This window comes from Phascolarctos cinereus, unplaced genomic scaffold (assembly GCF_003287225.1).
Source record: "Phascolarctos cinereus isolate Bilbo 61053 unplaced genomic scaffold, phaCin_HiC Scaffold_5;HRSCAF=322, whole genome shotgun sequence".
Classification (NCBI taxonomy): domain Eukaryota; kingdom Metazoa; phylum Chordata; class Mammalia; order Diprotodontia; family Phascolarctidae; genus Phascolarctos; species Phascolarctos cinereus.
Genome location: NW_027555958.1, coordinates 313156124 through 313227821, shown reverse-complemented (window position 1 = coordinate 313227821; position 71698 = coordinate 313156124). Strand labels below are relative to the sequence as shown.

Sequence of the window (71698 nt, the reverse complement as noted above, 5' to 3'; positions counted from 1 at the left end):
CTCCCCAGAAGGTTTTCCCTTCTTGGCTTGCTGACACCAGAGATTTTGGCACTAGAGATCATTTCTTTGGCTTAGAAGCCCACAGATTTAGGGCTTGAAAGGGACCTTAGAGGTCAGCTAGTTCCTCACAGATGCAACTCAAGCTTACTAGAGTGTTGTTACTATTGTTGTTCCATTGTTTCAGTTGTGTCTGACCCTTTGTGACCCCATTTGGGGTTTTCTTGGGAAAGATACTGGAGAGTGGTTTGCCATTTCCTTCTCCATCTCATTTTACACATGAAGAAACTGAGGCAAACAAGGTTAAGTGACTTGCCCAGGGCCAACAGCTAGCAAGTGTCTAGTAACTTGTCTCAAATCACAAAGGGTTGGAGGATCCAGGACTTTAACTCAGATCCCTTGATGTCATATCCAGGATTTTCATATTACCCTAAACTGTCTCTGTGTTTAAGTCTTTGCTTCTCACAAAGCAAATATCCTGGAGATATAGACTACTTTAAGTCTCTGTGGTCACTGGCAGCTTTAAATTACTTTTTACAAGTCTTGCCCTATGGGCATTTCATGAGAGTGGGAAGAGGAGAGGAAGCTGGGAGCATTTAACATACTTTCCCTATTTCACAGTTTTAGTGAGGTTCCAGGCCTTATCTGTTGTAATAGGATTGGGGCTTAGCCTTATGTTATCAAGCCCAGGTGGGCCATAGACACTTTCAGGAGGGTGTGGGAGATGGAGGGCGGTAGACAAGGAATATTTTGAGGCTCAAATGAGATAATGGATGTAAAGTCCTTTGCAAACCTTAAATTACCATATAAATGCCAGTTATTATTATTATTATTGTTAACCTCCAGTCACCAAGCCTTCAATCTGGTGATAACTCCAGTCTATTCTGCACTCCAGCTGAGCTCAAGCAGTGTTTAGAGAGCAATACTGGGGTGGTGCTGGTAAATGTTTAACATCAGGACTGGCAGTAGGTGGAATAATTCATTGGAATATTGAATTAACTATAGAGAGACAGATAGATAGATCTGGCACCAATATGGTGAACATCTAGACATGGAGGGCCACCAGGCTGCCTGCAATGGGACCAAATGGACCACGATGGAAAAATGGATCAGGTGAAAGTTCCCATGTTGATTGGTAGTAGGGTCAGGCCTATTAGTGACCACTGAGCATCCAGCATGGGCAAGATAGGGTTAAAAGAAAAGAAAAAGAAAAAAGAAAAGACGAAATATGGGATCCATGTTTGTTGTTTGATCATAGTTTTCAGGAAGTCCGTAGAGTCTTAAATGATCTCTTCTTGGCCTTTTTTCAAGGTCAGTTGTTTTTGATAATAAATACCCTATGTTTTCTTCTATTTTTTTCCCCTCAGTCTTTTAAATTTGTTATTTTATGGAGTCATTAAATTCTGTTGGCTCCATTCTATTTTTCAAGGAGTCTACTACTTTTTCATCTTCTTCAAGGCTATTAATTCTGCTTCCATTTTTTTTTTCAAGAGTTCTAATTTCATTAAAAAAAATCTTTTTGTTTTATTTCCCCCCAGCAATTCTTCGAGTCTTTGTGGAGAGCATTTTTTTAATACTCTGAGGCTTTGCTTGAGTTTGATGCAGGGTTCTTTCTTCTACATTTACTACTTCTCTTACTCCATAATATCTTTTTATTGTATTTGGCATTCTCTTCTCTTTACTCATATTGGTTTGGGACTTTGTGATAGGACCAGATTCTTCTCCTTCCTGTAAACCTGGATGGGCAGATCCGCTCTGTAGTCTGTTCCCTGCTGTTGCTCTGAGGCAGGCTGCTGGTGTGTTAGCTTCTAGTTTCTTAGAAGTCTCTAGGTCCCAGAAATGCAACTGTTGCAGCTCTGGATCAGGTAGCTAGGGTTAGACTAGAAACTTTGCTAGAAACTGTGGCTTCTGAGTCCATCTCCTAGTGGCCCAATTTGGATTTTAGCTTTGCCCTTTTTCTATTTCCGTCTCCTTGTACAAACTGAGAGTTAACTCCACCCTTTGCTGTGGCCCTGACAGGCCCTTCTCATAGATTGCTCTACTCACAGGCTTCCTGCAAGCATTTCTGATGGGTCGTCTTTGTCAAACATGAGTGCACACATACACAACACAAGTCTTACTTAAAGTGTCATCATGGAGTGGAGGTGATCTTGGGTTTCCAACAGCTATTTCAGTGGGTCTTGCCAATAGACTATGTCTTAACTAGCTTAGCTCAATGCAGAATAGTTGTGAGGAAGCTGGTCACTAGGTGATGAATTCTTTGCCTAAGGAAACCCAAGAAACAAAGAAAAGTATAAAACAGTCCTTAGTCTTGGAAGAGTAGTGGAAAAGTAGGCCTAAGCTGTTAAAGATCATTTAGTTTTTAGGTGATCTATGTACATTCCTTTAACTATTGGTATTTTAAATGTGAGATCTATCTGTCTCTCTATACTCACTTCAGTATTCCTATGAATCAACCTACTATTGGAAGAATGGAATTATTATCAACCTTGACGTTCATGCTATAAAGGAAGCCAGAAGCCAGAAGTTACAGCTAAATAGAAGGCTGATCAATCAGTCATTCAGTAAATATTTGTTAAACTCCTACTCCGTGCCAGGTTCTGCACTAAACCCTAGGGATACAAAGAAAGGCAAAAGACAGTCCCTCCTCTCAAGGAAGCTCACTGTCTAAAGGGAGTAGACAACATGAAAAGAACTCCTTGTGAACAAATTATATACAGGATTGCTCACAGCTTCTCCTGGGAGAGACAAATAAAAGAGAGGGAAGAATTGTTTTTAATTATGTATTCAAAAGTAATGAGACATCATTTCATGGCACTTCCCTGATTTGTCATGGTGAGCTCTTGAAAACAGGTCTCCTGAGAAGAAAATTGCTTATGAATCAACTTAGGATCATATATAGATCTGGAGATGAAAGGGCCCTTTCAGGCTGTCTAATACCACTGCTTCATTTCATAGGTGAGAAAATCATGACCTAAAGAGGATGCATGACTCACACAAGGTCCTCGTGCAGGTACTAAATGCCAGAGCCAGGCTTTGAAGGCACATCCTTAATCTCTAAATCCAGTGTTCTCAACATCGTGTGTGTGTACACACACACACACACACACACACCACGCACGCACACACACACATACACCCCCCCCCGCCCCCTTCTGTTGCAGAGAATGAGGAGGCAGAGAAGTTCTTAAGAATTTGATACGGCCTTCTAAATTCACGCTATTTCTATTTTGTTTCCCTTATCATTGTTTCTTCTAGTTGCAAGCATCATCACTCACCTTTCATTTTTCTTCTCCTTCCCCTGTACTTTGCTTAGAGCTTTGCTGGAGTGTTTCTGATTGGCCAGCTCCCAGAATGGCTATGTCTGGAATGTTCTCCCAACTTAGCTCTGCCTCCTGACTTCCTTCAAGTCCTGGCTAAGATGCCACTTTCTACCGAGCCCCTTTAATTCCCATGCCTTCACTCTGTTGACTCCTTCCTAGTCATCTGGTATATAGCTCGTTTGTACATAGTTGTTTGCATGTTGTTTCCCCGATTAGATTGCAAGCTCCATGAGGGCAGGGAATATTTTTTGCATTTCTTTGTATCCTCAGTGCTAAGCACAGTGCTTGGCACATAATAGGCACTTAATAAATATTTACTGACAGACTGAATGGCTGAAGCTGGTTTTAATTTACTTTAATACTCAGTGACTTCAATAAAAAGAAAGGGAGAGCAAGGATGGCAAAAATTATGTTGGAAAATATGGTTCAAGATAAAGCAAAAAAAAGCCTAAAGGTTGCAGACTGCTTAGAAGCTTCATTACCATACACCTATTTTTTTCAAGAAGAGAGTAAGGATGTGGACATTGTAAATGCTGAATGAAATCATAAAAAAAATTAACTTTATTTTAAGGAATAAGAAATTATTTGTTATTGACATGGAAGTCATACACAAATCAGTTATCTATGTACAATCAGACCACTAACTTGTTAGAGCAAAGTTCAAAATCAACACCAAATTAGAAGAAAGAATAAAAATGTGATATGATAAATATGAATAAAAATGAGATATGATTTACATAAAGAAGCTATTGATGGTGAAAAGTGGAAAATAGATAAAAAGAACACATATCTACATAGACCATCTTATAGATTATCACCCTATGTATCACCAAAGTATGATCCTTTATTTATAATTCACTGCAGTGAAGAGGCTGGAAGAGCTTAATTACTACCTATGATCTCCTTGCCAAAAAGGGAGACATGATAGTCAAAGCCAACACCAATTTAGAATACAAATGTGCTTTTAAAAACTTAGGGAGGATGATGGTGGAAGGTTATGAGCAATATCACCACATAAAACAGTGAGAGGATAGAAAAATATTTATAGAAAGCTTGGCAAGTCTCAAGACAGATCACCCTGACTGCGTTTAACTTGAGGAACATGAAAAATCTGTTTAGATTTCTAGAACAAACTTTTTTCCCCCATCAATGACAGTGGGGCCACCACAACTGAATTTTAATATCGTAGTCCCCAAAGTGTTATCGGAGAAAACAGGAATGGCACTAATGAAAACAAAGAGGAGAAAGACACCTGGACCAGTTGTCCACAGAGGAGGGCCATGCTGGGGGTGACACAATTGAGAGGTTGTTGAGGTAACAATGTTTTTAACCTGTCTGAAAGTAAGGAATATACCAAATACTTAGGAAAAAAACCACAGATGTTATCACTTAAAAAAAAAAAGGCAACCGAAAGAATAACGACAGCTTTTGACCACACGACTACTTTCCCATCTCTATAAAATTTGAGAAAAATCTTCCCACACAATGAGGGCATCTGTGACTAAGGTTCTTTCTGATGACTCAGTCAGTCTCTGCCTTCCAAAGGAGTTAACAATCAGTTAAAGGTGGACTTGGGGGAATTGTACTGGACCTGTGATTTCATTGATATAGGAAATTACCTCCAGGTAGAGCACGTGGGCACTTGCTCTACAATATATGATGTGAAAGACTTGTCTGGGGCATTGAGGGTTTTAAGTAACTCGCTCAGGGTCACACAACCAGTACGTGTTGAAGGACTTGCATCTATGACTTTCTGGCTCTTTACCTAGTAGGTTATGTCATTTTTTCGTTAAAGAGGATGGACAGTGTAGGAGGTAGGTGGAGGGGTTGATAAATGCTCTCTCTCCTTCTCTCCACACTGCTCCTTCCCTCCAGCCACAATGCATGGCTAGGTGGCACAGTGGCTAGAATGCCAGACCTGAAGTCAGGAAGACTCGTCTTTCTGAGTTCAAATCTGGCCTCAGACTTACTAGCTGTGTCCTGGGCAAGTCACTTAACTCTGTTTACCTCAGTCCCTCATCTGTAAAATGAGCTGGAGAGGGAAATGGCAAAGCACTCTAGTATTTTTGCTAAGAAAACCCCAAATCAGGTCAATGAAGAATCTGACAGAACTGAGAAACAGAACTATTGACCCCGAATGCCCCTATAAGGTTCCCATAGGTCCAGGTTTAACCCTAATTGCACCCCCACCAGTGGGTCAGGTTTCACTCTCTCTAGCTCTGCCTCCCTTCCACCCTCCCCCATAACTAGTGTGATCTCTAAAACAATACTTATGTATGGATTATGTTTAGGGTTTCCTCCCAAAGTAGGGGTAACAGGGTTCCCCTCCCATAAAAGTACTCAATATATAATACAGGTGTAGAACAAATTTTATTTTACCCCCACAAGAAAAATGCTTAAAGATATAAAGAATGCAGAGACATTCATGCACAAATACAGGAAACATCAAACATTTCTTAATATTGTTTTGTTTTCTTTTTTCCTTTTTGGTGAAGCGGTTGGGGTTAAGTGACTTGCCCAGGGTCACACAGCTAGTAAGTGTCATGTGTCTGAAGTCTGATTTGAACTCAGGTCCTCCTTATTCCAAGGCTGGAACTCTATCCGCTGCGCCCCGAAGCACCAAACATTTCAAATGGTCTCTTAGACTCAGTTTACTTTCCCCAATCAAACAGACAATTGGTCAATCAACAGGAATTTATTAACACCTACTATGGGCTAGGCACTGTGCTAAGCACTGAATGGCAGTAAATACTGTATCTTCTGCATGGATTATCCTCTCAGTTCCCTAGAGTGGTTGTTATTGTTCAGTTTTTTTTAAGTCATGTCCAACTCTTTGTGACCCCATTTGGAGTTTTCTTGGCAGAGGTGCTAGAGTGGTTTGTCATTTCCTTTTCCAGCTCACTTTACAAATGAGGAAACGGAGGCAAACAGAGTTAAATGACTTGTCCAGGGTCACACCTGGTAAATGTCTGAGACCAGATTTGAACTCATGAAGATAAGTCTTCTTGATTCCAGGCCCAGCACTCCATCCACTTTGCCACATAGCTGATAAAGGCAGTATAATGGTTACTTGCAAACCCTCTCATAAATTAAAACAAAATAATTAATTAAATAAACAATAATTATTAATACATTATAATAGACAACACATAATTTATAATATAATAATAAAGAACAAACCCAACAATTAATTAATAAGATAAGGTAATTGAATAATGAAAATAAAATAAAGGCCAAGTCTTCAGATTACGTGCTAAATTGTGGGAAGCCAGCTAGGTCTTACTGTAAGGATCTTTTCCTCTTACTAACTGTCCACGATTTGTAAGCCTCAGATAAGCTCCAGACATCTGCAGTAAGATCAACAGAACACCAGATGTTGCTGATAGCTTTGAGATGATGTGAATATATTTTATTTTTTCACCCCCTATCCCCCAGGCTGCAGCCTTAAGGTGACCAAAGCCCTGCCGCACTCCCCCACCCTGTCCCCAGGTGAATATGTTATTGAGCTAAGCCCGAGGTGGCACAGATAAGAGCTAATCTGTCCTCCACCAAAACCATATACAAATGAGACACCGAAGTCCTGTTTCCAAACCCTCATCCATTTCCAAAGGGTCCACGCTGTCTGAGTGCTCCCAACTCCAATCCATAATTACATTAACTGCCTCTCTGTGCCTCTTCGCTTTCCTATTCTCTTCCCCACGATGCCTGTCTTCCTCTACCACCCCAACCCCATGTTGTCTGACTCTGAACCTTCTCCCCACCCCATTCCATTTGTCTCTGAACTTTATATGCTGTTTGCCTTAATACTTTCTGTGCCTTATTTTTTAGTGAATATACAAAGAACCTAGCATGCCTGTCCCCCACTCAACCCAGAGGCACCCCCTTGTGGTCCCATTCCCTTATTCCAAAAATTAATTAGCAATTCAACATCCATATCTATAGCACTTATACACATGTCAATATACCCATATCTGAGTACTAAATAAATATGAGTTATCTTTTATAGAGGATGGGAGAAGCAAGGGAAGCCAATAAAGAAGACAGAGGCACATTTGGTGGGGTAGAAGAGAGACAGGAAAGTAGGGGAAGATAAAGGGATATTTTTAGGAAGGAGAGAGTAGTTAATAAGGTTAAATGCAGCAAATACAGAAGAAGAAGGGATAGGAAAAATCTATTAGAAAAGGCATAGGTAGCTAGGTGGTTCAATGGATCAAGAGCAGAGCTTGGAGTCAGGAAGGTGTGAGTTCACATCATGCCTCATACCCTTACTAGTTGTATGACCCTGAGCAAATCATTTCTCTTGTCTCAGTTTCCTCATCTGTAAAGTGAGGGGAGAGTTGGACCTGATGGCCTCTAATGTGCCTTAAATGATCTAACTTTATTTGATTAGTAGGGCACCATTGGTAACCTTTGAAGGAGTTGTTTCCATAGGATGATGGGAATGAGCCATCTTACAAAGGGTTGATGTAAGAATGGGTAACTAGAGGAATCAGAGGAGGCAAGTGTAGACTTACTAAGTGAACAATGGAAGGAGACAGAACAAAGAACTCAAGGGTTGAGAAATGGCTTTATTAGGATGAGGAAGACCTGAGCATGTCTGTAGTCTAATAGAAGGGACTGCCCAAGATCATGTGGGTCAATGGATAGGCACAAATGCAGTTTTCCGGAATGCCATTTCAGTGCCCCCTCAGGACAGGAAGAAAGAAGCCAATGGTGAAAAATACTATAGTCACTGGTGTTCATAAAGTGTGGGTGGGGCATCTTGGCTCATAACAGCTATGTTCTACCCATGCCTATAACAGTAGGCAAATTCCTCTGAAAATAACAAAAAATACTGTAAGAAGTAAAGTTCAATTTTACTATTAATAATAAAACACTTTTTCTCCATATTCATCAATATGTGCTTATTAGCTTTTTGTATTTTGAACATTTTTCAATGACAGGAGAAATAAACTTCTTTCCTATTACTGATCCTTATAATGTACAATGAGTACCTTTCCTAAAAGGGACCCCATTTTGGGGAGCCCCCACTTTCTGGGGATACCTTAGGCTCCTAAGTTATGAGTTTCTTTGGGGTGGTGGCAATGAGTCAGGGAAAGAGACAAGCCTAACCTCCAAACCCCTATTTGGGATCAGTCCCCCCTCAGAATGATCTCACTCCATTTGATTCTGGAGCGAAGCCCCTTGTGGGACTTTAAGACAACAGGAGGACAGGATAGATTACATATATTTTTGTCTATATTTCTGTGGGAACATGTCTCCCCTGGAAGAAAATAAGCTTCTTGAGGGCAGAGATTTCTTCATATTTTTTCTTTGTACACCCAGAAATTAGCACAGTGCTTGGTACATAACAGACACTGAATAAATGCTTATTGATTTGATTAATTAAATTTACTTTGTAACTTGCCAAATATAAACGGTAATGTGCTTGATTAAGGTAGTGGAAAGATTTAATAATCTTTCATTTAGTTTTTCAAAAAATCTTTAGTTCAAAAACATTTTCTTTGGCCCACAAAATTTGAGTTGGATTATTGCCACATTTGCCATCACTACCCCTTTTCTCCCCAACCATCTCCATCACTATTATATACTTTCAAGACCTAGGCTATTATGTGAGCTAGCACTTGCCTTCTTCTGTTGCTCAGAGAATATTAAATGATGTTTACGATGATGACTGTATTCCAATGCCATCTCTGAAGCAGGCAGACTTGATCTTGACAACTTTTGTGGGAATTAAGAATTCCTTTAAAGAAAGGGACAGTACTGTGTGGCTTTTGGATTGCATTGAAAAATTCTCCTTGCTTATGTAACTGATGGGAAGAGACTTATTTTAGGAAACCAATTGGTTGTGTATCCTGGCTTCAGAAGAATGACTGTTCTCTTAATTGGTCCTGCAAGGGGAAAAACAGAACTTTAACTAAAGAATGTGCAAAAAAAAAAATCTAACACATGCACTCTTTCAGCAGTGAAGGGACGGACTAAGTATTTCTATAGCACCTACTATGTGCCAGGCACTGTGCTTAGCATTCCACAAATATATCTCACTTGATCCTCACAACAACTCCTTACAGTTAAGGAAACTAAGGCAAAGAGAGGTTAAATGACTTACTGAGAGTTACATAGTTAGTAAGTGTCTGAGGCTGGATTTGAACTCAGGTCTTCCTCACTCCAGGCCCAGTGCTTTATCCACAGTGCCACCTAGCTCCATTCTTAGTTACCTCCTATGAGATTAGCATCTTGGTTTTGTTTGTTTGTTTATTTGTCCATACCTGTGATTTTACTGATGTGGGAAACTCCCTGGGTAGAAACTCCTTCTGACGTGGCTTAGGGGTGCTGGGACCCCCAAAATGTCAAGGTACAGAGTGACCTCGCCCGGAATGAATTTACACACTCAAACTGTCCTCCAGTCAAGTGGCAAAGTTTATTGTGATGCCAATAGAAGTGGGTTAAGTTCCTTCTGGAACTTGCAACTTAATGGGGGTGATGCTAAACTTACATAGAAGAGGGACAGTGAAATGAATGGCAAGTGTGCTAACTAGGTGATATGGAGGTGGGATTGGGGAGTGTTCACCATATGCAAGTAATCCAGCAAAGTGCTGGGCTGCTGGAGCGTATGGGAAAATTCAGGGAGTCAACAGAGATAGTTTTATGGAGGGGACAAGATAGAGGGGTTGCGAGAGTATGGTTCTTGGGCAGGCACCCTGTGCCTGCACTGATAGCTTTTATATGAGGAATTACAGGGTCAACTCTATGTACCAGTAACAAGGAGAGAATTTTCTCACAGGGGCTTATTGAGATTAGTGGTGCTTCCAAAGACATGGTCTTTGGCTTTTGGGGTCCAGGTCCCATCATCCCTTCGCTTCCATTCATGCAGAAGAGCATCTTCTCTATTACTTATGGTCTTAGAGAGTGACCTGGGTGGGGGAGGCAATAAGAAGTTAAGTGACTTATCCAAGGGCAGAGGGAAGACTTGAACCCAGGTCTTCCCGCCTCCAAGATATATCTCATACTGCCTCTATGGCAAGAATAACTAAAATAGGAAGCTGCCAGATTTCGGCATTTTTACTAACACCTACCTGACAAAGGTCACCCAGCAATTATGTGTCTTAGAGCTTGAACCAGATTTTCATGATTACAAGTCTGGTTCTCTGTCCATTGTCATGAAGTCTCTCAAACTAAGCAGTTCATATTTGCCCTCATTTTGCAAATGAGGAAACTGAGGATTTGAAAGTTTAAGGGTCTTATTTGTGGTCACATTGCTAGTAAGTTTCTGAGGTAGGATTTGAACTCGGTTCTCCTGAGTAGGAGTCAAGGGTTAGTATTTTATGCACTTGGCCATGCTGCCTCATTTAGACATATCAGAAAGTCAAGATAATTAGGACTGAGAGACCCATCAGAGACTAATATTTGAGGATAAAATTTTAGAGGAACTGGGAAGGTAATGTTTGAGCTATTAATCAAAACCATCCTGAAAACTCATGACCAGATGGCTTAAAAATCAGGCCATGGGGTCCCACTGGGCAACTCAAAAGCAAACATCTGTGTCTGGTGCAGCTTCCTTCAAGTAGGTGGCTGGCACCTCAGTGCTAGAAGCTCACTTTAGAAGGGACAGAGGGAGAGAAAGGTCAAAATGAAGACGCTGCTGGCCCTGGTCCTCTTTCTGTTCACCTTGACCATCTTTTCAGGTAGGAGATCAATCTATGAAAATTCACAGCACTGTTTACTTCTAAGATGGGAACATTAATGTGGTCTTTGTTATTCTGATTTCAAAATAGCACTTTGGGGACAGTAAAACTGATATTTTAGTAGTCTTTTACAACAGGTTACTAGAATCTCTTGTTAGCATCATTGGAGATAGACTAAGCTGCTTTATCTTTAAGTTAATATTGTGAGTAATCATTTTAAAAAAGTGTTGATAAATGTTGCTTCATTAGACAGACCTCTTTTATGTGGGAACATTTAAATTGCCTGTGGTTTTCTCATTACTGAACATCTCCCAATAAAAATGTAATAGCTTTTAATCTTGAGCACTAGCTTAGAGTTGGTGCATAAAAATATTATTTTTATATTTTAAGAAATGATACCCAAGCCATCAGAAAGATTAAATAGGATATGGAAGAAATGTTGTATATTTTTAAAAATGTAAACTTTCTAAATGAAGAGATATTTTTAATAGAGTGACCATTTGCAATCTGGAAGGAGGATATTTTACGCTATTTTTTTTTCAGATGAGCTTTATTGTCATCACAGATATATTTAAAAATATTCAAAATTCCATCCCAAACCTCCTGGAATGCACTCTCTTGGGATGGGGCCCTCAAAGAAAGAACACTCTTGTGTGTTAACCCAAATCACACTTGCAAATATTTTGCTGTTGCATGGTGAGTTAAACAATCAACTTCTTGTTAACTTTAATACCTCATCTCTTCTCTCCCCCATCCCCTTTAGATTCTTCCCCAATACTGACAGAAAAACAAGCTAAGCAGCTCCTGAGAAGTCGGCGGCAGGATCGGCCCAGCAAACCTGGTTTCCCTGATGAGCCAATGTGGGTGAATGCTTTTTTCGGTCAATTTTAAGGAAAATAAGGTCATTTAAAAAAATGGTAATTGTTCAAGGTGTCCAATTGAAGAGAGATAATTTAAACATCAAATTAGGGCAGGTGCTAAGCCAATTATTAAGCTTTTAAAACCAAGCATTAATTAAATATTTATTATTATTTAGTAATTTCATGCTGAGAGGCAGAGCTTAAGAGAGGGGTAAGAACACTGGACAAATACCGAGGGACTATTCTTGTCTTTCCCTGTAGCCTCAATGCTTAGCACCGTACCTGGCATATAGGAAGGGCTTAATAAATGCTTATTGATTGCTACTGGGCTGGGTGCTCAAATAATGGATAGACTGGACTTAGGTCACAAGGCCAAAATTCAAATCCTGCTCCTGATACCAGCTCTGTGACAGTAGATAAGTCATTTAACCTTTCTGGGACTCAGTCTCCATATCTATAAAATTGTAACATTAATTTCTGTAGGTCCCACTTTATGGGATTGTTGTGAGACCCAAGTGAGATAAGGTGTATAAAATAGAGTGCAAATCTTAAAACACTTTTCTTTTCTTCATTTTTGTTTTGATTCTGAACTTACCCCCATTCTTATTTCCACCTACCCAGCAGAATACAAAAAAGGATTGTATATGAAACTGTGAATCTCCATTTCATATTGCTTGCTTTTTTTGTATAAAATAAATTTCATATTACTTTCAAAACTGTCCTGCTTGTCTGGGCTTCCTTCTAAACTTCCTTTTCTTCTCTTTTGTGTATTTCTTTCTTTTTTTAAAAAAAATTTATTTATTTTTAGTTTTCAACATTCACTTCCATAAGATTTTGAATTTTAAAATTTCTACCCTTTCCTCTCCTCCACACTCCCCAAGATAGCATGCAATCTGATATAAGCATATTTTCATGTTAGTCATGATGTAAAGAAGAATTAGAACTAATGGGAGGAACCATGAGAATGAAGAAACAAAACATAACAACAAAAGAAAAGGAGAGCAAATAGTATGCTTTGATCTGCATTAAGACTCCACAGTTCTTTCTCTGCATGTGGACAGCATTTTCCATCACGAGACTTTTGGAGATGTCTTACATCCTTGCGTTGTTGAGAAGAGTCTATCAAAGTTGGTCATTGCACAATGTGTCTATTACTATGTACAGTGTTCTCCTGGTTCTGCTCATTTCACTCAGCATCAGTTCATATAAGCCTTTCCAGGTTTTCTAAAGTCTGCTGTTCATCATTTCTTATCGAACCATAGTATTCCATTCCATTCATATACCACAACTTGTTCAGCCATTCCCCAATTGATGGGCATCCCCTCAGTTTCCAATTCTTTGCCACCACAAAAAGAGCTGCTACAAATATTTTTGTACATGTGGGTCTTTTCCTATTTTTATGATCTCTTTGGGATACAGACCTAGAAATGACATTGCTGGGTCAAAGGGTATGCACAATTTTATAGCCCTTTGGGCATAGTTCCAAATTGCTCTTCAGAATGGTTGGATCAGTTCACAACTCCACCAACAATGCATTAGATTTCCAGTTTTCCCACATCTTCTCCAACATTTATCATTTTCCTGTTTTGTCATAATAGCCAATCTGATAGGTGTGATGTGGTACCTCAGAGTCCTTTTGATTTGCATTTCTCTTATCAATAGTGATTTAGAGCATTTTTTCATATGACTATAAATAGCTTTAATTTCTTCATCTGAAAACTGCCTGTTCATATCCTTTGACCATTTATCAGTTGGGGAATGATTTGTATTCTTATAAATTAGACTCAGTTCACTACGTATTTTAGAAATAAGGCCTTTATCAGAGACACTGGTTGTAAAAGTTATTTCCCTTCTTTTTGCTTCCCTTCTAATCTTGGTTACATTGGCTTTATTTGTGTAAAAACTTTTCAATCAAAGTCATCCCTTTTGTATTTCATAATATCCTTTATCTCTTGTCTGGTCATAAATTCTTTCCTTCTCCACAGATCTGATAGGTAAACTATCCCTTGCCGTCCTAGTTTGCTTATAGTATCAGTTCTTGTATCTAAATTATGTACCCATTTTGACTTTATCGTGGTATAGGGTGTAAGATGTTGGTCTATGCCTAGTTTCTGCCATACTATTTTCCAGTTTTCCTAGCAGTTTTTGTTAAATAGTGAGTTCTTATCCCAGAAGCTGGAGTCTTTGTATTTATCAAATAGTAGATTACTATAGTCATTGACTATTGTGTCTTGCATATCTAACCTATTCCACTATTTCTTAGCCAGTACCATGTAGTTTTGATGACTGCTGCTTTATAATACAATTTAAGATGTGGTACAGCTAAGCCACCTTCCCTTACATTTCTTTTCATTAGTTCCCTTGATATTCTGGACTTTTTGTTCTTCCAGATGAATTTTGTTATTGTTTTTTTTTTCTAGCTCTACAGAATAATTCTTTGGTAGTTTGATTGGCATGGCACTGAATAAGTAAATTAATTTAGGCAGAATTGCCATGTTAGCTTGGCCTACCCATGAGCAACTGATGTTTCCAATTATTTAGATTTGACTTTATGTGAAAAGTGTTTTGTAATTGTGTTCTTATAGTTCCTGAATTTGTTTTGGCAGGGAGACTCCTAAATATTTTATAATGCCTACAGAAACTTTAAATGGAATTTCTCTTTCTATCTCTTGCTGTTGTTGGGTTTTGTTGGTAGTATATAGAAATGCGGATGATTTATGTGGGTTCTTGCATTTCAAAATGAAAATGTTTCAATAGCTCTTTTTTTAGGCTTCAGCATTACTAGCCACCCATATAGTCTCAGGTGTCTCTCACCCCAGCATCCCATTAAAAATTGAGAGGAGAACCCCACCACTTCCACCCCCAACAACCTTATAACAAATAAGAGTCCAGAAAAATGAATGCACACAATGGCCATATCAAAAAATGTATGTTTCTTTTTGTAACTTGAGTCTACCACTTTTCTCTCAGGAGATGGCTAACTCCTCACCACAGGTCCAATGGCAACAGGCTTAGCCTTTGCGTTGATTAAAGTTCTTAAGTCTTTCAAAGTTTTTTTTTTACATGGTTCATGCATGTCTTTGTAAAAATTGTTCTCTTGGTTCTACTTACTTCACTTTGCATCAGTTCATATTACATAGTGCTCAGGGTTCTCTGAAATCATTTCTTTTATAATTTTTTTTAAGGTGTGATAATAGTCCATTCTATTCATATACCACAATTTGTTTAGCCATTCCCTAATGACCTATGACTGTTTAGTTTCTAGTTCTTTAAAAAATTTTTTTCCTTTTAATCTACTCTTCAAGATTTAGGAGTTTGTTTTGCTGGTGACCTTTCCCTTTCTGGTATTGTCCTCCCTCTTTACATGTCCCACCTCCCTCATTCCCTGCCTCCAACCCCGCTTGCCTCTCTGTCAAATTTGATGTATTTCTGCACCAAACTCTCTCCGTCTCTGTCTCTGTCTGTCTCTGTCTGTCTCTCTGTCTCTGTCTCTCTCTCTCTCTCTGTACGTATGAATGTTTAACCTTCCTTTGTCCATTTCAGATTAGAGTGAGGCTCATCTGATGTACTCCATTCCTCCATGCTTGGGGACTTTTCTTACCCAACCCAATGATAAGAAATAGCAAGTTTTGCTCCCTTCTTCCTCCTCGCTGCATTAACACACTCATCTTATCCTTCATTTTCTTTCTCCTTTTCAGACCTTCAGAACAGAAGCTTATCCCAGATACCCAGGAACTCTGAGATCTTGAGTGCTCTGTCCTGAGGGCAGGGAAACTTTTAAGTTTTTCTTGAATCTTGTGTTTGCATTTCAATGTTCCTCCTCAACTCTGATCTATTCATCAGAAATGCTTTGAAGTGCTTTATTCCATTAAAGACCCATTTCCCCCCTCCTTGTAGGATTATACTCAGCTTTTTAGGGTAAGTTATCCTTGGTTGCATGGAAATATCTTTTTCCTTTTGGAATACTGTATTCTAAGATGTCCTCCCATTTATAGCAGACACTTCCAGGTCTCATGATCCTGACCATGGCTTCTTGGTACTTGAATTGCTTCTTTCTGGATGCTTTTACAGTATTTTTTCTTCATTGTAAGAGGTCTGGTTTTTGGCTATGACATTCCTGGGACTTTTCTTTTTGAAATTTCTTTCAAGAGGTGGTTGGTGGATTTTTCCCCACCTTTTCTTTGCTCTCAATTCTAATATATCAGAGCAGTTTTCATTTATGGTTTCTTGAAATACACTGTCCAGGCTTTGGTCGAGTGCTTCGGTTAAGTGATTCTTAAATTCTATTGCTTTACAAGGTCTTTTTTTTTTTTATCAGATCTCTTACATTTTCCTCTATTTTTTTTCCAGTTTTTTGATTTAATTCTAATATTTCTCACTGCCTTATGGAGTTAGTGATTTCTGTTTGATCTATTATGGTTTTCAGTGATTCAGTTATTTGGGTAAGGTTTATCATTTTGTTTTCTAAACTATTCTCCTTTCAATTCTTTCTCCAGAGATGTTATTTCATTTTTCATTTCTTGCTTCATTTCTTATAGGGCTCTATGTAGTCCCTGTGGAAAATCCATTTTTTTTTCCTTTGGGACTGTGCTTGAAGCTTTTATGGAATTATTATTTTCTTCTAAGGTGGAATTTTGAGTATCACCTGAATCTTCAGGCCCCTCAGGACAGAGTGCTTGGGACCTCAGAGTCTCTGAATGCCTAGACTTCCTTGGTTTGAGCTTTGTTCTGTTCTAAGTGCTGCTGTGTTACACTGGTTGCTTCAGGGCTATTAAATGTTTAACAACCAGTCTCAAAAAGTCTGTGTATGACATACTTTTAAATTTAATATGCATGATAAAGATTTTATTAATCACTTCCTTAAGTCTAGACCACTCACAAAACAATAAATCAAAGCCTGATTTGTAGCATTTGCTGACAATTGGCTGTCAGGAGCCAGTAAGAGCTGGCTCGGGCACACCCCTGCTTCCAAGTCTACTGCTTCTGTTGCCTCCAGACCTGGAGCTGCATAGGCTACACATACCGGTGGAACATCACTTTCCACGTTGGGAGGAGGTTGGATTGTTTGCCTTTGCTGGTCCTGGCTTTGTTGTCAGCACCTATTTCTCTTTCTGAGGGTTTCTGGTCGGCTTATTGTGCAGTTCTGAGGAGGAAACAATTTTCTATAGTTTCCCATAGTATTTTCTGATCAGTTTGCTCTGGTATGGTTTTTAAATTCTTCCTGGAGTAAGTGTGGAGGAGCTGGGCAATCTGTCATTTTGGTTAAAAACCTCTTAAAGAATTATGCTAATGTATTAACTCCTACTCTGCTACTAATTAAGTGTGTGACCTTGGGCAAATGAGCTCTACGTTCCTTATCTGCAAAATTAAAGGATTCAACTCAATGTATTTTGTGTTTTTTTCCCTCAGAGGTTTTGTTGGTACTGTAGAACTGAAATATACATGGCATATATAAGTAATCATTAAAACATATCTATGAAACTTTGCCATTTACTCCCTGTGTGATTCTAGGCAAGTCATTTCAACTTTCTAGGACTTAGTTTTCTCATCTATAAAATGAAGGGGTTGGATTAGATGACTTCTAAGGTCTCTTCTAAACCTATGAACCTATGAGCTTAAGTGATCTTTTTTCTTTGCCCCTATCAATCTATGATTCCCATTATTTCTTTCATCAGAAATGTTTATAGTAGATAAATAGGATTGATCCAGGGCAGTGAGGTGGCACAGTGGATAGAACACTAGGTCTGGAGTCAGGAAGACCTGAGTTCAGATCTAGCCTCTGACACTTACTGGCTGTGTGAGTGATCCTAGGCAAGTCACTTAACCCTGTTGACCTTAGTTTCCTCATCTGTAAAATGAGCTGGAAAAGGAAATGACAAACCACTCAGTATCTTTGCCAAGAAAACCCCAAATGGGGTTACAAACAGATTGAAATGACTGAACAACAAAAGGAATTGGCCTAATAGGGAATAAAAGGACCCAACAGATGATAGGCTACAAGATGATAGTATTGTTTGGTGGGCACCCCCCCAGCAACTTTTCAGAATTCTCCCAGACTAGCTCTTGAGCTTCCACTCATATATTCACTTTTTTTTGGGGGGGGGGCTAGGCAATGGGATTAAGTGACTTGCCCAGGGTCACACAGCTAGTAAGTGTTATGTGCCTGAGGCCGGATATGAACTCAGGTCCTCCTGAATCCAGGGCTGGTACTCTATCCACTGTGCCACCTAGTTGCCCCATATGTTCACTTTTAGTGCTTAGATGGAGGACATCATTATTTCAAAGGAATTTAATGAAATGATATAGTAAGAAAAGTAGAAAAAAATTTCCTAAACACCTAGGGCATATACATTCTTCCATAAATATGTACAACATCAGTCCTTACATAGGATGTATAAGTGGAGAGGGATACATGCAAAAAAGGTGGCCAGGACAACTTTGGCTTTAAATGGTGCAGAGCAGTTGATTTTCTCTACTGATGTCACCACGGTGACCTTGAAGGCCCTGTGATGTCCTACTCTTGCCCAGGCTGTTAAGTGATGCTCCATGTGTTTGTCCTTGCTGAGCTGGAGGTAACAGATCGGTACCCTGGCTACTGTGCCCAACTGAGCAGCATCAGCATCAGATAGGAGCTGCCTGGAGGCAGGAGGGGAGCAGGATGGGTAAGAGCAGCAGCAAGACATTAGTGAAACTTCAGCAGCAAAGGTGTGTTCCCCCATCCCATGTGTGTCCTGGACTCATGTGTTCCCTATGCAGGTGCTCCTTCATGTGTGTTCCCTGTGTGTCACTGTTCCCGCAGAGATTGTATGCATCTATGGGAGAGTGTTCCTTAGGTTTGTGGGGGAAATGTTTGAGTGCTAACTTTCCTTACTGCACTTTCATTAAATGCCCCTCAGGGAAAGGGTCAATGGTTATTATGCTTAAGTCAGCTGTGGCTGTATACCTGGTCCATGCTTGCCTGTGAGCTAGAATGGACTTAGGGATGGCCCATGCTCATAGGCTTATAGACATAGAGCTCAAATCACCTGGTCTAACCCCCTCATTTTACAGATGATTTGAGAGAGGGGGAAATGACTTGCTCACAATCACATATGGGAAAAGGGGGAGTTTTACTGATCTCTTTTAAATGTAATGATAATAAATTGTCACAGCGTCATCATTCAGTTATTTTATTTTATTTTGTTTTCTTCGTAGGTCCTTTATTTTTAATTTGTGTATTTATAATAGTCAAAATGACTTAGTTGCTCAAAGTTGTTCTTAAACAATATTGCTGTCACTGTATACCACATTCTCTTCATTCTGCTCATTTCTTCATGACTTCATGCAAGTCTTCATTGCCTTTTTCAAAAATTTACTTTATTTTTAATTCACGGATTTATTTTAAATTTTATTTTAAACATAAATATCTAAGCAAACAATTCCTCTAAGAATAAAAGCCTTTATAATGAAGTCCTTGTTTAAAAAAAGATAAGAAAAAAATTTCACTAATCATTTAAAGGTCAGCTGCACACACACCATTGCAGCCCATGACCAAAATACCTTCCCTGCTGTTGGAATTTCAAGGACTTCTGAGAAGCTGCTGGTTCTGCATTCAGCAGCTAAAAACCCCTACAGAACCTTGGTCCAGGGAGCGGGGTCCACCTGCCCGGTTTCATACACTAAGAGAGGATTGTGGAATAGTGAGGAAAATACTGATTTAAGAGTCAGGTAGCCTGAGTTTTGTCTCGGTTTCTGCTACTAACTCACTATGTCTTCTGCAAATCACTTCTCTCTGGGTCTTAGTTCCTCTTTTCTAAAAGGAGGGGATTGTTTGGTGATCCCCATTGCCCAATTCTAGTTCTAATATTCTGTAATCCTAAACGGGGGGCACTAGGTGGCGCCATAGTGCACAGAGTGCCAGACCTGTAGTTAGGAAGACTCATCTTCCTGAATTCAAATGTGGCCTCAGACACTTAGCTGTGTGACCCTGGGCAAGTCACTTAACCCTGTCTGCCTCCATTTCCTGATCTATAAAATGAGCTGGAGAAGGAAATGTCAAACCACTCCAGTATCTTTGCCAAGAGAACCCCTACTAGAGTCATGAAGAATTGAACATGACTGAAATGACTCAGCAATGACAACAAATCCTACCCTCGTTAGTCCGGGTGCCCTGCACCAGGCCCCAAGATATTGCTTTTCTGCTTTCTTCCTTCCGTTCTCTCTTTTTTAAAAACTTATTTATTTATTTATTTATTTTATTTTTAGGCCATTGGGGTTAAGTGACTTGCCCAGGGTTACACAGCTAGTAAGTGTCAAGTGTTTGGTCTGACTTCAGGGCTGTTGTCCTATCCACTGTGCCACCTAGCTGCCCCTATTCCTTCCATTCTCAATCCATTTTTCATGCTCATTTTGAACCTTGCATTAATGATACTTGATAACAATAACAACAATAATAAATTACGTGGTGTTTCAAGGTTAACAAAATGCTTTATGTATGTGATTTCATTTAATCCTTACAACACCGGTGTGAAGTAGGCTCCCTGTTTTGCAGATGAAGAAATTGAGAAATAAATTGACTTGCCCAGGGCCACACAGCCAGAAAGTATCTAAGGCAGGGTTTGAAGTTAGGTCTTCTTTGCTTCAAGCCCACTGCTCTAACCACCATACCACACTGACGCAGACTATGCTTCTGCCTTTGCCATCCTGCTCAGTCCAGAGCCTGAGCAGCTACTTGACTTCCCTACTCTTACCCCTGCATTGGGTCTGTTCCATCCAATTTATTCTCACGACCCTCTCTCCCTCTGATCTCAGTTTCACTCTTTGGCTTGACAGTACCATCTTTATGCATTAACTAACCCTGCAGTTGTGACCTTTTCTATTGGTACCACTCTACCACCCTCTCTGTCCCACCAGTCTGACCCAGGTCTCAGTCCTGGGCCTTCTTAGTATCTGCCTCCCTTTGCCTCCTATCTGATGACGACAGTCACGAAACATTCATTTGTTCCCACTGAGTTGAAAGCAAGTAGCCCTGTCTCTCAACCAAGTTATGAAGTCTGTGGAGTAAACTTCTGAATCTCCAATGCCAACTTTTTACTATTTCCCCCCATGTTGTTCAGTCTTCCCTCTCCCTCCTCACTTCAGACAGCCAACACCTTCATTTTCTCTTCATTGCCTACTGCTTTTAAAAACAGAATAGGACCTGATAGCAGCTAGGCCCTCTCCCTGGTTGGTTGATTGGCTAATCGAGGTAACCAGGCAAAGCAAGGAGCGTGTGAGTGTTTACTACGTGCCAGGCACTATGCTAAGGGATGGAGATACATAATCAAGCAAAAAAGACATTCCCTTCCCTCAGGGAGCTCTTATTTATTTGTTTGTTTTGTTTGTTTGTTTGTTTGTTTTTTAAAAAAAATTTTGGTTTTTTTAAGGAGTTTTTATTTTAATAGGGGCCAATACCACATACAAGAAAACTCAAAAGCTTGCGGGGAGGGGGAAGAGACCCATGTGGGGGTAAGCTCTAGAAAGTCCAAAACAGCTGGGCAGATTGGCCAGCCTGGATTCTGCCCTCATGATACTTACAAACCCATCAGTTTTCTCTGGGCTCAAGATCTTGGGTGACCTGGCAGCCCGGCATAGCACAAGGCTTTCCTAGGGTCACAGACAGGGACATACTACTCAGCCTCCTGTATGCCCTGCCACAAAGAAGCCTAATATGGCTAACTGGATCTCTCTTCTTCCAAGATAATCATTTCTGAAACAGTAGTATAATGGGCCGAGCTTTATGAACACCAGCCAAGAATTATGTTTCTCCTAGTTTTTAGTGTGCTGTCTACAAGTGTGGGAGAAAGGCTGGTGCAGTACTAATAACTATTGCCTGGAACAGCTTCCTTGCGGCCCCGACAAGTGAGCTGCCTTGGTTTCTTTACTCTGGATGTCTTAGCTCTGATTATTCCTGTACACGAGCCATTCCCTCCAACTAAACCAGACTAATCATCGTTCCCTCACTGGATAGCATGTATTCCCACCTTTCTACTTTTGCTCACACTGTTACTCCTGCCTAGAATGGTTTTTACTCTCTTCTCAACTTATATGATCCTTTCTTCAGGACCCAGCTCAAGTTATGTCCTTGTTAGTAAAACCTTCCTCAGCTTCCCCAATCTTCGGTGGTCATTCCTCCAAATTCCTGTAGCGCCGACTGTCTATTTCTCTCGTTTGGCATTTAACATATATGTAACTCTTGTGTCAAAGATTTCCTCCTGACATAAAGGTCTGTATGTCCTTTGATGACCTCTCCATTCTTTGGTTTGCTTTTCATCACTTCATTATCATTGTCTGGAATTTTCCTTATGGTAGCCACCAGCTCCCTGCACAAGAACTTAAACCCACCATATTACACTGTATCTTCATGCCATACCTCTACCTTTGGTAATCAAATGAAAATTACCAAAAAACTTCACCCTCACCATCAATCATCTTTACATCAATTTCCTCTATTAGAATGTAAGCTTCTTGAGGGTAGCACTGTTTTACTTGCTTATATTTGTATTCCCAGCATGTAGCACCATGACTGACATATAGTAACCATTGAGTGGTTTAATGTATTTAATAAATATGCTTCCATTTTATTTTATTCCATTCCAAAGAATGATAGGGGTATCCAGATGGTTGTACCTTTTTTCCCCCTGTTGTTAGTGCTATCAGGTGTGTGTGTGTGTGTGTGTGTATGTGTGTGTGTGTGTGTGTGTATTTAATTTACATCCTCTATTCACCTCCCCAGGACTACCTGTCTATCACTGTCTTTCCAAAGTAATTAGAGAGGGAGAAGGAACCAAGTTTTCTTGAAGCAGGTCATCATTTGCTCAGTTCTTCTCCCCACTTTTGAATCCTCCTGCCCTAAGCTACCTCCATCAAGTGCATTTCTATGCATGATCTTTGGTTATACTCCACCTGAAAGTTTTGTGGGCAAGGACACGGATGCTTCACCTGGATACAGTGGAATAGTAAGGTCTATGCTGAGAAGAAGAGGGAATAACTGAAGAGGGAAGTGATGTGGAGATGGAAGAAGGGACTGTGTTAAGTTCAAGAAAGAAGAAAGAATATCACAAAAAGTATAGTAGCATTTTGATGATTACTTTGGTCCTTATCTTTTGAATGAAGGATGAGATGCTTCTTTTTAAGACCTAGATTACTATGTTAGCATCCTCTAGGGTGGAGGTTCTTAATCTTTTTTTTTAATGTGTCATGGATGCATTTGGAAGTCTGGTGAATCCTAAGGATCCCTTTCTCACAATAATATCTTTTAACACTAGAACAATCAGGTCTGATTGGTCTTTTGAGGTATTCTGGAATTCCAGTCATTCTAGTATTGAAGAAAATACTTTCAATTAGAAAATAAAGACGTAATTTCCTTTCCATCCAAATTCATGGACCTCATGAAATCTATTTAAGATTTCATGCTTTAGAGGATGGGCACAAGCTACAGAATTAATTTTGGAGTTATGAGATCATAGGATTATAGTTCTAGAGCTGGAAGGGACCTTCCACATAACTGCCACATCTGGTCCATCCCCTTTATGTTGAGGCACCTAGGTGGTGCAGTGGATAGAGTGCCAGACAAGTCAGGAAGACCTGAGTTCAAATCCAGCCTCAGACACTTACTAGCTACGTGACCCTGGGCAAGTCATTTAACTCTGTTTGCCTCAGTTTCCTCATCTGTAAAATGAGCTGGAGAAGGAAATGGCAAACTGCCCAGTGTCTTTGCTAAGAAGACCCCAAATGGGGTCATGAAGAGTGGGGCATGACTGAAAAGTATGAACAGCAACAATAAAAGCACAAAAAGCTGGATTTGGAGGTGGGAAGACCTGAGTTCAAATCCAGCCTCAGATACTTGCTAACTGTGTGACCTTAGCCAAGTGACAATCTCTGCTTGTTTTAGATTCCCCATTTGTAAAACGGGGATAATAATAGCATCTACCTCCTAGGGTTGTTGAGAGGATCAAATGAGATAATAATTGTGAAGTGCTTAGCACAATCCCTGGCACATAGAGTTCTATCAATATTAGTTTATACATAATGCTAAATTTCTGTTTCTTGAATATTTAAACCTAGTCAACCCATTTTTAATACACAGGTGCTTTATAGTATTGACATTTCTTTTTTCTTCTGCTTGAAAACATGACAGTAGGACACATCTACAAGTAAAGAGGGGGCATGGAGACTTACTGATGCTCATTGCTCTCTATCTGCTGCCTATCCAAATGGAGGCTTGGTGAACCTGCTTCTAAGAAGGTGAAGTAGAAGGTCCTGATGCTTTAGAGTTTGCACAGCTTGTCAGCTAGCCAGAGATGAAAAACTTTTAAAAAGGCTGATGAGCCAGACTGGGTGTGCATATAAAAGGCAAGAAAAGGTGAAAAATCTCTCTCTCTCTGTCTGTCTCTTTCTCTCTGTCTTTCTGTCTCTTTCTCTGTCTGTCTGTCTGTCTGTCTGTCTGTCTCTGTCTCTGTCTCTCTATCTTTCTGTCTTTCTCTTTCTCTGTTTTTCTCTCTCTCTGTCTCTGTCCCTGTCTCTCTGTCTCTGTCTCTCTCTGTGTCTGTCTGTCTGTCTGTCTCTGTCTCTGTCTCTGTCCCTCTCTCCAACTACTTTCAAATGAGGGAGGAAGTGAGCCCTCTAGCTGGGGAGAGGGGCAGCCACTTGCCATGTGGCCATGAATAGATGGCTCTGCTGTTTGCTTTTTCTTGGTTTATTCTTTCCTGACCTAAGGTGACTGAATATCTTTGGCTAGTCACCATTATGTTCAGAAATCCCATTCCTCATAGCATAGGTTAGTTACTACTGAGAGTAATTCTTTTAGGGAACGACCCTTCCTTGGGACTATTGGGTTGTTTTTAAGAGGTCTTTTCCATTGCCTCATCTAAATTGTCCAAATTCAAGTTTTCTCTTAAAGCCCCAATTTAAGGAGGAAAATGGTTTTGCTGCCAGGACAACCAATGGAAATCTCTAGAAAGATGACGTCTGAGTATAAATTATTTCCTTTGTGAATACATGTTCAAGTGCTCAAGTGCTCTGGGACTACCTCTTTTCTAAGCAAATATTCTTCGATTTGGCCCATGTGCCCTCAAGGAATGTTCTTGATGGTGGTGTATAAATCATGGCAGCTTTGTTGTAAATAATCCTAAAATATCCCTTCACACTCAGTCCATTGGACATAGTGACTCCATTATCCATTTGTTCCTTGTGATGTTAAAGCCTGAGTCAAGGCTACTGGGATTTTCATAATTTAAGATATTAAATCTATGGTCCTTTTTGGATGGTGGGCATATTCACTTTTTCCTTTTCGGGGAACAGTTCATTGACCACCAAACAACAATTCTCCCTATAAACTTGACTTTAGTTTATTTAATGAGCAAAATTTCTTCCAAATGTTGATGGAACAGCTCTCCCTCCTGACCTCCCACCTCCTAGTGAAGATTGCAATGGAAGGATTTAGCCATTCTAAAAAAAAGTTCCTGCTGTGATGTTAACTGCTTTTTGACAGAAAGCATTCTGGTCTTGTGCTCTCCCTCAAACAATTATATATCTACCTATCTTCTTATATGTCATAACACCCCGTCCCTACCCCAATTAAAATGTAAGCTTCTTGAAAGTAGGGACTGTTTTTGTTTTTGTTTTTTTGTTTTTTTTTGTATCTCTGGTTCTTAGCATAGTGACTCGTATATTATAAGTACTTAATAAGCGATTATAGAATTGGATTGGATGCTGAGTTTCCAGTTTATCTTGTACCTTATTGGCTATATGTCCCTGAAGAAGTCACTGAGTCTCTCTAAACCTGTTTCCTCATTAGCCTCCTTGCAGTTTTCTGGACCTGGTATTCTATATCCCTCTCTGTGTCTTTATAGAGGTTTTCCTACATGCCTCAAATGCTTTCCCTCTTTGAACCCCTAGCTCCTTTCAAAGTTGAGTTCAAGCGATATTTCCTACAAGTGGCCTTATTTGCTTATCTTAGCTGTCATTATTCCCCTATACTCCCACATAATTATATTTATTTTGTGCATATTTTATAAGAAATTATCTGTATACATGGTGTTTCCCTTCCAAAAGAATGTAAGCTTTTTGTGGGCAAGGACTGTTTTGTTTTTCTGTTTGTATTTTTGGTGCCTAATAAATTGATATATAAAATGGGGATTAAAATATTTGTATTACCAGTTACTCCATAGGGTTGAAATGAGAAAGTGTTTTGCAAACCTTAAAGTATCACAGAAATGTGAGTTATCATCCTTATTATTTTCTGCCTTAATTAGCTCCTTGTAAATTCAGTCATTTGATTATTGTACTTTTTACAGGCTATAATGAAAGGCCTGTTGCAATTAGTTTCATTTGACATCCGAGATGGGACTCTGGTCCTTAGTATTATTTTTTCTTCAGCAATTAACCTATAGTAGTTGAAACTGATTTTCCATCTGCCCCTTCTTCTTCAGTCCAGGAACATTTGAGTCAATCATTAAGGCTGGGTGATGCTGCTGAATTTGTGGTTTCCAGCAGATTGGACATTTGGCTCTTCATCTTTGAACAATGATCATTTTTCAGTCTTGTGGGGGATTCATTTTCATAACATTTTCAATAAATAATGAAATACCATGGAAACTCCTGCAGGCTTTGAGCTTGTTTTTTTCTGCACCAATGATTTCAACTGGCTTTTAGGAAAGGCAACTGTGTACTGACTATTCTTTGAAGTGTTTTTATTCACTCATTGTTTCTGGCCTCAAAGACAGTGTAAAGTAGTAAATAGAATGCTAGATTTGCACAGTGAATTTGGAGTCAGGAAGACCTAAGTTGAAATCCCACTTCTGACACTTACTGTACTTACTAGCTGTGTTATTATGGGTAAGTCACTTTCTGTGCCTCAGTTTCCTTATCTGTAAAATGAAATAATACTAGGAGCTACCTTACAGAGTTGTTGTAAGGATCAAATAAGATAGTATATGTAAAAGCATTTTACATATTTTAAAGCACCATGCTATTTTTATTTATTATTGTTATTATCATCATTATTATCATTATTGAAAGAGCACTGAATGAGCATTAGGAGATCCAGGTTCCAGTCCTGGATCTTCCAGTAGCTAGCTGTGTGACCTTGGGCAAGTTAACTCACCTCTCTCAGACTCAGGCTCTTCATCTGTTAAATGAATTGGATGTACTAAATGGTCTTTGTCCATGTCTCCCATGTTTCAAAAGTTTTTAGAAAGTTATTCTTCAGGGTCAAGGTATTATCTCCTATTGAGATGCAAGTATACCTGGGAGGAGGTCACTGATTAAGTAGGAATTGGTTATAAACGCATGAACATAATTAGCTGATCAGCCTCTTTTCAGAGTAGAAATCCTAGCTGAGATAAGATTTTCAATAGGGATAGGGAAAATATGACTCTTGACTACAGAGATTTTTTTCTCATTGTCACGTATCCCTTTTGCAGTCTGGTGAAGCTCATGTACCCCTTCTCAGAATTATGGTTTTTAAATGTATAATATATATAGGATTACAAATGAAATCAATTAGATCTAAACTGTTACCAAATATTTACACATACACATGTACGTAGACATATATGTATATGTAAATATGTATATAAATATACATATCTGCATATACATACACACACATACATACATACATGTATATTAAAACAATACAAATTCATGGGCCCCATGTTAAGAACCCCTGGTATTAGAACACTTGGTCAAATAGGCCTGAATGGCTTTTTCAGGCAGGCTTTTTCAGCCTGCCACATACTGTATATCTGTGTAAAGGATACATGAGAGAAGATGCATGAAAATGAAAGAAAAGATGAAGAAATCAAGGCAGAGAGTTTTGCCCAGGGCTCTGAAAGAAAAGATGAAGAAATCAAGGCAGAGAGTTTTGCCCAGGGCTCTGAACAGTGGGACTGCTCTGCTACAAGCAAACATACTTACTCACCTATTCTCCCTTTATCTCCAAAGTATTTGGACACTACGAGGAATGGAAAATGATGACAACTCTGGTGAAATGCATTTGGAGTCCAAACATGTGGGTTTGAATCCCGGCTCTGTCCCTCGCGACCTTTGGCTTGTAACCCAGCTTCTCTAAGTCTCAGGTTCCTTTGCCATGAAATGAAGGTTTGGATGAGATGATCTCTGAGGCACTTTCCAGTTTTAAATCCTATGACCCTATGTTCTCTGTGTTGATCCTTTGCCACCCATGGTGACCTTCATTAATTTTTAAGTTTTGCTTCTACATTTATTGAATAACAGTGAGTCACCCAGAGTTACTCATTTGGCAAAGAAAAAATAAATTGGAGTCTGGAATAGCTATTCCTCTTTTTTCAGGAATTCCTCTGTGCCTAAGGTAAAAGATTGCTTTATTTGTGTGTTTGCAAGCAAAGCAGAGAGAGTGAAATAGTGTATCAGTTTTTCGTTCTTGCATTTAGGTATGCAATTCAATTCAGCATTTAGTAAACCACATTGTATGAGAGACATGAATACTTCAAGGAGTCTATGGTTTCATTAATGTGGCTGCTCCGTCTAACCATGCAGATTGCAACAAACCCATTCCTTTTCGTTTTGTGTGATCTTGTCTGTGTCCTATGATGGTGCTTTGCAAACCTGCCTCTAAGTCTTTGTATCAGTTGACCATTAAGTCAGTTTTAAATTGGTGCTATACAACTGTGGCCCCTTAATCTTGCTAGATGACTAGTCTACTTCCTTTTCTGACCCATTTCTGGCCATTATTAGCCAAATGACAGTCAATTCACACTGTAATGAAGAGGCAATTGGTAGGTAGCTCAGTAGATAGGGTGATGGCTCTGAAATCAAGAAGACCTGAATTCAAATCCAGCCTCAGACACTTACTATGGAACCCTGGGTAAGCCACTTAGCTTCTCTTTGCCTCAGTTTCCTCAATAATAATAACACCTACATTGCAGGGTTGTTAGGAGGTTCAAATGAGGTAATATTTGTGAAAAATACTTAGCCTGACACTTGGTAGATATTATGTAAATGCTTATTCCTTTCACTGTAACGGTCGTCTTTTTAAAAATCCCTATAGTTGTTGCTAATTCATCTCAAGTACATGTGATTTTCAATATTGTTAATCTCTATTCCACAATTGGAAATATCCTATATAAATTGTTAATTTATTTTTCTTATTTGGCTCAACATTTAGAACACCACTTGCCTGAGGAAATGTGCATATAAGGCTAGAGAGACAAGACGGGGGATGCTTTGGAGAGATAAAAACAAAGAAAACTTCCTTTCACCTTTCTCTGATTATCTTTTTCTCCCTGGCCACCAGTTATAGATCTTTCCATTTTCTCTTCAAGTGAGATCGAACCTGTGGTTTCGCTGCCAAGTGCAACATGGTATATTTGATCGAGAGCTGACCTGAGTCAGCAGTCTTGGGCTCGCATTGTAATCCTGACACACACTGACTTTGTTGCCTTGGACAAGTCCCTTCACCTCTCAGAGTCCCAGTTAACTCTCTAAGACTGTAACTTGCAGACAAGGTACTGACCTGTGCTGATGGAGGAAATTTTCTCATTAGGGTTCCCCACACCATCGAAATCACAGTTCCTCTCCATATAACCCTTACTTTTCTCATTCTCACCACATCATTATCTAGTACCACACTTTCCTAAATTGGAGATGGGGTGGTGAGACCATGATGTTACCTTGTGACCTTTACATTCCGGAATAATTAATGAAATAACTTTCCCCTTGGAAAGGTGTCAAAAGCAGCTGCAGCCCTTCTGCCTTTTGGTCTCCTCTTAAAGGCAGTAGTGAGAAGCACTTTTGTTTTTTTGCAACTGATATGTATCCCCATATCTGGTTTTTTCCAACTAACCTGACCATTGAAACATTTGAATGAGTGAGAAAGTATTCCTAATTTTTTTCTTCTACTTATTAAAATCTCATTTTCTCCCCTACAAGACAATGACTTGAAGAGAAATTTCCCAGCAAAAAAGGGTTGCGAATGCCACACAGATGCGGAATTACTACAGTATTTGCAAGTCCAAGAATTGCCTCTCATCAGTCAGAATAAATCTGATTCTTGTTTGCAAATAGAGATACCCTCTTTGTTTTCTCTAAAATAATATTGGCCTCATCTGTTGATGTACACACACATACACATATGTATCTATGGCCTTAATTAAGATGTAATTTTCCCTTTTATTCCTCCTGAGTGATGCAAGAGCAATTCCTGACTCTAAGGAGACCTTCTCTGATAGAAAATACTTGCATGTATATAAGGAGCCCTGTCCCTGCTTTCTATTTTGTTCATCTGACTTCAGCGTAAATATTTCTGAATTTTTTTTTTTTGGTTAAAATAGCCTGGCCCAGAGTACAGAGGAAGCAAAACTGTCAGTTTTTGTTTTTTTTTGCTTAAAAGAATGTTTTACTAGATTTTGACAAATAGACAAATGATACAAAGCAAATGTACCATGGTGCTTTTTCTGTCTGCTCTCCATAACCTTGTATACCATATTTTTGGATGGTTTTGGTTAGGAACCATATGCATTAGAATACAGAATTAGGGAGGCAGAGTCAGAGGACCTGAGTTTAATTCCGTTCCCTGATGCTTACCTCCCTGGGCCTCAGCTTCATCATCTATAAAATGAATGGGTTACACTCAGTGGCCTCTAAAGCCATTTATGATTTATGATCATATTTGTTTACATTCTGCTAAAATGTCTCACTGGTCTTTTTCTTCTATAACCCCTTCATGGTGCTGGTGGACAAAGTCATCTGAACTAGTATTTATTGTTTCTCTGACTGCACGTACCTGGAGAACTTACTCCCTGCCAAACCTTCCTTATCTTGAGTGGGCAAAGCTTCCCTAGCAACTGGACCACGACCTTCCTCTGTTCCAAACTCTCCTCTTTTCAGTATGCTGTAGGGGAAAATAGCTACCTGTCCCACTTGCTCAATTGTCTTCATGATTAGGCTTTGTTTACTAGAAGTGGATTCTGGGGATTGTTCCTTCTCGCTTTCTCCCTATTTTACCCATTTGTTGACATAGTTCATAACATGTTTCTTGAAGATCCTTATTAGTACAATGCCTGCCAGTCAACTGACTGACCTTCCAATGCTTTGCTTAATTAAGTAAAAGAGTAAAATGCCCGGGTGGGTTTCCTCCATTGGCCAAATTGAACATTTAACTGTATTAATATTTAATTGTATTAATATTTAACTTAACTTCCTCCATTGGCCAAATGGAATGTTTAACTGTTTAACAGGATGTATGGCATAAATATTGACTGTCATAAACTGATTTGATTTCCCAATGCAAGAATTTAATATGTGCAAAAAAGACAACTTGTTGAAATATAGCCTTTAAAGTAATAATAATAATAGACAGATAGATAGCATTTATATAACACTTTAACATTCAAAAATCTCTTTACAAATATTATTTCATTTTGTTCTTGCCACAACCCTGGGAGGTACGTGCTACTAATTGTCCTCAGTTTATATAAGAGGAAATTAAGGTTAAATGACTTGCCTAGGGTTGCACAGCTAGTAGGTATCTGAGGCTGCATTTAAACTCTGGCCTTCGTAATTGGAGACCCAGATCTCTATCCACTGTACCACCCAGCTGCCCTTGTATACTTTTTCTTTGATGGGGTCAAAATTTGCTTAAAATTTTGGGGCAATAATCAAGGAGCAATATACAGAGCAAGATTTTGTATTATCTAATCCAGAAAATTGTATAATTATGGAGATTCAATAGAAAATATCTGCAAAAGCCTCTCTATTTCCTTTTCATATTTTCATCTGGGATACCCTCAATGTGTGCACAGAATATTCTCAAAGATTTTATAGAGATGAGAAAGAATGCAAATAGGTTGGTAGTTACTCTGTTTTGGTAATAATAACTTACAAAAACTTTAGACAGAATCTCACTGATGAGATATGTTATATTAATCAGTTGGTTAATCAAAAGCATTTATCAAGCAGTTACTATATTCCAGGAATTGTGCTAAGATGTGGGGATGTTTAAAAAAAAAGATGAAAACCATTCCTGCCCTCAAAAAGCTTACATTCTCATATTATGGGGTGAGTGAAAGTCTATACACATGAATGCAAGAAATAGGAAAAAAAAGTTAGAGCTGTAGGAAGGTTGACCATTCTCATAAGGAGAGATATCATTGATGAAATTCTTAAAAACCTTATATAATACTAACTTTTATACAACAGACAGAAGTATTTATGCAACATGGTGTGATAGAAATATTTGAAGTCAAGAGACACTGGTTCATGTCCTTATTCCCATTCTCATAAACTGTGTGACCTTGGACAAGCCATTTCACCTCTTTAAATCTCAGTTACCTGAATTGTAAAATAGGGCTATAGTATTTGCACAATCTACTCCATATGTTTGTTGGGAGGAAAATGTTTTGTTAACCTTAAGTAGCTTTGGAGATTGTCTAATCCAAAACCCTCATTTTTCAGATAAGGAAATTGAGGCCCAGAGAAACAAATTTCCCTCCCCAAAGTCTCACAAGTAGTCAGGTGGAAGGGCTGGGGCTTGAACCCAGGTCCCTTGACTCCAAATGCAATGTTCTTTTCACTACACCATGCTGAAACAGTATAGAAATGTGAGATATTAATTATTATGCAAAGTATCCCTTGGTATTGATGAGTCTTTTAATGAAGGGTCTGGTTTGAGATTACTAAACATTTTGGAAAGACCTTTAGGAAGTGTGAATTCAACACTGAGTGTGCTTTATTTTAAAAGAAAGAGAGCATGACATGAAATTTCAAAAGGGTGAATTGTGAAATGTCCAACTTGACTGACTGCCTTGCTTTTTGGTTGGAGCCATGCAGTTTTAATTTGTTTTGGTTATCATTGTTGTTTTAATTGATCTAATCAGAATGCTACAGATGTCCTGGTCTCTAGGCCACCAGTAGGCAGAGTCTTTTCAGTCAGCTCCAAACTTCCAGTGGGGAAGAGGGAGCTCCTTGTGCGTCTGAACAATGACCCCCTTGGCTGTTTACTGAAAGTATGTAAAGGCTTTGAGCAGAGACCTACTTCAGCCAATCATCCTTACCCAGAAGAATAATAATGGATAGAAGCAGGAAGACAGGATGGAAGCCTTGCAGAGAGGTATCAAACTTAACCTACCTACAATGACACATCCCTCCCTTCTCCCCCCAGCATTGTTCTTCCTTCTCACCAAGAGATACTCAAGTAATAATGGGAATAACATCAGTATGTTTTTCTTCTTATAGGTATGCTTGTAAAAGGATGTAGATTTGGTGTCAAGTTGTGGAGCAAGGAAGAAAAGCCAATGGATACAAAAAACCATTTACAATAATAATCATGGAAACAGAAGAGACCCTACTGATCTTATAGTTACATACTTGGCTTTTAAAGATGAGGAAACTGAGGTCCAGAAAGGGGAAAGTGATCAGCCTTTGAGGACAGAGACCATATCTTATCTAAACTTTGTATCTCCCCCAGCACCTGTGGTACTCTGTACCTAAAGTCCCCTAAAAATATTTGTTGTATTATGTTCCCCAAGATCACATGCTTGTTAGTGGCAGAACCAGGACTAGAATCCTGGTCTTCTGACTTTTAGTCTAGAGCTTTTTCTATTAAGGGAATTAAAAAAATAGATTCCAAACCTATTCTTACTATTATAGTTCTTATTATTTGATTATCATGAGATAACCAGTAACTACTGGTAGATACTTTGTTATGCTCAGGCTTCCTTCTTTCAGTTTCTCTTAAACTTCTACCCTTAACCAGTAGGTGGTGCTGCTATCCACTAACCTGATCCTATTTAATCAGGTCCTATGCTTACCCTGGTGATTATAATCATTTTGCTGAGGAGTGCTGAGCAGACATGCTTCCTTAGAAGCAGATGGGTGAGGAACAGATGTAATATAAGGGACTATTCACATCTAAATGTTAATTAGCAAAATGTCTTAGGCTGTCTTGGTGATTTATTCCAGGGCTGCTTAATAGGAAAAAAACTCAGTCTAGCTTTGAATGTCATCACTAAAGTGGACAAGTCAAAGTTGGATAGAAAGAGCAAATCTTTTCTTTCTTGTCTCATAGTAGCCTGAAGGAGGCATCTCTTTCATTCACAATCTATCAGTTAGTCAATCAATAAATATTTTATTAAGTACTTAACTATGTGTGTACCAGGCACTGCTAAGCATTGAGGATACAAAGAAAAAGAAAAAAAGAGTTTCTTCTCTTAAGGAATAGATGATGCAGTATGTTACATCTAGGCACATACACATATGCAAAATAGTTGGAAGAGAATCTTAGAGGGGGAGGCACTAACAGCTGGGGGAAAGCCAAAGGCTTCCTGAAGAAAGTGGCATTTGAGCCACTTAAAAAAGAATTATATTATATTAGAGTATATAAATTATATAAAGTATATAACTGTATACATTATATAAATAAATAAATATATAAATGTAATGGATAAATATATTATATCAAATTATAATGTGATGTTTTTAAAGAATTCAGGAATTCTAAGAAGAATAGGTAAGGACAAAGATTATTCCTGGCATGAGAGTCAGCCAGAGCAAAGGCATGGTGATTAGAGATGGAGTGTCATGTGGGAGAAGCAGTGAGTAGACCAATATGGTGCATGGAGGGGAGTAATGACTAAGAATGTTGGAACTATAGGAAGGGGTCATGTTATGAAGAGCTTTAAATGTCAATTGGAGAATTTAATATTTGATCCTAGAGGTAATAGGAAGTCATTAAAGCTTACTGAATTGGAGTGACATGATTAGACCTTCACTTTAAGGACATAACTTTGGCAGCTATGTGCAGGACAGACTGAAGTGGGGAGAGACTTGAGTCAGGGAGACCAGTGAGAAGGCTGTTGCAATAGTTTAGGCAAGAGGTGATAAGAGCATGAATTAGGGTGTGAGCTGTGTGAGTGGAGAAATGAGGACATAAGCAAGAGATGTTATGGAAATAGAAATGGTAAGATTTGTCGATTGATTAAATATAAAGGATGAGTTAACATGAGGAATCAATGATGACACTGAAATTGTGAACCTAGATGACTAGGAAGATAGTGGTGCCCTTGACGGTAATAAAGAAATATAGAAGAAGGGTGGGTTTTAGGGCAAGGAGGAATGATGTGCTCAGTTTTGGACATGCTGAGTTTGAGATATCCCTGAGATGTCTATTAGGCAATTGGTTATGCAAGACTGAACTCTGGAGTGAGATGAGGGCTGGGTGTATAGAAGCATTAGCATGGCCATCATGGTTGAACCCTTGGAAGCTAATGATATCAAATGAGAGAATGTGGAGGAAAAAAATACGGAAAAGAACCTACAGCAGAGCTTTGGGGGACCCCTACAGTTAATAGATGAGACATGGATGAAGCAAAGGAAATTGAGAAGGAATGGTCAGATGGGGAGAAGGAAAACCAAGAAGGAGCAGTGCCATGAAAACTCAGAGAACAGAATCCAGGGGAGAAGTCTATCAACTGTGTCAAATGCTACAAAGTGGTAGAGAAAGATGAGGATTGAGAAATAGCTGTTAGATTTGACAACTAAGAGATCATTGGTAACTCTGGAGAGAGAGTTTTAGTTGAATAATGAAGTTGGAAGCCAGAAAAGAAAAGAAAGTGAGAGGAGAGGAAATAAGATCACTTAGTTTAGATGGCTTTTTCAGGGAGTTTAGTTGAGAAAGGGACAATTGTAAAATGTAACTATCAGGGATGGTAGAATCTAATGACAGTTTTTTTCAAGGATAAGAGAGGCATGGATATAATTTGTGTTCATAGGAGGGTGATCATGATAGTGAGAGGTCTGTATGTTGCCACAAATGGAGAAAAAAATGGAGCAATGAAAACAATGATGGATTTGCAGTCAGAAGAGCTATTTTGAATTCTGCTCTGCTCCTTACTATCAGCGTGGTGTGTATGGGTGCTCAGAGAGGACTAGTACAGCCGGTGTGAGGGCTTGCCAAACAGTTTTTAGGGCTGCTTATCCACTTTTGGTGTCTACCTCTCAACCAACTCTCACCTGCGGCTTTAAGAAGCTGTAGCATGTGCAGTGGCCACACCATGGGAACCCATCTCAGCAAATGGTTAAACCAAGTTGAGGGTTATTGGCAGACCTCAAACCCCATAGGGGATGTGTACACCAAGAATGTGAAGACTTCCTTTGTTGGAATGGGCAGATGAGAACAATTTGTTCCAATGGCCATGAAGGAGGCTGAAGAAGGTGCTGTGGAATGCTTAGAACTTGTTCTGATATCAAAGATGCCAAGGTCATCCATTTGCATTGCAGGCCATCACCAGTCATCCTGACTTTTGTCCTGCCACTGGACTTTGATGGCTCTGGAAGAGAGTGAGGCTGACGACTTTGGGTAACTCTGCCTCACTTAAATCCCATTCATGCAGGAGTCAAGACATCACCTGTGATGTCACTGGTCCTCTTTGAAAATGAAGGATGAACAACAACAACCACCAGGTGACTTTGGGCAAGTCATGTCACTCACCTGGGCTTCATTTCACTCATTGGTAGAATTGTGAGATTTCCGAGGTCTTGTCAACTTTTAAATCCAATGCTATGGAAGAACCAGTGAAGGAACTCAGGAAACAGACTGGAGAAAAGAAGGTTTGGGGCTGCAGTAGTGTTAGTGGTAGATTGGGAAACTGTCTTCAAATATTCAAAGACCTGTGGGACTGGATTTGCTCTGTGTGTTATATAGACAATAAGTGGAAGTTAATAGCTTCACAGATTTAAGCATCAATGTAAGGAGAAAAACAGTAACAGAGCAATCCAACAATGGCATGGTTTATCTTACGATGAATGAGTTCTTTACTTGCAACCTAGGTAGAGGATGGTTGAGCAATGGTCAGGAGTTTCATTGAAGGGATTTTTGCCCTTGGTGAGATGTTGAATTTGAAAATGTCTAAAGTCCATTCTGATACTATGATTTCTCTGGCTTTGTTAATGGCTTAATTCATTAATGCCTCACTCCCTCCACCCTGCCCTTCTCCCCAGACTAAAGGAAGTTGGCCACTGCAATTATTAAAAGGCTACCATATGCCAGGCACTGTGTTAGGTGCTGGGAATACAAAGACAAAATGAAACTGTCCCTGTCCTCAAGGAACTTCTATTCTATTCAATGTATTTGAGACAACATATGTACATCTTAGTATATACAACAATGAAAGGTGATTTTGGAGCACGTTCATTTTAGCTGGGGAGATTAGGAAGTGGGAAGTAGGATTTGAGATGAGCTTTGAAGGAAACTGGGTATTCCAAGATAGAGAAAGTGAGAAGGGGGTACATACTAGGCATTGGGGACAAAATAGATGGAGGGTCATTTGTGAGGAACAGCAAGGTCACTTTGGCCAGACCAAAGAATGTATGAAAGAGAAGGATGTAGAATGAGGCTGGAAATGTAGCTTGGAGCTAGGTTGTAAAGGGCTTTTGTTTTGTTTTAAATAGTATTTTATTTTTTCCAATTACATGTAAAGACAATTTTTAACATTTATTTTTTAAATATAATTTTGAATTCCAAATTTTCTCCTTATCTCTCCCTCCCTAAGACAGTAAACAATTTGATATATGTGCAATCACGTAAAACACATTTCCATATGTCATGCTGTGAAAGAGGAAACAGAACAAAATGAAAAAAAAATCCATGAAAAAATAAAGTGAAAATAGTATGCCTTGATTTGCATTGTTTCCATCAGTTCTTTTTCTGGGTGTGGGTAATATTTTCTATCATGAATCTTTTGGAATTGTCTTGGATTATTGTATTGCTGAGAAGAGCTAAGTCAATCATAGCTGATCATTGCACAATGTTGCTATTACTGCATACAGTGTTCTCCTGGTTCTGCTCACTTCACTTTGCATCATCAGTTCATGTAACTCTGTGAAGGGCTTTAAATAACAAACAGAAGAAATTTTTTTCATCGTAGAGGTTAAAGTGAGCCCCTTGGGTTTGCTGAATAGGGGAGTGACTTGATCAGACCAGGGATTTAGAAACACAAATTGAGGATGGGTTGGAGAGACTTGAGGCAGGGAACCCAATTAGGAGGCTATGCAGTAGTCCAGATGAGAATTGAATGAGGGTCTAAACTAGGGTAGTGGTCCTGTGATTGGAGATAAGGGGACAAATGTGAGAGATATGATGGAAGTAAAATTCACAAGACTTAACTAATAGAATATGCCAGGTGAGAGAGTGGGGAGTTTAGAATAAGTTTGAGTTTGTGAATCTGGGTGATTGGAAGGACAGTGATCCCTCAACAGAAATAGAGCAACTAGGAAGGGGGGTGACATGGATGGAAGGAAAGGCAATTAATTCTGTTTTGGATATATTGAGTTCGTGGTAACTACAAGACATCCATTTATGTTAAAGACTACTATGGAAAGAAGTAGTTAGTTAACTGCTCACCATGGACACAATCCCTACACTAGTAAAATTATGTCCTTGTTAAATCACTGAAAAGAAATCGCATCTCAAATGGGTCTTCAGCCACTTATCCTATAGCACTATTTGAGCCTTCATGGTCTTGTTTCATTCTTAAGATTTCTTTACACTTGCTCTGAAGTTGGCTACATCCCTTACAATTCTACTTCTTCTCCTCTTACTTATCTGACATTCTTCCTCAGATTCCTTTGTTGGCTCATCATTCATATCCCACCCCCTATCTTTTTTTGTGCCCTAAAACTCCATCTTGGGCCCTCTTCTCTCTTTGCCCCCTCCCTTGGTGATCTCATCGGCCTATACAGATTTAAAAATCATTTACGTCTATATAGCTACAACCCTTTCACTTGACCTATTGTAATAACCTCTTAATTGGTCTCTCTGCCTCAATTCTTTCTCCTTTTCTGCCACAAAACCTCCAAAATGATTTTCCTAAAACACAGATGTGAGCTTGTTACTATCCAACTCAGTAAACTCCAAATGTCCCTGTAATTCCTAAGATAAAAATATACATTCATCTGATTGGCATTGAAGCTATTTGTAATCTGGCTCCAACCTATCTCGAAAGCCTCATCGTGTGTTACTGTCTTTCATGCACTTTATGGTCTCACAGACTGTGCTTGGTGTTCCTCACACACAGTACTCCATCTCTTGTCCCATGGCTTGGAGTTGGCTATCCTCCGTGATGGAAATACGCTCCTTCCCCATCTCAGCCTCTTAGAATCTCATTCCCTTCAAAGCTCAGCTCAAGCATGGCCTTCTCCATGAGACCTTTCTTCATCCTTCCCAAGGACTAGAGTCTCCCCACCAAAACTACCTCATACTTATTTCATATATATTTTGTATATAGCCATATGTGTATGCGTATATCTTCCCTGATAGAATTTAATTTCCTTCAAGGCTATTTCATTTTTTTTTTCTTTGTAAAGCCATTGCCTAGAACAGTGCCTGCCTGGCACCTAGTAGGTGCTTACAAAGTGTTTGCCAGTTGATTGAGTGGTCAGATGAGCCTAAACATATCCTCTTTCTCCACCCACAATGTGATGCTTTATTTCCAATAGGAATACATGCTTTACCTTCTTCAGCTGGAGCAGAGAGCAGAGGAGCAATTTCTTGAGCATTGGCTGAATCCACATTGCAAGCCACACTGTGATAGGAATCTGGTACATCCTGTCTAATATGTCTGGGATTCTCAGGTACGCTCAATGTAAAATAGGGTCATCTGTGAATTTTCCTCTCTCGTCTTCTTACTTAATACCGTTTCTTTCTTTATGCTGTAAGATAGGGGAGCATCAGTACCTGGGGAAAGTGAGTCAGCAACTGGTATGTTTTGCATCTGTTTTGTGATTCTGTGGAGTAGGGAAACATGTGCAGAATCTTGCATGTTACCTCAGATGGTAAAGAAAAAATGTGCATCTTTTGTGTTATGCCCTAATTGTTTTCCTGTCCCCCAAATTCTTTCCTTTTTAATTCTTTCTTCACATAGCTGCCAAAATATAAAGTAGCTCTGACCAGTTCTGAATCCTTGCTCAGAAATCTTCGGTGACTCCCCATCGCCTCTAGGAGAAAATACAGATGCTTTAGCCTTGCTTCTGAAGCCCTCCGTGAAGCCCTTGGCTTCCTACTTTTTTCCCAGTCACTTCTCATTAGTCCCTTTTACACATTCCACCTTCCAGTCAAACTATACTATGCACTAGTTTCCTGGGTCTTTGCACAGCCTATTTATCTGCCATGCCTGGAATGTACACCTGCCTCGACTCAACCTTTCAGGGACTTTACCTTTTTCTAAAGATCATTGGATTATAGATCCAACATTGGAAGGGACCTCAGAGGTAATCGAGTCTAAATTCTTCATTTTAGAGATGAAGAAACTGAGGCCCAGGAAGTTAAGTGACTTGTCCACGGTCATGTAGATGGTAGGTGTCAGAATCCAAGTTCTCAAACTCCATTGGCTAGGGCTTTCTCCATTGAGCCATTGTCAGTCAATAAACATTGATTAAGTGCCTACTGTGTGCCAGGCACTGTGCTAAGCACTGCGGATACAAAAAGAGGCAAAAGACAGTCCTTGACCTCAAGGATATCACAATTTAAGTGGCGGAGACAACAAACAAATATATATATATATATATATATATATATATATATATATATATATATATATATATATATATATATACAGAATAAATAGGAAATAAATAAGAGAGGGAAGGCACTAGAATTAAGAGGGGTTGGCAAAGGCTTCCTGTGGAAGGGGGGATTTTAGCTGGGACTTAGAGAAAGCCATTGTGTTCCTGCGTCACCTTCTCCAGAAAGCTTTCCTGAATTCCCTGATCTCTAGGGCTTTGTTCCTCCCAAGTGGGTTATCTTACATTACTCTATCTAGGTACATGGTGTGTCCTTCATTAGCATATACGCTTCTCGAAGATCAGGACTATTTCTGTCTTCAGAGTGTCAGCATTTGGTACAGTACTTTGTACACAGCAACCACTCAAATGTTTCCTGCATTGAATAATATTTTGTTGATTGTAGACCATAGTTCAACATTTAAAAATAATGCTTTAGTCCACAGCATTGATTTTTGCCTGATTGTAGAATCCTCTTTCTAGGAGGCTCTAAAAATAGCCTAGGCAAGCATTTGCCTGGGGTGACTTTGAAAAAGCTCCCGCACTCAGGGGGCTAACCTTTTAATTTTGTGCTAGGACTAAAGCAGATCTATGGAGGAATGAATGAATAAAAAGCATTTATTGAATGCTTACTATGTGCCATGCACTCTTCTGGGAATACAAACACCAAAATTAAAGACAAGTAGCTTACATTCTGATGGGGGTGGGGGAGCTAGCACACAAAAGGGAGTGGTGGCTAGGAAGGGGTGCTTTTATCCTAAAAGTAGATGGTGAGTGGGAGAGTTATCCAACATCGGTCCACAGCAGGAGCCATATTTTAGTAGGCACAAGGATGACTTGCTGATCATTCATTTTTAAAGAATCTAGATTTTAATGAGCCCTTTTAAAAATAGTATCTTATTTTCTTCCCTATTACATGTTAAAACAATTTTTAACATTTTGTAAAAAAAAAAAGGTTTTGAGTTCCAAATTCTCTCCCTCCCTCCCTCCTCTTCCCCTTCCCTGAGATGGTAAGCTATCTGATGTTTTTACAATGTCTGTAGATCCTACTTTCCACCTGAAGCATTCCTAGAAAACATGGGATGGGAAGCGTAATTTTCCTCATAGAACGCTGGTTAAGTTTAAACCTGCAGTTACCTCTTTTCACCACCAGATGACAGCAGCGACTTGGTAAAATAAAAAGATGAGCTGGGAAAACTGCAGAGTGGACCTCCAACTGTTTGCGAGATGGAGGAAACACGAAGGGGTCAAACTGGTGGAAAAGAAGAGCAAGAAAGCAACACAGGAGGGGTAGAGTTCTTTTAGGCATCATTTTAAAAGGCAGAGTGGGGAAATCTGAAATGATTAAAGGCAAAGGCCATTGGTAGAAATATGCACTCAGGAGGCAATTTTAATTATGAATTTGGTTTCTACTTTAGATTTAGTGCCTCTAAAGATTTTAGAGATGAAACAGGGGTGAGGTGAGGTACAGAGGAAATAGTGCCAGACTGAGTGGCAGAGGACCTGAATTCGAATTCCGGCTCCTCCACTTACTACCTGTAAGACTTTAGACAAATCTCATTTTTTCTGAGCCCCAGTTACCTCATTTCTAAAATGTGGAGATTGGTATAGATGATCTCTGAGGGTCCTACTGATTCAAAATCAGTCATCTGAATCCAGACCACCTAGTCTAGCCTCCAAATAAACGCAGTGATCCCATCCACGTTATTTCTGATTAGTGGTCATTCATTTAGCAGCTACTTGAATGTTTCCAAAGAGGCAGAATTTTCAAAGCAGCTTGTTCTATTTTTTGAATAGTTCAGATTGTTACAAAGTTATTATATTTAAGCAAAATCTGACACCTGTGGCTTTCATACATTGGCACTAATTTCCCTTGTGAAGCTTTTAAGGAATAAGTGGTTAATTACTTCTTGCCCTGTGATATCTGATGACAGCTCTCATGTTTAATTCCACAAGTCATTCCTTTTTCAAAGATCACAGATTTAAGCCTAGGAGGGACTTCAGAGGCCATCTAATTGCATCCTCTCATCAATTCTTTTTTATTTTTGAACTTTACAAACATCTACTAAGATGAACATTTGTACATAATTAATAGAAAAGAGAATTGAACATAAACATGAAATTCCAAGTTTCTCTGAAACTGTCTACTTCATTATTTCTTATGGGACAGTAATATTCCATTATATTCATGCAACATAATTTGTTTAGCCATTAGCTAACAGATGCTCACCTCCTAAGTTTCCAGTTCTTTTCTACTATAAAAAGATCTGCCAGAAATATTTTTTGTCCATATGGTTCCTTTTCCTCCTCCTCCTCCTCCTCCTCCTCCTCCTCCTCCTCCTCCTCCTCCTCCTCCTCCTCCTCCTCCTCCTCCTCCTCCTCTCCTCCTCCTCCTCCTCCTCCTCCTCCTCCTCTCCTCCTCCTCCTCCTTCTTCTTCTTCTTCTTCTTCTTCTTCTTCTTCTTCTTCTTCACCTCTTTGGCCTATTAGTGATACACGAGGGTCAAAGAGTATGCATAGTTTAGTGTCTTCTATGGCGTAATCCCAAATTGCTTTCCAATTCATGGCTGCACCAATAGTGAATTAATATGCCTATTTTTCTACAGCCCATCCAATAATTGCCATTTTTTTAGTCATCTTTAACTATCTGTTGACTGTGAGGCAGAACTTTAATTTGCTTTAATGCTTTAATTTGCCTTTCTCTAACTATTAGTGATTTGGAGCATTTTTTATATTTGCTTATTGACATCTTGGATTTCATTCATATCCTTTGGCCATTTGTCTATTGCCCATCCCTCATTTTACAGATGGGGAAATGGAGGCTCAGGGAACTTCAGTGACTTGCCCTAGAAAATAAAAGTAGCAACACAAGTGGTATTTGAACACGAGTCTTCTGACTCCAGAACCAGCGTGCTTTCCACTCCACCACACTTCCTTCAGGTGAATTGTTCTTGCAGCTATTTGATCTTTTTCTCACAAGAGCACACAGGTGCAAGCTGAATCCCCTGGGCCAGAAGAGGATGCATGACGTGTACTAGGAAAGGCCTTGAGACTCTGGTTCAATATTCTTTTGGCTCTCTGAGCCTGAGCTTTCTCATCTGTAAAACTGTTTTTATAATAATTGTACTGCCTACCTCTCAGAGTTGTGAGGAAAGCGCTTTGGGAATATTAAGTCACTATAGAAATGTGCATGATTATTTTTATTATTTAGGGAGTCATGGGCATTGCTTTGCACTAGACTTGACAATGTTGAATTTTGCACCTTGGATAAACATCTCCCCCTAAGTGGTTTAAAAAATACCCATTTTCCTTTTAGTCTCCCATAAATCTGATTCAAAGAAATAAAGCTTTAAAATTGCAGATTCCTTTAAAAATATATCAGTATCTAACATGTATTAATTTCTAATGTATATGGAGTTGGTCTAAACACACACATACGGATATGTGATTCATGGGTTCCATGGATACATTGGATCTGAGGTTTTGCTCCCTTTTGTTAAAAGTAAGAGTAGGGCCATACTTGCACTACTAGCAACCTAGCTGTGGAGGAGGGGCAGGCAGGATTGTTGAGAATGGGCCCTTCCAGGCTCCAAGAGAGAAATCAAAATAAAATTATAACTGACATTCTTCAAATATCTCTAGTCTAAGGGGTTTAATAGTTCAACAAAAGCCACTTCCCTGATTGACATTATGATATTTATCTCTTAACTTACACTCACTAGCTTCTTCCCACCCAATGCTGGTTACACAAAAGACCATCACAAATAGTGAATAGTGAATAAACTTATTTATCTAAGCAGCAAACAGAAATCAGGGAAGCTCTACAGATTAGAATATTCCAAAGAAGAGACAAGAATAAATTCACCCTTCATCTGAGAGTGAGATAAAATCTCAGCTCAAATCAGGAGGGGTATACAGTGGGAAAGGCGCTGGATATCACAACATGGGGTTTGGGTTCAAATCCTATCTCTATTCCTTACAACCTGTGTGACTTTGTGAGGTCCCTTAGTCTCTCTGGGTCTCAGTCTTCATCTGTAAAATGAAGGGGTTGTTCTAGATAGCTTCTGGGGTCTCTTCCAGCTCTAGATTTATGATTATGTATTCTTTAATTTCCTCTTCCATAAAATAAAGGGCCTAGACTAGATGATCCCTAAGGTTTCTTCCAGCTCCAAATTTGTGATCGTATGAGGATTTTAGTTGAGAAATACAAAACTAAGCTGAGAAATCCCTTCCTGCTCTCCCTCTATGCTTTGCCTGTTGGGCACATAGCCCCACGGTTTCCAGGGTAGAAAAACCCTTCTCAGGTTGCTATCAGGTTAATATCTTTGCCCAACTCTTTCAAAGGAACATATTGGTAAATACTGCTGGGTAGCTATGAATAATAATAGCTCACATTTCTATGACATGTTTAGGTTTGGCAAAGTGCTCTCCTTGCAATAATCCTATGAGATAGGTAGTGCATGTGCTATGATGTGCATTTTGTAGTTGGGGTACAGAGTTTCGTACAGGGGAAAGAAGACTGGTTCTCTGGTCACAGGATCTGGAATCACATTCCACCACTGACACTACTTGTGTGACCCTGGGCAAGTCACTCAACCCTTTCAGGTTTGTTTCCTCATATACAAAATGCAAGGGTTTTTTCCCCCCACTTAATAGTATTTTATTTTTTCCAATCACATGTAAAGATAGTTTTCAACATTTACTTTTTAAAAATTTTAAATTACAGCAAGTTGTGTTGTAAAGAAGAATTAGAACCAATGGGAAGAACCATGAGAAAGAACAAACAAAATGAAACAACAAAAAAAGAGAGCAAATAGTATGCTTTGAGCTGCATTCGGACTCCATAGTTCTTTCTCTGGATGTGGGCAGCATTTTCCATCATGAGTCTTTTGGAGTTGTCTTAGATCCTTGCATTGCTGAGAAGAGCTAAGTCTACGAAAGTTAGGCTTTGCACCATGTGGCTGTTACTCTCTATAATGTTCTCCTGGTTCTGCTTACTTCACTCAGCATCAGTTCATACAAGTCTTTCCAAGTTTTTCTGAAGTCTGCCTGTTCATAATTTCTTATAGCACAATAGTATTCCATTACATTTATATACCACAACTTGCTCATCCATTCTCTAATTGATGGGTATCCCCTCAATTTTCAATTCTTGGCCACCACAAAAAGAACTGCTATAAATATTTTTGTACTTGTGGATCTTTTCCTCATTTTTGTGATCTCTTTGGGATACAGAACTAGAAGTGGAATTTCTGGGTCAAAGGGTATTCACAACTTTATAGCCTTTTGGGCATAGTTCCAAATTGCTCTCCAGAGTGGTTGGATCAGTTCACAACTCCACAAACAGTGCATTAGTGTTCCAGTTTTCCTGCATCTTCTTCAATATTTATCATTTTTCTGTTTTGTCATGTTAGCCAATCTGATACATGTAATGTGGTATCTCACAGTTGTTTTAATTTGCATTTCTTTAATCAGTAGTGATTTAGAGCATTTTTTCATATGACTATAGATAACTTTAATTTCTTCCTCTGAAAATTGCCTGTTCATATCCTTTGACCATTTATCAATTGGGTAATGACTTGCATTCTTATAAATTTGACTCAGTTCTCCATATATTTTAAAAATGAGGGCTTTACCAGAGACACTGGCTGTAAAAATTTCAACATTCACTTTTATAAGATTTTGAGTTCCAAATTTCTTTTCTCCTTTCCTCCCTCTCCTCCCCCCCCAAAGACAGTGAATAATCTGATATAAGGTATACATGTATAATCATGTTAAACATATCACTCATATTGTGAAAGATCAATCAGAACAAAAAGGAAAAACCATGAGAAAGAAAAAAAGAGAGAAAATAGTATGCTTCCATCTGCATTCAGACTCAATAGTTCTTTCTCTGGATGTGGATACCATTTTCCATTATGAATACTTTGGAATTCTCTTAGATCATTTCATTGCTGAGAAGAGCTAAGTATCAAAGTTGGTCATCCCACCATGTTGCTGAATGCAAGGGTTTTAATGGATAGACCTGACTCAGTCCAATCCCCTGTCAGTCTGGGTTCTATAGTGGCACAAAAGAGACATTCAGGGGCCATTCGATGCTTGACAAGAGGAGGTTTACTTAGTCATCAAAAAGAAAGGATACCTGACAAGGGTACTATAGTACTTAACTCAGGTTGGATCAACAGGGCAGAGTGTGATGACTCTCATGGCCTGGGGATATCTACCAAGTCTGAAGGGCCTTAACTCTACATGGGTGGGCCTTTTTATGTCGCATCAATAGGGCCAGAGGCCACCAGGAGAAACATAGTTTGAGCCTCATCCCCTGGGCCAGTAAAATTTAGGGACACCTTTCTTTTTGCCTTTAGGGAATCAATTAGCCTTTCCCAGATGAGGGGAGAGAACCTGGTAGATAGCGATTCTACCACAGGATTGGACTAGCTGACCTCAGCTTCTTTCTGGCTCTAGAGCTATGGTTTTAGGACTTGCCCAGGGGCACATAGCTAGTATTTGAGCCCAGGTCTGCTGACTCTCAAGTCAAATATCTTTTCTACCATGCCTCTACCGCCTTCCTAACACTGCTCTTAGCCTTGGTTCTAAAAAATCTTTTCTCATTCTCTTGCAGATGCCAAGAATTGCTTTTTGAGGAACAACCCACATTGCATTTAAGCAATATAAATGTCCCTCTGCATTTCTTTCCTGACCATAGGAATGGGTATCTTCAGGGACTGTGGAATTTGGTGCCATCTTACTAATGCACCAATTGCAAAGGTTGCTCAAAGGATGGATGATCTATTTATTTGCTGCTTCATGCTGCCAACCTGCCCAGATCCTATATACTAGTGACAGGAAGCACAAGTGACCAGGGAGACTTCCTACTAGGTTTGGGGGCGAGATCTTACATTCTGCTAAGGCACCGGTTCCAGTCAAGGAGCTGCCAAGAGGCCTCTGGGGTTAAGAATTTGGGTGAAAACATTGTCTATAGTAGTGAAGCATACCCCTTGGGCAGTGTTAATATTCTGAGTCCTTCAGTTATACTCTACCAGCTTTCCCTGGCGCCTACCCCCTCTCCCCAACCTGTGATAATAAATAAATAAATACCAGCATTCAATCTGTTTCTGTAATGCTTTGGTTCCTTTGAAAGCCAGACAGGCAAATGGGAGAAAAAACTCAGGGATAAGCAAATAACATGGAGCCAGGCCTGGGTCAGGCAGCCTACAGCAAGGGGCATACTGGGGGACTATGTTTAACAAAGGGCAGCTAGGTGGCGCCATCGTGCATGGAGTGCTGGACCTGGAGTCAGAAAGACTCATCTTTCTGAGCTCAAATCTGGCCTCAGACACTTACTAGTAGTGTGACCCTGGGCAAGTCACTTAACCCTGTTTGCCTCTGTTTCCTCATCTGTAAAATGAGTTAGACATGGAAATGGCAGAAAATGGCGAACCACTCCAGTATTTTTGCCAAGAAAACCCCAAATTGGGTCACGAAAAGTTGGACAGGACTGAAATGACTGAACAACAACATGTCTAGTGAAAGGATGGCTGGGAAAGGGTTTTAACTCAACTCACAAGCATTTATTAAAGGCCTATTATGTGCAAGTCTCTGGGATAGGTGCTGGGAATACAAAGACGAAAGTAAAATAGCCCCTGCCTTTAAGTAACTTACATTCTATTGGGTAGAGAGAGAATAATAATATTAATAATAGTTATAATTTACATAGTGCTTACTATGTGCCAGGCACTGTGCTAAGCACTTTACAATTATTATGTCATTTGGTCCTCACAACAACCCTGGGAGATAGGTGGTATTATTATTCACATTTTACAGATGAGGAAACAGAGGCAAAGTGACTTACCCAGGGTCACACAGTTAGTACATGTCCAAGACTAGATTTGAACTCAGATCTTCCTGACACCAGGCCTGGTGCTCTATCCACTGCACCAGCTCCTCTTTCTCTACCCATTGACCATTCCCAATTATACATCTTATCTACTGACTTCTCAGGATCTCTCTGGCTCACTAATTTCCTAACCTAGTGACTCTGAACTGACCCAATTATATGCTGAACTCTCACTGATAGCTCTTCTCATCGACCGCTCCCTATCCACTGTCCCTAGCCAATCAGTGACCTGTCCTATGGCCAAGGTGCAGTGAAGAGTTCAGCTCCTCTCCTCAACACTGCTTGGCTGACGTCAGTCCTTGCAGTCCGCGTTGAGGGCTTTATTTAAATGCCCGGCACTGTGTTAAGATGTGGTTGCAAAGATAAAACAATGAAAGTCCCGGCCCTCAGGGAGTTTATATTCTCTCTCCCTACCTGGGGGCTCCTGGGAATATAGAGAAAGCACTGGCCACCTACAGACTTTCTGGACAGAGGCTCTCTGTCTAGTTTCCTGCGTCCTTTCCTACCTTAGTGAACTGACTGGCATAGTTTCGGACAAACGGTCTGTAAGAAACTTAATGAACTCTACTTGTTCCTGTCTGCAGAGCATGAACCTCTGGTATAGCTTCAGATTTTTTTTTTTAAACACATGTCATACTTCTGCCACTTCTCTGAAGTTGCTTTCTTTCTTAAGGCAATGGAAAGAACAGTGACTAACGTTCAGGAGACTTGAGTTCTAGTTCTGGCTTAGCTAATTAATACAGCTATGGCCTTGGACTTGATGTTTTTGAACCTGTTTCCTTTAGTTATAAGATGAGGCTACTTCACAACATTGTTGTATAACTCAAGTGAGAGCTGAGAATGAATGTGTCTGGTTAAGTGTTATACAGGTAGGTGGCGTCATAGTACATAGAGCACCAGGCCTGGAGTGATGAACCTCATCTCCCTGAGTTCAAATCTGGCTTCAGACATTTCCTAGCCGTGTAATCCTGGGCAAATCACTTAACTCTGTTTGCCTCAGTTTCCTTATCTGTAAAATGACCTGGAGAAAGAAATGGCAAACCACTCCAGTATCTTTGCTAACAAAATGCCAGAATGGGGTCACAGAGCCAAACATGACTGAAAAACAACTGATCATACAACGCAATATATTGTGATTTTTTAAAGCCATTATTCCTCAAAATAACTTTTCCAATTGCTCTTGAGGAAATCTTTTGATAAGCTTTGATAGATTAGATTTCCTTCTACTCTATACTGTGACCTTAGAATTTAATTTCATCACCCTGGAGCTGAAAGGGAATTTAGAGGTCACTTAATCTACTCTCCAATTATTGATGATTTAATTGAGGCTCCTAGAAGTTAAGGACAAATGGTAAGAAGGAGCAGAGCTGTGATTCAAACCCAGGCACCCTGGCTCCCAATGAAGTATTTCTTCATTATTCCACACTCTCCCTAATTTCTTCCTCCATTGGCCTTCACAGCGTATCGTCTCCTAAAGTTAACCGTTGAACATTTTTTTTCCCCACGTAGATCACTGAGGGGAAGGGAGGGAAGGAGGAACTGTTCTTACCTCCTTTCCCCACGGTGTCCCTGACACCTCTTTTTGGGGAGTGGATGAGGGAAGGGGAGCCAGGATAAGTTTTGGGAGTAGCAGTTACCTCTCCGTCTCTCTTTTCTGGTCCCCAGTGCCCTGGGACAGCCCACCCTGGGACTCTGCCTTTCTCTAAGCTTGGTTCATTCTACTCAGTTTATTCAACAACAGGACATCACAGATCAATTCTGTTTCATTCTCCAACCACAGATCAACGAGCACAGAGCATGCTAGCCACTGTACTTTGTACAGGGGCTACGAAGACAAAAATGCAGTATTTGCTGTTAAGGAGTTTACATTTTTCCTGTGGGACATAGGGAGAGGAATTTGCTTTACAACATCTACATGTGTAGCCAGACCCTCTTGTAAACTTCCAGGGAAAAATCCCATTAGTCACAGTGAGAGGGGCAGCTTCCAAGGACAGAGTTCTCTGGAAGCCACACACACATAAATATAGAACAAAGGAAAATGAGGAGGGTGAGAGTAGGAATAACTAGGGAGATCAGGGAAGGCTTCACAGGGCAGGTGGTAGCCGAGCATTGGAGGAAGACAAAGCAGCCTGAGGCAAGACTGAGGAGAGGGTCCTATTCCAGGCATGGAGGATGACTTGTAGAAAGTCAGGAAGGTGGGGGATGATGTCAGTTTGGGGGAATAGCTAATTGTCCAGTTTGGCTGCAGTAAAGAATTTGTGAGTGGATAGAGTACCAGCCCTGGAGTCAGGAGGACCTGAGTTCAAATCGGGTCTCAGACGCATAACACTTACTAGCTGTGTGACCCTGGGCAAGTCACTTAACCCCATTGCCTAGCTTAAAAAAAAATTTGTGATTGCCAAAATGTGTATTTTTTTGAGAGGTTAACAGTTTGTGTCACTCACATTGTAGAAATAGAAGGACGCTTTGAGCCAACACCCATTTTACAGATGAGAAAACTAGAGCCCAGAGAAAAGAAGTAATTTGCCCAAGGCCATTCACAGTAATAATAATAATAATAATACTAGTAATAATAAAAATGATGATGGAAGAGAACACACATTTATTAAGTGCTTACTATGAGTCAGGCGCTGTGCTAGGAGCTTTACAAATATTATCTCATTTGATCCTCATAACAACCCTAGGAGGCAGGTTATTATCTTCACTTTACAGTTGAAGAAACTGAGACAGAGATTAAGGGACTTGTGCAGGGTCACACAGCTACTAAGTGCCTGAGGCCAGATTTGAACTCAGATCTTCCTAACTCCAGACCTGGCGCTCTATGAACTATACTACCCAGCTGCCTCCAATACTATTATTATTTTTGTTATCATTATTACAAGTAATAATAAGAATAATAACAACTGACATTTATGTGGATTTTGAGTTTTCCAAAGCACTTTACACGATATTCTCATTTGATAAATAGAGCAAAATTCAAAACCAGATTTTCTCACTCCAAATCTATACCAGGATTGCTGTCTTTTGGTAATGTCTCACTGTGGGAGACCAAGCAATGTTTCTCCCTGGGCTGTTGGGTAAGCAGCAATGAAACCACCCAAACTCCCATTTCCTTGGTGCCCCGATCTCAGCTAGCAGCCTGGGAAGATAGAATCTCATGAACTAATTCACACTAAGGGGTTAGTGACCAATAATTATTTAGTGCGTTATCGTGCAGATCCTAGGTAGAATGGCCAACTGGCTAGTATTTGATTGACTTTGCTGGCATTTTATTACAGAAATTGATTGCTTCTTTTTTTATTGATGCCTTTTATTTTTGAATTGGAGCTATTTCCTGCTATAATCCTCCCCCTCCTCTTGTATTGAACCCTTCCTCGTAAAATAGAAAACCTTCCCTTGTAACTTTTGCCCTTGATTCTATTCCTTTTTATCTTCTCCAACTAATTACCCCCACAAGCACACCCTTTCTCTTTCTAGATTTCAATTTCTCCTTTTCTTGTGGCTCCTTTCCTACTGCCCACAAATATGCCAAAGCCTCTCCTATTCTTAAAAAAAAACAAACTTCATTTGATTCTACCATTTTCCTCAAGCTACTGTGATCTCTCTCTCCCTTTCACAGCTGAGCTCCCAGAAAAAGGTGTCCATCCTTAATCATTGTCCCCATTTCCTTTCCTCTCACTCACCTCTCAACTTCTAGCAACCTGGCTTCTGACCCCATCACTGCTCTCTCCAAGGTTACCAATGCCCATGTTCCTCCATACATCAACCCTTCTCTTCCCTTCTTTTTCCAGGGGGAAGGCTCATTCTGCCTTCATAAGCTTCTTTTTGTTCCTAGAAACATTTTGGCTAAAGACCAGTTTTTGTGACAACATAAGACAGCTTAGCTATCCCAATGTCACCTCGCTCCTGTTTTTCTCAATGTGGCCCAGAATACCTTTCCTAGATGAAAGAATGTTTATTTAGCACGAGGGTGGACAAGGTTATGCATATCTTAGATATAGGCTCTGAAGATGGGCCAATTTGCCAAATAGGTATTAATTTTCACCCTTATGACATAAATATATATATACACATATGTATGTATGTATATGCATGTGTATATATGCACACACGTTCACGAGGACACCCATGTGTATGTGTCTACATGTGTATATATATACATATACATACACACACATACACATACACGGGTGTCCTTGTGACAGCCAGTTGTTAAATTTTCAGTGTGAGCATTTATACCTCTGCTCAGTTGTTTCAGTAATGTCTGACTCTTCATGACCCCATTTGGGGTTTTCTTGGAAGAGATACTGGAATGATTCACCATTTCCTTCTCCAGCTCATTTTATAGATGAAGAAATTGAGGCAAACAGGGTTAAGTGACTTGCCTGGGGTCACACAGCAAGTGTGAGGCCAGATTTGAACTCAAGAAGATGCATATTCCTGACTCCTGGCCTGCCACTCTATCCACTGTGCCGCCTAGCTCTCTTTACATCTCAGAAGCAGCAATTGCTACAAATCAGGACTGTGTTTATTGTTTTGTTGCTTGTCTAGGCTTAAGAAAATGTTGGCAACACAGATTCAACTTAAAAGTGTGCGTATGTATTTATTTTCCCCAATTGTTAAACAGTTACCAGAACACCCCTGTATTACTCTATGAAATAACTTGAGCTCAGCAAGAGTGTGGTTGAATAGAATGACATCATCACTAGACTAGAGGCCTGGTGACTGGAGGCCTCCTGTAACAACAGCAACAACCATAAGCATTTATTTGGTGCTTTAAGTTATACAAAGTGCTCTACATCTATCCTCTCATCACAACTTCACAATACCCCTGGCTATTATTATTATTATTGTTATTATTATTACACCTGGGCCTCTCTATCTTGCTCTGGCTAGAAGTTAAGTGGCCACTCATGGGCCTGACTTCTATGCTGATCGTCACCAAAGCTTTGACCTACTCTTATTTCCAGCCTGGGCCAGTGTGCCCCTTATGCAGCCTGGTTTCCTCACGACCCCAGGGGTTCCCCATATTGGTGTGAGATTTAGAAGGGACACCTAATTGGTTTTAGCCCTACTGAAGATCAAAACTCCTGAACTCAGGGAATCCACCAGCTTTAGTCTCCCTAGCAACAAAGACTACAGGTATGTGTCATCATACCGGATCCAGCAACAGTTGTGTGTCATCATGTATATTTGTGTTGGTATCACTCACAAAGTATTAGAAAGCTATTGGTACTGGAAAGGGTGGGATAATCTACTGTCCTATACTTCTATTCACAATCCCTATGACTCCCTAGACAAAAAGTCCCTTCCCTGGCCACCATTCTCCAATATGTGTTGTATCCTTCTACTAAGCTCCTTGAGGGCAGAGATTATGACATTTATATATATATATATATATATATATATATATATATTCATCACTAGCACCCAATACAATGCCTAGCAGAGAGTAGGTGGTCAATAAGAATTTATTTATTCATTAGTGTTTTTTTTTCTGTTTGGACCTATAGTTTCATTGGTGTAGGGATGATAAAAAAAAAAGGAATGAGGAAAATATTGATATGTTCAACAACTATTCAAAGATATAAGCAAAATCAGTCCTTCCCCTCAAGGAATTTACATGTATACAGATTAAGCAAAGACGAACTATGTACAAACTGAATGCAAAGCAATGTGGAAGTTGGTGGACGGATACAACAACTGGCCCAATCAGGGAAAACCTCCCAGAAGAGATGGCTTGTGAAGGGATCCTTGATTGCGGCTAGAGTTTCTAAGAGCAGGAGGAAGTGTGTGCGAATTCTAAACATGGAAGATAGCCTGGACACAAGGATACTAAGACAGAAAATGGAGTGTCATACGTGCAGAACACCAAGGAGACAAATTTGGTTGAAGAGCAAGATGGAGAGTAAGGTGTAACTGGAATGGAAACTTGGCCCAGTGGAAAAAGCCCCAGATTGGGAGTCCTAGGATCATGGAGTTGGGCTGCCATGGACCTTGTAGACAATGCAGTGCAGCTACCTCATGTTATCATCAAGGAAATTGAGGTTCAGAAAGGGGAAGTCACTTACCCAAGGTCACACAGTGATTAAGTGATGAAACTGGGTTTATAGCCCAGGATTTAGGGACAGAAGGGACCTTAGAGACCACTGAGTCCAACCCACTCAACTTCCAAATGAGGAAACTGAAGCCCAAAAGGATTGTATCCAATGCCACATAAGTAGGACATAATATTCAACCCAGGTCATCTGACTCCAAATCGAGCACTGTTTCCAATCTATTGGGGTTCAGGAGAGCTAATCTCACACTAATTACATCGCTAATAGGCTATAGGAGCTTATTTTCCCCATGGGTAAAATGAAGGTGTTGGAAAAGATGTTCCCTTAGGTCTCTTTTATTATTAACTAGAAGAGGTAGTACCTCTCGTGAGTTGCCACCTGGTGGTAGCTGCAGGTACTTTCTCTTTTCTTGGAACAGGCTGTCTACATTGGCTCAGGGTCATTAAGTCTGACTTTGGCATCTTCACCTATAGGGTTGGGCATTACTAGTTAGAGGTAGTGAAGTGGTAGGAATACTGGTTTATGGGTATGAAGACAGGGATTTGAGGCTCAGCTCTGACTCTGACCAGCAAGGTAATCCTGGTCAATTGCTTTATTTCTCTGGGCCTCAGTTTCCTCATTTGTAAAATGGGAATACAAGTACTTACACTACCTATCCCATAGAGTTGTCATCAGGAAAGTACAATTTAAAACCTCAAAGCAGCCAAGTTGCTCAGTGGATAGAGCACTGAGCCTGAAGTCAGGAAGATTTGAATTCAAATCCATCCTCAGGCACTTACTAGCTGTGTGACCCTGGATGAGTCACTTTGCCTCTGTGGGACTCAGTTTCCTTATCTATAAAGTGAAAGGACTGGACTCCTTCCACCTCTAAATCTGTGATCTTATGGCCTCTGATCTTTATCTCTCTTTCAAGATAGCAGTCTCACTTTCTTAGTCTCCTTTCCCCCTCCCTTCTCTCCTCTTCCAGCTCCCCTTTAGAATGTAAGTTTCTTTGACATCAGGGACCATCTTGTTTTCTTGTGTTGGTATCCTCAGCCCTTAGCATAGTGCCTGGTACATGGTAAGCACATTAATGCTTCTCTCTCTGTCAGTCTCTCTCATTATGTACCCATACATTAAGGTAAAGGGATGTAGACAGGCTTTAAGTTGTTTGGATTACCACTAGGTGTCACTGTGTCTGCACAAATGATCACTACCTCATTATGATTGGTTCTGAGTGACACTTTTGACAGTTTGTAGCATTCCCTGGGGGGAGGGGGGGTCCCTCCCTCTGCCCTTTAATTATTGCATCTCTCCTTAGCAGAGAAGGGGAGCCCAGACAACTAAAATAACAAGCTAATGTTCTTTGCGAGGAAATGCAGGAGGTGGTTAAACCGTCTTCTCCCTTCCCGGTCTTGGGCGGCATCAATCAGGATCCAATTGTGGTTTCCTCCTCTCTGGTTATCGTGGTGCCACTTGGTGGGCCACGGAAAATAAAATCTGCTGAATTATTTCTTTTCTATTTTCTGTCTCACCGAGGAGGAGGGTGTTAATGTAGTCTGGCAGTTGCTTGAAATTGAGATGAATAGCAATGGGGTGTGTTAACAAACAAGGGCAGGAAATAGAATGTCATATTTTCTGAAGGGTGAAACTCTCCCCAGGAGACAGATTGGAAGGGTCCTGCTGAGGAGATACTTGGGAAAAAAACACCAAGAAAAATCCCAAACCCAACTTCATATTGTATCTTTTTTATCCCCTAATGCCTCTTGGGAGAGACCCATGTGCAATTCTATCTCCCATTCAGCTGACTGGCAGATAAGCAGGTATGGTATAAAGGTACTTGGCATTTTTTTCCCCTCTTCCAAATATCATTTTGAATGCTGAGGTTTGAAGCGACAACCATATCACCAGATTCCTAGGTAGTTTTAACCACTGACAGCAAAATCTATCTACTTGAGAACATCCTGGCCAGCCTAGAAAATTGTCTTCTACTATTACTCAACATGCTAATGCTGCAGAATGAATCACAAATTTCTAGAATCTAAGGATAATAAAATAGCTGATATTTATATAGTGCTTTCAGGTTTGCGAATCGTATATGGTAGAAAGAATTCTGGATTTGGAGTCATTGGACCTGGGCTGGAATCCTACTCAGCTACTTAACATCTGTGCAAACCTGGATAGATGAAAGACCTTGACAAGGACAAAAGATGGAAACAGTCATTAGAGGGACTGTGCAAGGTAGTAGACATACCTGCTGGAGTCCTGTGATGGTAGAACTGTGAACTGTTCCAACCAGTCTGGGAAGCTATTTGGAATTATGCTAAAAAAAAGTGACTAAAATAGTCATACTTCTCGATCCAGAGATCCCTCTGACCCTTGAGTTCTTCATCTTTAAATGAAGGGTTTGGACTAGAAGATCTCTAAGCACCTTTCTACATATAATCTACAATCTGAATATCTTTGAGCTTCATAATATTTCTCTGAGTTTTGTTGTTGTTGTTGTAGTAGCTTTTGGTCTGGGTTTGTGACTTCATTTGCACAGGGATATTCCAGAGAGGAAACTCCCTCTACCAATATAGAAGGGCAACTGTTCTTTAATGTATAGTTTGAGAGAGTAGTATGGGGGCACTAAGAGGTTAAATGATTGGTGTGGGATCACACAGACTAGGTGGGACTTGAATGGAGATCTTTAAGGCTCTCTAAGGCTGTTATTCTAGATACTACCCTGTGAGGTAGGAGTTATGGGAACTATCATGGTACAATGGAAAGAACACTTACTCTGGAGTCAAGAGGACAAACGTTCAAATTCCACCTTGAATGCTTACTCTCATTGTGACCTTGGGCTAGTCATAGCCTTAGTGTGCTTCAGTGTCCTTCTCTTTAAAACCAGCAGTTGCACTAAATGCTATATGAATTTCCTTCCAAATTTATAACCATGCTACTAATTCCAATTTCGCAGATGAGAAAACTGAGGCTCAGAGAGATTAAGTGGCTTGTTGGTGGTTACACAGTTAGCATCTTCCCAATTCTCACTCCAGTGTCCTATCTTCTTTACCGCACTGTGTTTCAAGATGTGGAAGGTATATGTGGGATGAAGCCCTTCATTTGGCAGAAGAGGAAACTGAGGTGCAGAGACAGAAAGTTAGCAGAAGCTGGATTAAACTCCAGATGGTACAGTGGATAGGTGCTGAGCCTGGAGTCAGGAAGACCTGAGTTCAAATCTGGCCTCAGACACTCACTAGCTGTGTAACCCTGGCCAAGTCACTTAACCCTGTTTGCCTCAGTTTCCTCATCTGTAAAAGGAGCTGGAGAAGGAAGTGGAGAACCACATCAACATCTTTGCCAAGAAAGACTCAAATGGGGTCATGAAGAGTAGGACACGACTGAAAATGACTCAACAACAGCAACAACAACTCCCTTTTCTCACAGCTCTGTGCCATGTTTTACTACAGGTAGAAACAGCATAGGGCTAGAAACAGTGAGCTGTTATGGTCAGGGCAGGTATAAGACCCTATTTCTGAAAAAATTTACTTTCTGATAGCCTTATTTCTTTTAAGTTCATCTCAATTATCTTTAAGCCTAGCTTATTTCTACAAATGGGTGCTATCCAAACTTTGTGCCATCCTAATCCAGGCAGTTTTACCCACAGGTTACATTGTTTTCTAACATTTGATGCCTTAAAAAAGTCAAGTCACTTACAACCTTTTTTTTTTTATCATATACATTTCCAAATATGATCCTACCTTCCTGTACCTTTTCCCTTGTAGCAATGGATATGAAGGGGGGCAAAAGAGATTTTACTAAATCAACAGAAACATCTGACAACATGTACAACATCCTGTATCTACCTTTCTAATCTCTTCTCAAAAGCCAAGGTTGATTGTTATAATTATAGTGTTTAGTTGAATGTTAATTGTTCTTTCATTTATATTGTAATGATTATATGTATTATTTTCCTATTTCTGCTTATTTCACTCTGCATCAGTTCACATCTTCCCATACTTCTCTGAATTTTTCCTATTTGTTACTTCATATGGCACAGCAATAATTCATTACATTCATGTATCACAGTTGGTCGAGTCATTTCTCAGTTGATGGTCATCTACTTTGTTTCTAGTTCTTTGTTACTCTCAAAAGTGATGCTATGAATTTGGTACACGTAAGACCTTTCTTTCTGTCTTGGACTTCTTTGGCTTAAATGCCTAGTAATGTCTATACACCTAGCCCAAGGCATATTGGCATTTTAGTGAACTGTTTTTTAGCATAATTCCAAATGCTATTATTGTTGTTGTTCAGTTGTCTCTTTGTAACCTCATTTGGGATTTTCTTGGCAAAGATACTGTATTGGTTTGCTATTTCCTTCTACAGCTTATTTTACATATGAGAAAACTGAGGCAGAGTTAAATGATTTTCCCTGGGTCATACCAGTAAGTGTCTGAGGCTAGATTTGAACTTATGAAGATGAGTCTTCCTGACTACAGGCTCAGCACTCTATCCACTATGCCTTCATATTTCTAAAGAATGCTTTATAATTGTGTGTATATAAGTCTTGAGTAGTTTTGATAGGATAAATTCCAGATATTTCATGCATTTTGTAGTTATTTTAAATTTATCTCTTTTTGTCATTTCCTCTTAGTTTTTGTTATTGTTATATAAAATCTGACAAGTTTGGGGGCTTGTTTTGTATCCTGATACTTTACTGAAGTTTGAGTTATGTCAATATTTTAGCTGATGCTCTGAGGTTTTGTAACATCATGTTCAAATATGTATGCCTTTAATTTCCTTCTCTTTTCTTATTACTTTTGTTAAATTTCTAGCACCATGCCAATCAATAGTAAGGAGAGGTAATGTCTTTGTTTTACCCCTGTATTTACTGGGAAAGCTTCTAGTGTTTCTCTATGAAAAATAAAGTTTCTAGGCATATACATTTGGTTTTAAATACAATTTTTTTTGTCATATTGGAAATAGAAATTCTGTGGCTATGCTATTTAGGAATTTTAGCATAATGGTTTGTATATTTTTCAGAGGCTTTTTAATGTATCTATTGCTGTAATCATGTGGCATAGGTTGTTTCTTTTTTTTAATATCATTATGTTAGTTGCTTTTCTAATGTTGAGTCAACCTTACATATCTGGTATAAATTCAACATGGTCATAATAAATAATTATTTTTCATATATTCTGTAGTCATTCACTTTTTTGAGAATAATTTATGTGGTATATATGTTGATTGCCCTTTAGCTGTTTGATAGAATTCACTGGTAAATTTATCTGGAACAGGGTTTATTCCCTTCAGAAATTCCACTGTGGCTTGTTCAATTTCATTTTCTGGTATTGGATTGTTTGAGATCACAGTTTCTTGTATTTTAATTCAGATATTTTATATTTTTGTAAGCAATCATCTATTTCCCTCAAATCCTTAGTTTTGCTAGTGTATTCTGATAATTATTTTTATTTCTCCTCTCTTAAAATACAGGCTCCTTGTGGACAGATGTTGTTTCACTTTTGTATTCATATCTCTAGAATCTAGAATAATGCCTGGCACATAGTGGTGCTTAACAAATGCTTGTTGATTGATTCTTAATATGATTTTACCTTGTTCACCATTTTATTTTGCTGATTTGATTTCTTGTGTGTGTGTGTGCATGTGTGTGTGTGCGCACGTGCGTGCTTTTTTCTGTATATTCCATGAATATACTCTCTCTCTGTCTCTTTTTTTTTAATCAGAGTAGGGAAATATTTGATAGGCATTGGAGGAGGAAAGTACCCAATGACATAATAAAAAATTGATTATATTCTTATAAACAGGAAAAGGCCCACAATTGTAGTAGCTATCTCTTTATCAGATTTCTGTATACAGTCAGATCAGTGCCTTGTCTCATAATCAGTGTAAAGAAAGAAGAAAGAATAATAATGAAAAAAAATGATATAAAATTGAAACATTTCAAATTTGGACTATTTTGAAAAGTAATCAGCAGTGAGAAATTGGAATCAGATAATAGAAATGACATTGTCATTGGTTATAATAATTTTACATAGAAGTTTAACTGCCATAAATCTATAAGAAGACCAAAAGATCCCAGAAAGAGCCTTAGTCAGCAAATATTTGACTTACTCGCTAGGTGGATAGAGATGGTAGCCAAAGGCAACACTGATTTAGAATATAAACTCATTTATAAAGTCTTATGTAGGAGGTATGTGGTGTGTGTGTTTTGTTGACCATGTAGGTTATGTGTGTCCACATGGGTCTGTCTAGATATGGCTTATGCTTACAGGGAAGCATGAATAGATATCTCTTGAGTCTCCCCTCCACTCCTTCCCAAGGGAGACTTTGATTCCTGCCAGAGGGAGAGGCAAGAGATTTGTGCCAGAGGCTAGCCACTCTGTTCTCCTCAGAGAGAAGTGTTACTGGGCTAGAATTGTATATATCCACCCCCTAAATATTATACATTTAAGGGAAATAAGTTTTAGCTGTAAACTGTGCTCCTGATCACTATCTCTTAACAGGGAAGGAGTGTCCCAAGCTATATATTCAGGGTTTTGGTCCCTTCCCACCAAATGCCAGTTGCACAAAGACCACATGCAGCAAATAGCAAATAAGCCCATTTATCCAAGCCAATAGCAAACAGAAATTAGAGAAGGTATACATATGAGAATATACTAGTTAACACATACAGTGAGTGAATACACACAGTGAATGAGCTCTCCCACTGGGAGCATGATATCTCATCTCAGCTACAGGAGAGAGTGGTGGATCTCAACTCCAGGGGAGTTTCTAGTGTACTAAACTGGGCATAGTGATAAGATCAAAGTGCCAATTCCTCTACATGTCACCTTCTCAGAATCTTCTCTGCCTCCTGGGACTTCTCCCTGAAAGGAATCTGGAATTTTTTCCCCTCAAAGCTGGAAGACAGAAGACCAATATCTCTCCTTTTTTCAAGCTTTTGCCAACTCTGTCATTCATGCAGGTGCTGAGCACTGAGTAATCAATCTCCACCAATGAGGAGAATCTTGTGCAAATGGGTTTAGAGGCATGGACTACATTCATGCAGAAATATAATAGACAGTTACGAGTAGTATTGTCTCATAAAGCAAAGGGAAGCAGTGGAGGGTAAAATTAGTTTAAGTAAGTTTGTCAAGAGATCAGACTTAGCAAAGTCATTCTAAGGGCATGGAAGGTTGAAAATAAAAGGACAACAAACAGAAGAGAAATTTAAAAGATCTCTAAAGGTTACTAGGACAAATTGTTTTAACTGTCAAGGACAGTGAAACCACCACACTTGGACCCCAACATCACAGTGTTGGGTGTATTTATAGGGGAGGTAGAAATTCCACTGAAGAAAACAAATATATGAAAAACACTTGGTTTACACCAAGTATATACAGAAAAAATCCATGTGGGAGAAGATACAATTATAAGCATCCTGATAGATAAAAACACAAATTATTTGAAGGAGGGGAAAATAGTAAAAAAAAAATCTGGACCTCATTACTGCTTTTAAAAAAAGAGACCTAGACATCATCAGCAACTACTGCCTTACCTTTGCATTTATACATTTTTTTACAAATGAGAGTGATTGTATACTAACTGAGGGCATGCTTGATGAAGGTATTAGTGGGGACAAATGACTTTTGTAAGCAAGATTCAACAATGGAACATATCTTTACTATTTCACATTCTACTTAAAGATATAATGAGTATAAGATATCATAATCCTTATTGTTTGTTGTCATTTTATTTGACAGAGCAAAATGCTTCTTTAAAAGCTCATTCCCAAAAAGATGTCTCTCAATTCCACGCATCAAAATCATCCAAAACTCTTTGAATGACATAATAGACATAACTCAGTTCATTAACTGTCAGAATGCTCACTTAAGGTATTCATCACTGTGATTAAGGAGATCTAGTACAGAGTTCAAATTGAAGAGGTATTGTCTGAAGATGGTGAAGTCCTCCAGATAGATCCAGTTTATGGATGACATTATGCTGGTTGCATCAAACCACGGAACATTGCAGAACTTAGTAGAAAAGTTCTATAACCACTCAAAAGAGTTTTGATCTGACCATCCACCAAGGAAAGACCAAATGAAGAATGGTTATTTCCTTGATTATGACAAGGTATTTGGATAGATAACCTATCGAGCTTATTCATCGCTGTATATTTTTGGGACAAATAGAAGAAGTTGACCATAAGTTGAGCCAGATGTTGAATAAGAGGAAGAGAGCAGGCTACATTGCCTTTAGAAAATTGTGAAATTCCTAATGACTTTAAGCTCCTCATGGAAGCAAAGGCTATTTTAGAAATACTAACATTCTAGAGGTGTAGCAGTATGACAGTGAGGTATGGAATAATACAATAGTCTTTGAATGATTTAAAAATGAACATTATAAGGGGTATTAGAGAGGTGCACGGTGAAAATGAGCAGACTTCAACATACAACTAATGTGGAACTTCAAAGAAGAACAGGAATAAAAGAAGTTATTAAGGAAATGTTTCATTGGAAGAAAAATTGGACTGGGTACATTGGAAGGGCAAGGAATGATTGGTGAACAGCCAGAGCACTCCACTGATACAGGAGAAAGCAAAGAAGGAATCCAATATGTTGGGTAGATGCCCTGTGTCCAACTTATGGAAAGACATGGATAAAAGCCACATCAGATAGGCAGGCATAGATGAACTGTGATTTGCATTATTGAAGGGAATGCTCAAATAGATGACATGATAGATCTATTTGAGTATTTGCATATGGAAGGATATATCACAGATTCTTTGAGAGGCAAAGAAAGGAATTGACTGAGATGATTTTATTATGAACCCAAAAGCAACAAGTAACATCATTTTATGGGACATTTGGTCATTTTACATCACAGTGTCCATGACAAGTATTTAAAAAAAGTTTAGCAAGAAAATAATTGTAGCCTATGACTCAACCTCTGCTGGATAGGAGAGGCAGAGAAATTCTATAAAGAAGTCAACTAGACCCTTCAAATTAAACCAACATGTTCTTCAATGCTTTCATACTATGAAGCAGCCTGGAGTAATGACTAAGAGAATTAGCCTTCTTTCAGAAATACCTGGGTTCAAGAACAACCTTTAATGAATACTGATTGTATAACCCAGCAACTTGATTAATCTCTCAGTGTCCCAAGCAACTTTCTAAGACTATAAATTATGGGATTAGGAAACAAAGAAAGTCTCTAGGATATGGACAAGAGACACATAGGAAGATAAGGCATGGATAGGATGTAATCTGCATTGAAGAAAGGAACTCCCAAATTGATGAAACCACAAATTCATTTGAATATTTGAGAGCTAAAGATTTATTGATTTCGTTAGTCTTTTCAAAGAACCAACTTTTAGTTATTATATACATGTTTGCTAATATATGTATTCAGAGATATAATTTTTCTCTTGAGTATTGCTCTCATCGCAACCCTCAAATTATGTTGTTTGCCTCATCGTTATCCTTCTCTTCTTCAATTGTTTATTACTTCAATGATTTGTTCTTTGTCTCATTCACTCTTTGGGTTATCATTATTAAGTCTATTCACAAATGTAACTTTCGCTTTCATTCTCGAATTATTATTTTGTTGCATTATGGTCTATAAAAACAATGTGTTTATTATTCCTGCCTTTTCATATATATTTATAATTTCTCTATGCCCTAGTATATGGTATTAATTTGTCAAGGTACCTTGTGGCGCTGAGAGGTATGTGTATTCTTCAATGTTGCCATCGAAAGACACATAAGTGTTTTAGATATAACTTCTCCAACACTTTGTTCAGATGACCTGAGTTCAAATTCTGACTCAGACACTTACTATCTGTGTGATGCTAGGCAAGATCCTTAACCTTTCTAAGCCTCATTTTCCTTATATATAAAATGGAGATAATAATAGCAAGCATTTCACATGGTTGTTGCAAAGATCACATCAAATGATACATGTAAAGTGCTTCGCAAATCTTAAAGCATTCTACGAATGCAATTGTCCAATATTTCCCTTTTAAAATACATTAATTGACAAAAATAAAACAAAGAATATGTACAATGTATAAGGTGTTAAAAAGATTATAGCCAAAAATATGACAACTGCTGACTCCTCATCAATTCTAGCAACACAGTCCCAAGCACTCAGTTTTCTTGAGATACCATCAAATATTTTGATTTTTAAAATGTTTCTTTTTAAGATAAAAGTTAAAAACAGTTCTCTCAGGAAAGAAATTATCTTCATCCTCTTTCTCTTTGTACTTTATCCAGTCTGTCTTCAATCATAATAGGTCTGTCATGAATGACAACTAAATTGGCAATCCCTCAAGAGTTTGTTGCCTCTTAAAGATACAATAACAGTATCTATGCTCTCTGTGGGGGAGGCTATTGAAACTAGTGTTACATTTCTCCCCAGGTTAAAAAATTTTCAGTCCCTAAAAGTCATCTGGGGAATATGCCAAATCTACATTACTTTCATATATTATAATGTACACATTATTGTAACACAAACTTTGAGAAACATTCTGAAGTTTCTTTTTTGACTTATTTCTTGTATGCAGAAAATCTTTGAGTTTTGTTTTCTTACCCATTCTGCTATTCTCATTTATTTTATTGGCTTGTTTAAACCATTTACATTTAAGTTTATAATTGTTACATTTATTTTCTTCTCTTTATTTCTTTTGTACTGATTCTATTAGGTCAGCACTTTGTTTCCTGTGATTAGTTTTATATTATTGTAGCAGTACTTTTGATATACTCTCCCACGGAGATCATAGGAAGTGTAACTATCTCATTAAAAGGCTTTAGAATCTTGAATAGCTACAGTTTATTAATGACTGAAGAGAGATTAGATGAGAGAAAGAGAATGGATGAAACTACTTCTTTCCCTATAAAACTGTGTCAACTCATACCCTGCAAAGAAGTATTATAAAGAAGAATCCCTGAGAAGTCAGAGATGGGAATCCTGGGAGAGTTTTAACTATCTGTCTGAATGTTACCTGTCAAGGCTACGGAGAGACTGTGAGAGGACAAAGAAAAAGAAATTACTCTGTGAGAAGACTGAGGCAAGCCCCTTAACCCTTATATTGTGAATAAACAAAAAGGGTTCTTGAGAGACTTTGGCTGCTATTTGGAGAAGCTGAATGGTGGAACTGTGTGTTTCAGATGTGAGGAGAGGTCTAGTAGAAGCTAAAATTAGAGGTGACTGTAGTTGGGACTTTGATTATAGCTAAATGATTGTAAATACTCATTTGTGTCTTTTTGCTATTATTACCTTGCTAATAAAAGTGTATAACTAATAACTTTGATATTTACTTAATTAGGGAGATATATATATATATATATATAGCATATATGTATGTATGCATATGTAGATATATTCATATATAAATATGTACATGAAACAACTGCTTATGGCAGAAGAAGTTTCTCTGGTTTATTGAATAGTATTATTATCATTATTTGCTTTTTGGTGAGGCAATCAGGGTTAAGTGACTTGCCCAGGGTCACACAGCTAGTAAGTGTCAAGTGTCTGAGGCCAGATTTGAACTCAGGTGCTCCTGACTCCAAGGCTGGTACTCTATGCATTGCATCACCTAGATGCCCTTTTAATATTACTTGTTTAAGAAAATGGGTGGGATTTCAGAGCTAACTAATTAATTAATGATTGAGGCAGCTAAGTGATGAAGTGGATAGAGTACTGGGTGTGGAGTTAAAAAGATCTGAGGTCAAATCACACTTGCTAACTGTGTAACCCTGGGAAAGTCCTCTGTTTGCCTTGGTTTCCTCAACTGTAAAATGGAGATTATAATAGCACCTACTTCACAGGCTTGTTGTGAGGATCAAATGACACAATATTTGTAAAGCACAGTCCCTGGCACATAGTAGGCACTATACAAATGCTTATTGCCTTCCCCTAACAGCCTGATAAAGAGGTTATAGTTTTAGTAATTAATAAATATCCAAATATTGATATGATAGATAGATGGATAAATAGATAATTAAATTCAATGAATTTGGAATATTGCAGGTAAAAAGTAACCAGAGGTAACCACAGGTGGCTAGTAAACTACCTCTCCAAGAATTACATTATAAATCAGGATAATGAAAATGAATACAATAATGAGTCAAATAATAGGCTGTGAGGTGACTACCCAATCCATGTAGACTACATACAAGGGTGTTCTAGTTGAGAGCTGATTGTTAGATTTCTGATGGGAGTGTTTACACCTCAGAAGTTAGCAAACAGTATAAATCAGGGATGGGTTTATTGTTTATTGATTGCCTAGACTTAAGAAAGTGATGGAGAAAATGTTAGTAATGCAGATTAAACTTAAAAGTGTGCTGTATGCTTTTGTTTTTGTTTTTTTACTCCTGGAGAGGTGGTCTACTTCCCTAACACAGATTCAATATTTTGATGCTAGTCTCTTCCTACAGGATCCCATCCTCTTTCACCTTTAGCTATTTCAGTATTTCAAATTCACTGATTTTAATTACCTATCTATCTATCTATCTATCTATCTATCTATCTATCTATCTATCTATCATCTATCTATCATCTATCTTTCTATCCATCCATCCATCCATCTATGTGCCTATCACATCAAGCATTTATTAGGAGTATACTATGTTCTAGGTATTATACAAAGCATTGGAGACACAAAAAGTGAAAGTGAAATTGTTTCTGTTCTCAAGAAGCTTACATTCTATTAGGGGAGACATTATGTGTATATATATATATATATATATATATATATATATATACATATATATATATACATATATACACACACACACACACACACACACACGTATATATATATATATATATATACACATACACACACACACACACACACACACACACACACACACACACACAATATATTATATATATATATATATATATATGTATGTGTAGAATATGTACAAAATGAGTATAAGGGAGTTTAGGGAAGACCAGGAAAGCCTTCATGTAAAAAGTGTGATTGAACTAAATTTTGAAGGAAGTAACAGATTACAAGAAGCAGAGATGAGGAGGGAGTGAATTCCAGGCCTGATAGGCAATCATACCAAAGGATAGAGAAGTGAGATTGAGTGCTGTGTGTGAGAAACAGCAAGAAGGTCAGTTTGGGTGGACAGTAGAATATAAAGAAAGAAATGTAAAAAGAGTTTGGAAAGGTAGGTTGGAGGCAGGTTATGAAGGTCTTTAAAACAGACTCCTCCAAAGAGAGGAGTGTATAGTTTATACTAAGGGATAGAGGAAGCCTCTGAGTTTATTGAATAGTGGAGTGAAATACTCTGATCTGTACTGGAGTAAAATTACTTTCCAGGTGTAGAGAATATGATTTGGAGTGGGGAGAGACTTGAGGCAGGGAGAACAATTAGGAGGTTCAACTTTTCAAGATATGGGGTTTTTGGAGTTGCGACTTCAGTTTCTTTACTCTTTGGAATATCCTGTTCTATTATTTTTTAGGTTCTCATGACTGCAGAGTAATCTCGAGTTGTTTGAATTGATGTTCTTTCGTAGCTGAAATCCTTTCTTTTGGGTACTTGCAAAATTGGTGGTTTGATATTAAAATGATAACAATTAATCACTTCATACCTTTGAGGTATGGGATTTTTCTCTCACAGCAATCTGTGGATTTGATCAGTCTCTTCTCTGCTGCTATATTGAAAAGTTCTGGGAAGTGTCTTGTATTATTTATTGTAGTACTATACTCAGGTTTTTTAAATTATCATGTTCTTCTTGAATACCTATGATCCTTAAATGTTCTCTGTGCATTCTATCTTCAAGATCAATAGTTTTACCTTTTATAGAATTTGTCTCCTCATAAAGCTATTGTCTTTAGTTTCTATTCTGCCAAATTTTCTTTTATTTTTGTACAATTTTTTGAGCTCCAAATGTGTCATTCTCTCTTTCAGAACTCCTTCTTTGGAGAGATTCCCCATCACATATTCTAATATTGCTATTATATTATTTATCTCCTTTAATTCTGCACTAAGAACTTTCATGTTCTGATTTCCATTGTAATAGCTTATTTTAAAAGTTATATTTCTTTTTTGAACCATTCCAGAATTTTTTCTACTATTCTTGATCTCTTGAAAAATCACAGATTTTTCTTTCTGAAGATTTCTGACTCATATTCCTTCATACTATAAAACTTCTTCAAAGTGTTGTGGCCTTAATTTTTATGGTTAATTTTTCTTCTTCTGACTTCACGGGTTTCACTGCTGGTTCATCTGCTTGGTAATCGAACCTTTCTTCCTTGGACCTTTTTTTCCTTTCAGTCATTTTCTTGTATTACCAGTAATTTGTCTCAAGCTTCCCTCTTTATACTTTAGTTCTTCCTTCTTCCATTATTGCACGGACTCCCAAGGCTGGTCATCTTCAGAATGCTTAGTTTGGGGGTCGTGGGAATTTAGTTGTTTCCTGCATTGAAAAAAACCCCTATGAGAATAGGACTGACTTTAACTAGGTTTTCAGTCCTCTTTCCTATGGGCATAAAAGCCTCATTCCTTCTAGCTGTTTCTGTGCCGTGCAACAGAAATTTTGTGCTGTTTTTTTAGGAGAGAGAGAGAGAGAGAGAGAGAGAGAGAGAGAGAGAGAGAGAGAGAGAGAGAGAGAGAGAGAGAGAAGAAGGAAAGAAGGGAGAAAGAAAGAAAGGGAAAAAGAAAGAAAGAGAAAGAAAGTCAGTGTTGTGTGGCAACTGGTCATGGACCCCAGTAGCCAAGCCTGAGACACAAACCTTTGAGGTTTCCAGTCCTTTTTCCTTTTGGCATAAAAGCCTGTTTCCTCCTAGCTATTTCTGTGCTGTGCAGCAAAATCTCTGCTCTGTCCTTTTCTGTTTCCATGCCCCACATTTTTGCTCCACTTCCTGCTAGCCAGCCCTAGTACATACCATTGGCTAGAAGTGGGGACAGTGAGTAGCAGCTTTATGTATTCAAGTTCTCCAATGTTATTTCATGAGGCTTTTTACCTTATGCCATATTTTATAATTCTTATCTTGAGCTTGAGTTCCTCTATAATTGGTGCAGATTTATTTTTTGAGGTTTTTAGATTGGAGAGGCTTGTGGAAAACAATTACTCTGCCATCTTGTCAATCACATGACTACCTTCTCTCCATTCATTTCCTTTTTAAAGATATCTCATGCCCATGAAATGACAAATGAAGACAAACATTTAGGATCCCACAACAATCACTCACATGGTATAACATATTAGCAATATATAAATCAACAACACATGTCCATCTGAGGCTTGGTATGTGATACATTCAGTGAATCTATGGTGCATATGGACATACGCCTGCAATTAATGAATATAGCTGGCTTCCCTGGGTGGATGTAAAAATTCTAAGCAAAGAAACCAAAGAAGAAGAAAAACTTGGGGATGTTCAGAGCCATATGCAATTAAATGATAGCACACTTACTACCTTTAGTCTTGGACTAGCTTATGGGTTGACACCTGTTCTTCTTTAAGACTGTTTGGTAGACCCACTATTGTACAAATGTCTCCACACTTCCTGGTTGTGTTGGGAGCACCATCTTCTCTGAGATCAGGAGGGAAATAATTGTGTTTCTTTGAGAACCTGTGGGGGGCAGGGATTAAAAACTTTTGGACTGGATGGAATGACCTAGATTCTTTGGATCCAAGAGCAAATCACAGGCTAGGAGTAAATGTCAAAGCCTGGAAGAATTAGAAATTAAATGATATCCATGGATCTGGAAGTATAGCAGGAATAGTACAGAGCTCTGTATGGAGTGTACATTCCGTAAATACTATTGCTTGATTGATGGGTTGAATAGGTCTGGATGAAACTAGGGCCCAGGGTAGTCCTCCTTGCAGGGCCATGGGAACTTTGCCTGGTAAATCTACATACTTTTATGAGTTAAACTATAAGCTTTGAACTCTTAGGGGCATGGGGGGAATTGGCTATGGTCTGAGCCTTTGATAACTTTACATAACAGCTTGGTCACATTGAAGTTTGCCCACCTTGAAAGTTGCCTTTGGGAAAAATCACAAGCTTCTTCTTGCTGTCTTATGAACTAGTCAGGTTCTTGCTACAGCTCATGACCTAGTCTAGACCGGACATTTTCTTTATTACTCTTTAATATGAAATTTCCATAGACGTGAATTTTATCCCTGGAGCTCTTTCATTCCAAGGAATAAGATATATTGGAAGGAGAATTAGATTTTGAGATAAAAAACCTGGGCTCAAATTCTTGCTCTCTCATTCATCTGTGAGACCCTGGACAAGTTGCTTCACCTTTCTTGGTCTCAATTTCATTTATAAAATGAGAAGATTGGACCGGATGCTCTCTAAGATTCTTTCCAGCTCTAAATCTGTAATCGATCTCGCTCACAATTACTTAGTGGTTAAGTATTTTTATATTTTTACTTGAGGTGGGCGGAGGTCTAGAATAAAAAAAAAAACAACCCAAAAAACCAAAACATGATGACTCTGGTAGTTTCTTGCAAGCCTAAAAACCAGTCCATGGCCTATGTGTGATAGAACTGTAGAACCATAGAATGTCAGAACTACCCACAACTATAGGAATCCTTCAAACCAGTACTACAACCGGTTGGTCATGGCATAATCCCAGTAAGTAACTAGTAAGAGGATGGAAAGATAGGTTGCATTCTAACATCTCTACAAATACAATCACATTATCTCTTTTACCCATTTCTCTATAACCCCACCCCCCTAATCTGCTTCTTTCTGCATTTGGCCTCCTGTGTCTGGACAGCTAGAAATGAGTGTATCAGGAGGGCTCTCAACCTGTGTATCCACAGCATTGGGAACATCCATTTCCCCATTGCACCTCAACTTTTCCGATCAAATTATCTCATGGCTATGTCAGGCATCTCTTAGTGGGGAAAGCTCTGTGCTCTATGGCAGTAGCTGGTAAGAACAATAGCTCTTCTCCCCCTTTGATTTTCAGTGGGATAGAGAGAGTCACACAGGATAAGCAGACATGGAGAGATTATGATTTGCATTGCAGATCTTACATTAGATATTATAGCCAGGTACCTATTAGTGGCAACAATAGGATTCATTAGAATTCTCACTACATATTTCCATTGGGTTGGAACCAGTTACCATATTTTATGTAATTATAACCTCAAATACTATGAATTTGAATAAATGCTCACATATATACCCTCATGTGGTTCATTAATTCTTACTAATCTGGACCTAGCTGTCTCTTTTCCCACAAAGCCACCTGTCTTCCAGACTGCCCCTCTTCTGTAGAGTGCCACCATCCTTCCAGTTTCCCAGGTTCTCAACCTCTATATTATCTTTGACTCTTCACTCAACTGAAACTACACTATTCAAAGTTGCCAATTAT

At 39.0% G+C, this 71698-nt stretch overlaps 1 protein-coding gene across 1 annotated transcript; it reads left to right on the top strand.

The window, feature by feature from the left end:
- Positions 1–10950: 10950 nt before the first annotated feature.
- CUNH17orf67 (chromosome unknown C17orf67 homolog) lies at positions 10951–39483 on the top strand. The gene is made up of 3 exons (XM_020991416.2): positions 10951–11005; positions 11769–11869; positions 39358–39483. Exons 1-3 carry the CDS (start codon positions 10951–10953, stop codon positions 39472–39474), a joined length of 273 nt encoding a protein of 90 aa, XP_020847075.1. The 3' UTR covers positions 39475–39483.
- The last annotated feature ends 32215 nt before the right edge of the window (positions 39484–71698 follow it).

What these genes read in the sequence shown, in the direction of transcription:
- CUNH17orf67 (XM_020991416.2), top strand. Translation starts at nt 10,951, where the DNA reads ATGAAGACGCTGCTGGCCCTGGTCCTCTTTCTGTTCACCTTGACCATC. An exon ending in CACCTTGACCATCTTTTCAG is followed by an intron (nt 11,006 to 11,768) that starts GTAGGAGATCAA and finishes CATCCCCTTTAG; the next exon opens with ATTCTTCCCCAATACTGACA. An exon ending in TCCCTGATGAGCCAATGTGG is followed by an intron (nt 11,870 to 39,357) that starts GTGAATGCTTTT and finishes TATTTCCAATAG; the next exon opens with GAATACATGCTTTACCTTCT.